This window comes from Mesocricetus auratus, unplaced genomic scaffold (genome assembly GCF_017639785.1).
Source record: "Mesocricetus auratus isolate SY011 unplaced genomic scaffold, BCM_Maur_2.0 Super-Scaffold_100010, whole genome shotgun sequence".
Taxonomy (NCBI): domain Eukaryota; kingdom Metazoa; phylum Chordata; class Mammalia; order Rodentia; family Cricetidae; genus Mesocricetus; species Mesocricetus auratus.
The window spans coordinates 69,085,879-69,146,157 of record NW_024429194.1 but is presented as its reverse complement, the minus strand read 5'-3'; the positions used below and the strand labels follow the sequence as shown (position 1 = coordinate 69,146,157).

General features: G+C 44.6%; 1 long non-coding RNA gene and 1 pseudogene across 1 annotated transcript; both read left to right on the top strand.

The window, feature by feature from the left end:
- Positions 1-10,380: 10,380 nt before the first annotated feature.
- LOC110340414 lies at positions 10,381-45,162 on the top strand. Its single transcript, XR_002382234.2, has 3 exons — positions 10,381-11,144; positions 43,054-43,164; positions 43,898-45,162. It is a non-coding gene; the product is annotated as an uncharacterized LOC110340414 (long non-coding RNA).
- Positions 33,590-34,034, top strand: LOC101831106 (annotated as a pseudogene).
- Positions 45,163-60,279: the final 15,117 nt, after the last annotated feature.

Below are 60,279 nucleotides of genomic sequence, written 5' to 3'. Positions count from 1 at the left end.
CAAAAGCCTGTAAACAGTGGCTCTTAACATCTTTTACTTTTTCACAAGAGTGGGCAGAGGCAAATATCAGGTGGGAAAAAGTATCCACAGAAACATGGACAAATTGTAATTTACCAAAGGATGGCACATACGTTACATCCATTTGCCAAATGTGATTGGGCAAAAGCCCTCAGGGATTAACTCCCAAGTGAGGCACAGGAAGAAATTCTACACAAAGAGGGCAATCCTTAACTATTTAAACAGCCTGTTCTTTGGTAATCCCAGTGTGAAAGCGTAAGGATCTTGTCCTGAGATGAAAGCACTTATGCAGGGATTGTGCTTTAGTGAGCCCTTGTAAAACCACACTGATTTGAGCATACCTGTCAGCCATTTGATTTCCTTTGCTGAGGGCCCTGCAAAATGGGTGTGGGCCCTAAGATGTCCCACAAATATAGGTTCGGTCCTTATACCTGTAATAAAATCTTTTATATCCTAGAGATGGGAGTGACATAGGCAGCAGTCTCCAAGGGTTGGATAATATGAGCAACATATTGACTATCGGTACAGAGGTTTAATGCCCCCGTGGGGAAGAGTTATATAGCCAAGGCCAGGGCTGAAAGTTTGGCCATTTGGGCAGAAGTTGCTGGATTTCTGGCTATCTTAATGATGGGATAAGATACAACTACAGCTGTACCTTTAGAGAACCATCTATGAAAACCACTCGACCCTTAGAAATAGGCTGAGAAACTACAATTTTTGGAAAAATCAAAGGATGCATTTTTTAAAAGGAACCAAATTATAGGATGGGTAATGATTATCAAATAATTCTGGGTAGCAGAGAGCAAAATGGCCCGATCACAGTTATTATTTTGTAGACACTCTATTTGTTGACAGGACAAATGTGTAACAACCTGATTTGGGACCGGCGTTGGTGGTGCATGCCTTTAGTCCAAGCGCTGGGGAGGCAGAGGCAGGCAGATCTCTGTGAGTTCAAGGCCAGCCTGGCCTACAGAACGAGTTCCAGGACAGCCTCCAAAACAATACAGAGAAACCCTGTCTCGAAAAAACAAAACAAAACAAACAAACAAACAAAAAAGCCTGATTTGGCTCCTTACCAAAGGTTTGTAAGGCAACCTTTTACACTTTAAATAGGAGTGAACTATAGCTTGGGGATAGGATACCACTGATTTAGACGGGGAGGCTCGAGAATGAACCCAAAGAATGGGACTCTCTTGCCAAAAAAACTCCTGTAGGAGCATGAGCAGAACAAAACACTAACAATTCAAAGGCTGGGCATAGTCTATATAATCCAAACGAGCCCCTTCTAAGGCCTTTTCAATCAAATGAATACACTCCTGTCCTGCTGTAGTAAGGACTCTAGGAGAGTTGGGATCCGAATCACCTTGTAAAATATCAAAAAGAGGTTTAAGTTGCCCAGTAGTATTTTTTAAGCTAGGTCTGATCCAATTGATATCTCCCAAAAGCTTTTGAAAATCATCTAATGTTTGAAGGGTGTCCAGGTGAAGACTAACTTTTTGAGGGTGCACCCTGTTATGAAGCAAGCGATATCCTAGATAATGATATGGAAACTCCTTTTGTACCTTCTTTGGTGCTATTTGTAAGCCAGCCAACCCTAAGGTGGTCTGAAGATCCCCAAAGGCAGATAGTAATAGCTTTTCTTTTGGCTCAGCCAACAGTTAATCATCCATATAATGAATTATATATAATTGAGGATATTTTTGTCTGACTGGTTCTATAGCCTGAAAAACATAAACTTGACACATGGTAGGGCTGTTAGCCATGCCTTGAGGCAAAACTACCTACTGATATCTCTTATAAGGCTCTCTTAAATTTAAAGATGGAACACTGAAAGCAAAATGCTGACAATCAGCAGGGTGTAAAGGAATATTTTAAAAAATCCTTTAAATCTATCACAAGCAAGTGCCAGTTTCTAGGAATGGCCACAGGGGTTGGCAACCCTGGCTGAGTGGCACCCATGAGCATCATGGTCTTATTAACCCATCTCAGATCTTGTAATAGCCTCCATTCACCCAATTTTTTCTTAATGACAAATATGGGAGTGTTCCATGGAGAGGTAGAGGGGACAATATGACCAGCTTTGAGTTGTTCCTGAACCAGAGCAAGAGAAGCCTCCAACTTTACTTTGGATAGGGGCCATTGTTCTACCCAGACAGGTTCGCCATTTCTCCAAGTGACAGGAATTGTAGGTATTTGAGGCTGTGGAACAATGGCCCCCATTAAAAATGTCCCAATCCTCTCTGGTCTCCAGGAGATCTCTACACCAGGGGTTTATCAGACACTGGCAGGGGTTCACCCTGTAGACTCTTTCCAATCCCTTTGCCTGGGAAATAGCCTTGCTCCCTAAGCATATGCTGTACAGGGGATGTGGTCAGCATGGTCCCTATGGTCTTTAGGAGATCTCTGTCTCAGAGATTGATTGGGATGTGAGGCAAAATAAAAGGTTGAAATATACCAGAGTGTCCCTCGTCATCTTTCCAAGTTAATAGATGGGAACTTTTACTAGGTGACTTTGCTATGCCTCTGCCCTGTAAGCTACTATCTGATTCATGTAGGGGCCAAGCCTCGTGACAAAGGTTGAGAGAAATGATGGACATGGCTGTATCCAAATCTAGGAGTCCCTGAAAGGTTCGTCCCTCAATAGTTAGGGTCATCATTGGTCTGGACTCCATAGTGGACACCCAACAAGCCATAGGTCCCATAGATCCAAACCCCTCTTCTCCTCTTATAGGCTTAAGGAAGGGGTTATTAGTTGTAAACTTAGGGGACAAGACTAATTGAGCAATTCTAGCTCCTTGGGGTATAACAGTGACTCCCTTGCCAGCTTCTACCATAATTTTGATCTCTCCTTTTGTATCTTCATCAATAACTCCCGGAATGACTCTAACTCCCTTAAGTAGAGTGCTACTCCTTCCTAAAATCAACCTGATGAGCCCAGCAGTAAAGGGCCCTTGATTCCTATGCCCAAAGCTTGGGGTCCCATCTGAGGAGTCAAAACTGCTCTGGTGGAGAAACAGAGGTCCAGTCCTGAACTACCTGGGGTACCTCTGACAAGGTCCTGGATACTAAGAGGTTCCTCTGAGGTAGGACCTCAATAGGGCGGGGAACACGTGTATCCAGGACTCCGTATTCCTGGGAGTAAGGGGCCCAGAGCAGACCCCCACTCCCGTTTCCTGAATGTGTAACCCTGTACATCAGTCTTAGATCGACAATTTCTGGCCCAATGATATCCTCTTTTACAGTGAGGAGAAAGACCTGGCTCTGGACTAGGGGGTGCAACAAAGTCTTTAGTAGGGCAATTTTTCTGAAAGTGGCCTATTTGCTTGCATCTGAAGCATATCTTAGGTCTGCCCCCCCCACTGACCTTTCTATTTCCCTGCATAGCAGAAGCGATAATGTGTCCCATAATGCAGTGTCCATCTCTACAAATGTGAATATAATCATTGAGGCTCCTGGTTTTGTAAGGCTGTAAATCCTCCTTCCATATTTATTAGCATTTTTCAAGAGCTAATTGTTTTACTATAGGCATAGCATTATTGGTATCCCCAAATATACGACCTGCAAGTTGTAGGAGTCAGTCCACAAACTCGGAATGTGGTTCAGATGGTCCTTGTAGGATCTTAGAAAGTTGGTCCCCTGAGGCCTTATTAGGCTAGGCTTTCCATGCACGGCCAGCAGCTGCTGAGATCTGCGCATAAACAGCTGGGTTGTAAAGAATTTGCTGACCTAGAGTTGCAAATGCCAGCAAGCATTTCTAAATTCCTATTAGGAAAACTGGCAGCTGCGTTGCTCTGTGCTGTCTGGTTATATAGTTCTTAGTATTCACCCCTCCAGATCAAATGATCTCCCCCTGACAGTGTAGCATGACATAATTACTACCAATCATTGGGGGTACAATTCAAGGCTGTAAAGGATTAAAAAACAGCCAGAGTGAAAGGGGCATGAGGCCCATATGCTATAACTGCCTCCTTCAACTGTTTTATATCCTTCAAGTTAAGAGGGGAATGTTCTCTCTGACTCTGGCCTTGAGGATTATCTATCTCTATGACTAAAAACATCACTCCACCCTTCTGCTCTTCAGGAAGGACTGAAGGAAGACAGAGAGAACTGGAATGTTCCAGATTACAGTCAGGGGGACACGGCTCAAGTGAGCATTTTTTAAGCTTATGCTTTAATTTGAGGATGCCTTTCTCAAATTGACATTCTTCACGTTCCTCAGTCTCATCCCCCGAAGAAGAGGGAGAGAACTCAAAAGAAGAAACATTAGAAGTTTGAATTGATCTAACAGACTCTTGGTCCTGAGCCTCCACGAAGGCATCATCAGCTTTCTCAACCTACTCTTTTTTTTTTTTTTTTTTTTTTTTGCTTTTTTCGAGACAGGGTTTCTCTGTATTGCTTTGGAGGCTGTCCTGGACCTCGATCTGTAGACCAGGCTGGCCTTGAACTCACAGAGATCCACCTGCCTCTGCCTCCCGAGTGCTGGGATTAAAGGCGTGTGCCACCACCACCCGGCTTCTCAACCTACTCTTTCACTACCATATTATCACTAAGAAGCACATCCTTAACAAGATGCCACAGAGAAAAGGTAACAATTGGTATGGCGTTTGGCCCTTATTTATGTAAAGTCCTTTGTAGGTCTACTCTCACCCGTCCCCAGTCAAGGAAATTAAGATCACCAGAGACCAAAAAAACAAGGGCTGACGTTATGTATAGTTTTTAAAAAGTCTTTTGCTGTCTTATGTCTGACACTGGTGCCCTGATTTTTTGGCAATTGGATCAAATGGTCCTCCATAAGAAGGTAAGAACTAGCAGCACCCATGTTCAATACACTTGCTCCTAACCTTAATGAGAATGCTGGCCTTCAATGAGGGCTGTCTCTCAGATAACCCCTAACTTTTCCAACCCCAGTGGATCAGGCAAGGGCTGGAGACTAACTTGGTACCCCTATCCAAATACACCCTCCTACCTAACTTGCTGGTCAGCATACGAGTGTGATCCTTCAGCATTTGCCCTTCTCTCCCGATCTCGGTGGGACCTCCATTTGTAGCACCCATAAGGGCAGAACACTTCTCAAGGATTCGGGCGAGGGCCTGAGGATTCAAATGAAGACAAAAGATAGCGGTTATTCTTGCAAGGAGAATGCATTTTATTGTAACAAGAGGGGAGCATTATATACCAGTCAGTAGGCATGGAGGAAAACTACTAAGGTCAGAAGCTCACATTTCCAGGTCCCTGTGGCAATAAGGATGGATGGATAACAGGAACTTGCATACAGGCAATAAGGATGGGCAGAAAACAGGAACTTGCATACAGGCCTAATTGGAAGGAGGGGAACAGGATATGCTTGCTCCTAGTCACAAGCTGGTCAGCAGTCCCTATGGGGGAAGGGTCCAACACATGGGGACAGGACAGAGAGATGAGAGAGACCAACACAAATGCGGCAAATTGAGTTTTGACAAAATTGAGGATTGACAAGTCAATTCAATGGAGGAAGAACAGACATTTCAAAAGGCAGTACACTAATAATTAGACATTCTAAGTCCATCAACAGAGGGATGGATGTATTAGTCAGGAGTCTCTAGAGTAGTGGTTCTCTACAGGTAGGTCATGGCCCCCCAGGGGTCACATATCAGAAATCTTGCATATCAGATATTTACATTATGTTTCATAACAGCAGCAAAATTACAGTTATGAAATAGCAATAAAATAATTTTATGGTTGGGATATATAACATATATATATATACACATGCATACATACATACATATATATGCATATATAGAGAGGGGGGATTTATTAGACTGGCTTACAGGCCGTGGTCCAGCTAATCCAACAATGGCTGTCTACCAACCAACTGAAGGTCTAAGACTCCAGTAGTTGTTCAGTCTACAAGGCTGGATGTCTCAAATGGTCTTCAGTATGTGCCAAAGTCCAGAAAAAGTAGGCTTAAAAGCAATGGAAGGCCTGGACTTGCTAGAGAGGGCAAGATCAAGCTGGCAAAGAGAGCAAGCTTCCTTCTTCCCTGTCTTTTATAAAAGGCTACCAGCAGAAGGTGTGACACAGATTAAAGATAGATCTTCCCACCTTAAAGATCCAGAATACAAGTGGAGAGGGATTGAGAAAGACATCCGGTGTCAACATTGAGTTCGAGCATACAAGCACACACACACACAATTGGGGTAAAGCTGTGTGGGTTATTTCCAGATCTGTTACAATGTTTGTATGATTTTTGTGCTGACACTATGGCTCTGCAATACAGTTTGAGAGCAGGTCTTATGATGCTTCCAACTTAACTGTTTTTGTGAAGAATTGCCTTGATTCTTGGTGATCTTTTTGTGCTTCAAAATGAATTTTTGAATTTTCTTTATCTCTGTGAAAAAAATTGTCATTGGAATTTTGATGGAGATTGTGTTGAATCTGCAGATTGCCTTCAGTTCTATAGCAACCCCTTACACACACAATATTAATTCTGCCAACCCCAGAGCATGGGAGATCATTCCATCTTCTAATGCTTTCTTCAATTTCTTTCTTTAGTGCCTTGAAGATTTCATTGTTGAGTTCTTTTACCTTCTTGGTGACAGTGAGCCCTAGGTATTTCTTTTTTTTCTTTTTTCTTTTTTTGAGTCCTAGGTATTTCAATTAATTAATTTGTTTAATGATGCTGTTATAAATATGATTTCCCACTACTGATTTCTTTTGACAAATTCATTATTGGTATACAGAAAAGCTATTACATATTTGTGAATTTTGATGTTATATCCTACTATAATGCTGAAGATGTTCATTAGGTCCAAGAGTATTCTGGCTTAGTCTTTAGTTTTTCAAGCATAGGATCATGTACTCTGTACCATTTTATTTCTTTCTGTTTTTTATTGCTCTAGCTAAGACTTTGAGCAAAATACTAAATATGAGTGGAGAGATTGGGCACACTTGCCTTGTTCTAGAGTTTGAAGACAATCCTCTCTCTCTTTTTTTTTTTTTTTTTTTTTTGGTTTTTCAAGACAGGGTTTCTCTGTATTGTTTTGGAGGCTATCGGTCCAGCCCAGCCTCGAACTCACAGAGATCCGCCTGCCTCTGCCTCCGGAGTGCTGGGATTAAAGGTGTGTGCCACCACCGCCCGGCGCAAACATAGCCTTTACTGTGATGAGGTTATGTTCTTCTCTTCCAAGTTTCCTGTTTCCTTGGGGATCTTAGCATAAAGGGATGAGAGCCCATAGCTGCACTCCTGGAGTTACAGAGTTCTTAGGTCTATCAATGAACAACACAGGCTGACTTACCCACTGGCCTTAGGCTCCATAGTAATTATCAGTTGGTCAGATATGTTCCAGCTGAAAGAGGGCCATATCTCCTTGTGTCCCTGCTGGATTGGAGTCTTCTGCAGTTCATCTCTTTGGCTTGTCAGTGTTTGACTCTCCCCAGTGCCCTCCCAACTGGCCTTCCCTCATGCTGACAGTTGGTAAGCTAAAGGAGACTCGCTGACTTGTAATTGTTACAGGATTTCAGGCCCCCAGGACAGCTACGATTGTAACAACAGATTCTCAGATTGAAGCTTGGCCCTCAGAGTCATACGCATTTATCTTCCCTGGGGACCTGTCTGAGGGAAGAATCACGTGTCACCAAAACCTGCCGTTGCCTGCCGTTGAGCCGAGGCATGTGGGCTAGTCCCAAGGGCTTACTTTTTTAAAGTAGCGGCTGTCTTTCCCTCTGCCAGCAAGTGACAAGGTTGAAGCTGTACTCTTCCTACTTCCCTGTGTCTCTGGCCTTCGCTCTACCCTTCTCAGGAGTCCTTTCATTTCCCCTGTGGGTTTCTCAACTCTTCCTCTGCTGCTTCTCTCTTTAGAGGGGAGCATTTTTTAAAAAAAACTTTCTCTGCCTCTCTCCCTCTCGCTGACTCCCATGGTGGCAGCCTCCAGTAGCCCACTTCACCTGTAAGGCCCAAGTTTAAAGTTCTTTTTTAAAAGGAGAGCATAATCTAACCATGTGATCCAGAAACTGTGCTTCCCAGTATGTGTCAACAAACTACGTTCACATAAGACCTAAAAATAGGGTAAGGGTTAGGGTGTGGAACCGTACTGATCTGTTAATGTCTTAATATATCTAAAACTGTGCTAAACGAGTGGTTTAAGTTTTTTTTTGTTTTTGTTTTTTCGAGACAGACTTTCCCTGTAGCTTTGGAGCCTGTCCTGGAACTCGCTCTGTAGGCCAAGATGGCCTCGAACTCAGAGAGATCCACCTGCCTGACTCTGCCTCCCGAGTGCTGGGATTAAAGGTGTGCGCCACCAACTCGGTTATTTCTAAAGATGAAATTTACTTGTAACCTACTTAGGCAGGCTTACGGTGATGTGAGTAAAGGGGACAGATCCTTTAGCCACCTCTGTGGACCAGGGCTCCAGTGGTTCAGGAGAGTCTTTGCGTGAGAGGAGAGCGCACAGGGCTCTAGATGTGGAGACTGAGTTGTTAGTAAGTTAGCAGACACAAACAGGAAACAGCTGTAACCATCGATGCCCGAAGGCATTTGCATGTCTTCTGGACCAGCTGGCAGCTCCGTTAGCTTCCTCTCCGGACTTAGCTAGCACCCCATGAGATGTCACATCCCAGGCTCTCCTTCTGCAGCTTTCTCTCTGTGCTGCGTTCCTTCCCCTCTTCGTGCCCCTCTCGTCCCCTTTCTTTCTTTCTCTCCTACTTCACGCTTCCTGAAGCTTTCTGCGGCTTTATCCACTCAGAGAGCTGGTGAGCACAGTGGCTCAGACTCACACGGGAGATGTAACAGACTAGAGCTGAGCAGTGGCAGTGCACGCCTGTAATCCCAGAGGCAGAGGCAGGCAGATCTCTGTGAGTTTGAGACCAGCCTGGTCTACAGAGTGAGCTCCAGGACAGGCTCCAAAGCTACAAAGAGAAACCCTGTCTCAAACAAACAAACAAAAAACCAAAACAACAACAACAAAAAAGTAAGACTCAGATGCACCAACATTGCAAAGGAACTTTGGGTGACCCAGGCAGTCGGATGTCTCTGTTTTTTTTGGGGGGGTGGGAAGAAGGAAGAAGTCCTCTGCAATACACTTTTTGCTTACTTGATTAATATTTTATCTTTCTGGTGCCTTTAATGGAGTTGAAGACTAGGTAGTTATACTTGCAGTTTTCCTTAGATACAATAGAAAGTAAGTTAGGCACAATATTTGGATTTACTAAGATAGATTATGGAGTATTTTCTTTAAATTTGTCAGACAAAAATGGATTGGAATTCAGCACATTGTGAATGTAATCTTTCCTTGATAGTTGTTCTTATTGTGTACAGTCTTACTATGTTAAAGTGAAAATTTTTCATTTTGTTTAGGAAAAAAAACGGAAAATGTTGGGGAATGTTATTTTAAGGTGTTGGAGTGCCTAGAGACCCCCTGGATCGAGGTCAGAGAGGGTAGAGTGCGATGATGTTCGCCCATCCGGCAGTCCGCTAGAAACCAGAGACAATCAGACGCAACAGAGTATCAAGTCAAGCAGAATCTCCTTTATTGTTCAGCAGTAAAACCCTCTTAAAGTAAGAAACCGCCAGGTGGGAAAAGCATCACCCAGTGATTTTAAAGGTAGTCCTATTATGTTTCTAGTGTCCTAGCCCCTCTTGGGCACAGTCTGCCAGTGTGATGACCTTATCTGATGTGAGTTTGGGCAGCCAATTGTTTTTCTTAGTGAACACTTGAAGTCTCACCTCTGAAGCTTCCTCCCAGTGCTATCATGTGATGACACGGGTCCTCAGCTTGGGCCACTCCCTCTTCTGGCGGGACATGATCTGTGCTCCTCCACAAGGTGTGTGACTTTTGCTTATGCTGTGGAACATTTAAACAAATGATGTAAAGATGTGTGACATTTGTTTATGCTACATTTGTTTAACTCTGAGAAGCTGTGATTCTTTGCCTGTCTAAAACACCTGATGGTCCTAATAAAGAGCTGAATGGCCAATAGTGAGGCAGAAGCAAGGCTAGGCGGGGCTGACAGGCAGAGAAGATAAATATGAGAAGAAATCTGGGAGAGAAGGATATGAGAATGAGAAGGGAAGAAAGGGGACTTCAGGGGCCAGCTGTCCAGCCACACAACCAGGAAAGAAAAGTATACAGGAATAACAGGTATAGAGAAAGATAAAAGCCCTGAGGCCAAAGATAGATAGGGATAGATGGGATAATTTAAGTTAAGAAAAGCTGGCAAGAAACAAGCCAAGCTAAGACCAGGCATTCATAACTGGAGAGACAGACAGATAAGTGAGGGGGCAAAAGGAGAGAGAGAGAGAGAGAGAGAGAGAGAGAGAGAGAGAGAGAGAGAGAGAGAGAGAGAGAGAGAGAAGCAGGAAAGGGAGAGAGAGGAAGAGAAGAGAGGCAGCGAAGGGAGACAGAGAGTGTGAACTTAAAAGGGGAAGCTTGCACATACATACTGAGTCCTTATGCAGCCCCATAAGTGTGACATAGCCATGATGTGGTCAAGCAACATAATGCCCTTTGAGCTGCCTAAGTATATGTCTGAACGCTGATATGTGTGTCCCACCCATTGTCAGGGGGCAGGGTCAACAACCAGAACTACTAAAACAAAACTTTGCTTTGCTGGGATACTCGATGCTGGTCAGCTGGAGCTAGAAATTAACGGTGATTAAGAAGAAACCACATCACTGAGGTGAAATCTTCTGGGAAGTGTTTCCTAAGAGTCAGCACACAGAAGCTGTGTTCCAGAGGTGGGCAAGGTTGTACCTCGTGCTGGCAGCAGGACTTGGTAATGTGTAAGAGTCATCCAGGTGGTATTGGTTTTAAAGGCATGAAGGGGTCATGGAGAGCTGCTGAGGCTTGGCACTGTGAGAGGCCAGGCCAGGCCATTGGTGAATGTGAATCCTTAGTCACAGCTTAAAACCCAGGACTGAAGTTGAGACATAACACCATGAAAAAAGCCTGAGAGGCTATTGGTGAAAGTGCAGCTCAGTTGCAGCAAGGGACCCCAGCATTTTGGAGATGCCAGTGCTCTGCAATGACCACCAAGAACAGCATTAGCAGTGGAGGGGGGCCCGCCAGAGCTGAGAAGACAAGCTGTGTGTTCTGCAGAGGGCGGAGTTGGAGAAGTGACCCAAGCGCTTTGAAGGAGCCCAGAGGATGGTGAGTGAATCCCATATAACTGGATATTGGGTTATTTATACTGTTTGAGTTTGCTTTTGCTTGGTTCAGAGTGTGACTGTGCCCTGGTTCTTCCCTCTTGAAGAAGATATTCAATATAATTTTGATATTTCTAAGGAACCCACAGATGAAAGACTTGGACTTTTAAAAGAGATTGGCTATTTTAAAGAGACTGAAAATTTAATGTGTTTGAATTTGTAAAGGCTGTGTGACTTTTAGAATGATTCATGGTGTTAATGTGAGATCTTGGGGGGTGAATAGGAAAGGAAGGGTTGTGGCTTAATAGTGATTTGTTTGTGTGTCAACTTGACACAAGCTAGAGTCATCGGAGAGGAAGGAGCCTCAACTGAGGAAATGCCTTCTTGAGATCCTACTGTAGGGCATGTCTCATTTAGTGGTGCAGTCCATGGTTGTTGGTGCCATTCCTGGACTGGTGATCCTGGGTTCTATAAGAAAGCAGGCTGAGAAAGTCATGGGAACAAGCCAGTAAGCAGCTCTCCTCCCTGGCCTCTGCACCAGCTCCTGCCTCCAGGTTCCATCCCTGCTTGAGTCCCTGTCTTAACTTCTCCAATGTTGGACTATGATCTGGAAGTGTAAATCAAATGAACCCTTTCCTCCCCAACTTGCTTTTTGGCCACAGCAATAAAAACCCTAACTAAGACATCCCTCTTCCCTCAGATTTGCCAACCAATATTCTCTACTCTCTCCCCAAAGAGCCCAAAGCCAAGTGCAATTAGGGCATGCAGTTTTATACAACTGCATGGAAGAAATGGTTTGGTAGTCGGGTGAGGGTCCCATGACCTTCTTTGCCCCCTCATTCTATGGGAAAACATCAATAGATGATCTTTTGCAAGAAGGCTCAGCTGAGGGCTGGAAAGATTGCTCAGAGATTAAGAGCACTGGTTGTTCTTCCAGAGGTCCTGAGTTCAATTCCCAGCAATCACATGGTGGCTCACAGTCATCTGTAATGAGATCTGGTGCCCTCTTCTGGCATGCAGGCATACACGCAGGTAGAACACTGTATACACAATAAATAAGTCTTAAAAGCAAAACTTCATTTTCTGGCTGCTTTTCTCCACTGTCATCCACTGGTACCAGAAACTCAAGCCCATGGACAGCTGCTTGTGAAGGAGGACCGGCGTGGATGATTCAGCGCCAGGCCAGAAGAGGGCCAGGGCTCCCCACTTTTACTTTATATTCATACACTTATGAAAACGAATTTAAAGTGTTTATGCTTTCATCCCTTCAAAGAAAATGGTGCTGTGGGCTGGAGAGTGGGTAGCGGCACTTGCCCCCATGCCTGTCCACCTGAGTCCTGTTCCTGGGATCTGCACGATAAGGAGCACTGATTCCTGCAAGCTGTCCTCTGACCCCCACAGGCATGTCACAGTCCATATCTCCCCTCAAAAAATGTTTTTAAAAAAATGACAACTCAAGAAGTCATTTGAAATTCTCTGTATCTGATGTGGTTTGGATTCTGAAAGAATGAACCTAAGCCTGGTCATTGCTCCTAGAATAACTGGATAATCTATGGGCATTGCTGACTTTTTGTGGCTAAAATATCTCAGGAAGTCTTTTTATCTTATAGACTCTTAACTGTAACAAACGTCACATAAAAACACCATAATGAGTCAGGTGCTTCTACAGTAGAAAGTTGGTGGATTAAGTAGAATAAAAAATATGAGGGTAATTAGAGAAAATTGTACATATTCAAAAAGTAGAGATTTATTCCAAAATTGGTACTATGCAGCTATCTTAGAAAAATGAGCTTTAAAAGTCTCATCTGTGCTATTACACGGAGCTATGCTGCTGTTAACCTTTTTTTAGAGAAATGTCTCCACCCTAAAAATGGAAAGATGTACACAAAAGCCAGCTACCTTTTCTTTGACATCCTGAAGTCTCAAACTCAAAATTTCATTTGGACCTTTCAGTCTCTAATTGTTTATTACATATCTTATGTGAGAAAGCATCTCAATTATATAGCCTGGTCTGCTCCGGAATTCATGAGCCTCCTTCCTCAGCCTCCCAGGTGGCCAGAGTGCAGCACCCCCATGCGGGCCGAGCATGAATTCTGAATAGCAGACTAGTACTTTATGTCAGGTTCAAGTGCTAGAGTGATGAAGAGGTTTTTCACTTTGCAATGTATTCCCTCTTTAAAACAATCGCTTCAAAGACCCCAACCCCACCCCAGGCACTAAACATATTTGCTCACAGAGCATTGTAAAACTGATACAATTGCTTCTCTTCTGATACAATTTTATCAGGATAATCGTATAGCCCTGGCTTTCTTTGGAAAACTATTGTTTTTCCCTCTACTCCGCTCAGACCAGTTAATGTCAATCCAATAGGAAATTAAGGTAAGCCTCTGGAATCATTTCTGCCTATGATTTCACGCAATGACACACATTAAAGTATGTGCCACCCAGAGACGTTCCTTTGCTGCAATCCGTATTGTGATGCTGAGCTGTAGTTCTGAAAACGTTACTGAGAATCCAAGAACATCAGGTTGCTGGCTAGGAATTCTATCAGGTGCAAAATCACCTTACTCTTGCAAGCTCTCAGGTGTCCCTTAGGCACGAACTCTTGGCATGTTTGTGCCTTCAGCCTTCATACCTCTGTCTGGTTGCTCTTTGCCATCTCTGCCATGGACCACTGTGCCCCGGGTCTGCCTCCTCCTGATGTCCTTTACTGCAAGTTCAATGACTCCAGTGGCTGCTTCTCAGCTCTGCTCTCCCTCCCTCCACGTTCTCTTCTCTTTTAGCTCTCCACTGACACTCTGTTGAGTACACTGCCTTGGTTTGGAACCAGTTTTGAAGGTTCTCCTCTGCTTGCCAGATTACGCGCAGAAGTCTCCATGTAGGACCTTCATGATATGGGGCTCCAGTGCGGTGTGATAATTGGAGGCATGGGTCTTTGAGAGGATAGGTCAACAAAGCTTTTCCTTAAAGGATCAGGTAGTAAATATTTGGGCTTGGCAGCCCCGTGGTCTCTGTACATTTGGCACTGGTAGCTATAGACGTAATAAATGAGTGAAACTGGATTCTAATCAAACCTAGAGGAGAAGCTGATTTTATGTAAGTTCCATGTTATGAAGTCTTATTCCTTTCTCTTATGTATACACTCTGTAAGCAGAGTTTTCCTGTCCTGACCACCTGCTCCCAAATAAGTGACACAGAGGCTTAATATTTATAAATGCTCAGTCGATAGCTCAGGCTTGTTACTAGCTAACTCTTACACTTAAATTGACCCACATTTCTTATCTGTGTCTCTCCACATGATTCATGGCCTTTTCTGTATTTTCTGCCCTTCCTCTTCCCAGAGTCTTCTGTGTCTGACTGTCCCACCTATACTTCCTGCCTGGCTACCAGCCTGTCAGCTTTTTATTAGCCAATGAGAGTAATGCATACTCACAGTGTACAGAAAGGTCATTCCACAGCAAAACCCCTCAAAATTGTTAAGGAATCACCCCATTTGTGGGCTATGCAAGAATTGTCGGCAAACCAGATGTGACCCATAGGTCACACAACACCATCATCTGCTGTGGGGGATTGCTGGCCATAGACTCAGTCTGGTAAGGCCAAGAAATGCCCACCCTCAAGATTTGTCCCCTCGCCACCATTATGACACCCTCTGATATCCATTGTTATTATTCATCTGTGTTTCAGATGGGGGCAGATCTACCCTGTTTGATGTAACTGAGTCTGTAATTACCTGGGCAGAAGGAAGCATCCCTAGCACTGCTGTGTGTATATGAACACAGCTAGGCTAGATCCTTGAGGGAGGGGGGGGTCCTCGATACTATCAACATAGGTTTCCTCCTCTCACCCCGCAGTCTCCGGGACTTACATAGTTGCCTCTGAACTTTTAGGTAAGGTGGCTGGTCTGTGTGTGGTTATAGGTGACCAATTGGTTTCCTGGCAATGTCTAAAAAAACTAACAAAGCCTTGAGAATATTCTCATTGTCCACTGTCAAAGGGAAGGATGCAGCAGCAGCTGCAAAACCTTGGTTTCAAGACCCATTAGACCCATTAGCTCCATCCCCTACATTCCAGAAGTGAATGCGTCTGAATCAGAAAGACTAGAGCGTCTCTGAGCAGTTAAAACTCTGTTAATTCTGGTGCTGGAGAGATGGCTCAGTAGCTAAGAACACTAGCTGTTCTCTCAGAGGTCCTGAGTTCAATTCTCAGCAACCACACAATGGCTCACAACTATCTGTAATGAGATCTGGTGTCCTCTTCTGGCCTGCAAGGACATATGAAGACAGAAGACTCTATACATAATAAGCAAATAAATCTTAAAAAATAAAGAGAAAGTGTGTGGCCTGGCACTAGTGGCGCACGCCTTTTATCCCAGCACTCGGGTGGCAGAGGCAGATGGATCTCTGTGAGTTCAAGGCCAGCCTGGTCTTCAGGAAGCATGCTTCAGATGGGGGACAATGTTGGAGGTGACAGTAGGGGAGTGTGCTCGTGTTCAGTACTGTAGGACCGTACTATAGTACTGTAGATTAGAACTATAAAGCCCCCAAAGACCTATCCATCAACAGCTTGGTCCCCAGTGTGACACTGCTGGGAAGTGGTGGAGTCTGGGGTCATTTGTGGACATTCCCCAAGGGGCTCATGGAGTCTCAATCAATCTCTGTCTCTGTCTTTTTGTTTCTTTGTCTCTATCCCTTTGTCTCTCTATCTCTATCCCTCTGTTTTTGCCTCTGTCTCTCTCTCAGCCAGTGGTTCACAACCCCTTTGGGGAGTTGAATGCCGCTCTCACAGGGGTGACCTAAGACCTTTGGAAAACACAGGTATCTTCATTATGATTCACAACAATAGCATAATTACAGTTATGAAGCAGCAATGAAAGAATTTTACAGTTGGGGGTCGCCACCACGTGAGGGACTGTATTAAAGGGTCGAGGCGCCATGCATGTTGAGAATCACTCACTGTAAGCTGTTCACTGGGCACAGGGTGTTTGTTTCTGCCAGGGTATGCTCAAAAGCAATGGGTCAGCTAAACAGGTTTGCAAGTCGATGTCTTAGGTACCTTGTCATAGTAACGGAAAGGAAACAGTGTCTCCAAGCTGTGTAAAAATATCTTCAAGAGGTGTGCTAAGGGGAGGAAGGGGAGGGGGGCAGTGGTGGTGATATCTTCCTCTGCTACCCATTCTTACCATTCAACAGTATATCAGATGAGGTGCAGACTCATCTCCTGCTGGCTATATCTGAGTCTGCAATTACCTGTGCAGAAGGAAGGACCCCAAGCAGCCCTGCTTGTGTCTCAGTGCCAGGCTAGATGGTCTAGGGACCACACTACTGGTGACATGTTGCCTCCTCTCATTCAGTCCCCAGGGAGTCCCCCGGATTTTACCTTATGTCTACATAGTTACCTCTGAGCATTGTGGTGAGCTGGCCCACCCGTGTGTGGGTAGAAGTCACCAGCGGGGTGTGTTCAGCTCTCGGTTCCCAGTTTTGCTCCTGCCGTTGATTTGTTACCAGGACAAAGCGATGCTTTTCAAGGTCAGGTTGAAGAAGTCAATGTGGACAGCGCACTCGTGGAAATGGCCACTAGAGGGTGCCAGAGCATGAGGTTGGCAAAACCCAAAATACCATCTCTGTGATTCTGAGACCAGCTTGGTCTACTTAGTGAGTTCCAGAGCAGACAGGGCTACATAGCAAGATCCTTCTATTTTTTATTTTTGTAATGAATGTTAAAATAATGATAAAAGCTATTACAAAGAAAAATAAGGTGCACAGTGTTCAAAGTGTGCCGAGAAAAAAAAGATTTTAAAAACCCACTTCAAATAATTCATCCAAGGCAAGAGGGGAAGGAAAGGAGAGAGGAGAGGGGATAAGCAGTGAGAAAATGAGAACAGAAACTAGATGGTCAGGAGCAAGTCGTTGCTGTGACAAATGAGTCCAATGTAATTTATTAAAATAGAGGTGCTTAGCAGTAGGTTAAAAAGGTCAGCTGTCTGTGAGAGACGCATCAAGAGCACGTGACATCGAGCTAGGGAGGCTAGACCAGTAAACGCTGAGGGGATGCGGCAGGGTGGCCATGCAGATGCGACGTGGTGCTGAATAGGCCTTTCCCAGTCTGACTGGGGTCTAGATGCTAAGATCAACGCAGTGTGTGCTCAAGTGCCCAATGGCTTGGCTGTGGTCTCAATGCCCCTCCCCCACCTCAGGCTGACATTGAGTTGACAATGTACAGTATTAAAAAGTAGGCCCTGAGAGCAGAGTTCCGTCAAAGAGTCTCTTCCCTCATCCTCTCGTTGCCCTTCACCGTGTGTGTGTGTGTGTGTGTGTGTGTGTGTGTGTGTGTGTGTGTGTGTGTGGTTGGAAGATCACTCCAGGAAGATTCGGCTTCATGAATCTCCCAGCCTCCAGAGTCATGAGCTGATTGGATTCCTACTCTTTTTAAGCTCTCCGTCCTGTGACATTCTGTGACAGCCGTCCAGTATGAAGTGAGGGGTCAGACCATCAGCAGGATGTTCTAATAAATGCCGAGACAATTTTCCAGTCTCTGACTTGGTGTGGGAGATTGGTGCACGTGCAAAGTCCCTGAGATGCTGTGGCCTGGTCACTGCTTACCAGGCAGAGAGAGGCTTTCTGTACAGAGTTTGATTGGCATCTCTGGAATCATGGGAGTCTATGTGCTATGTGAAGTCTTGACCAGATTAGCTTAAAGCAGCCAAGCCGAGACAGGAGCTTAGAGAACAGGCTATAGTGTGTGGTACATGGCAGAAAGGCAATGTGTATACTACTTAAGGCTTATTTATACAATTTATCTACATGGGTGTTTTGTCTGTGTGTATGCCAGCACATCAGAAGAGGGCATTGGACACCATGAGACTACAGGTGTAGACAGTTGTGAGACACCATGTAGGTGCTGGGAATTGAACTCAGGACCTCTGGAAGAGCAGCCAGTGCTCTTAACCCCTGAGCCATCTCCCCAGCCCCGCTGTGTATGCTTCTTATGAACCCAACATGAATTATCTTATGTGGGGATGGGGCAAGGGAACTGGCCTGAGATCTAAAAAGCAAGTCTGTTCTCCAAGAGTGTCCAGCAGAGATGAGGGCTCCTGTTCATGTACTCCACTAGAACACAGGGCTGAGGGCAGAGGAAAGGACCAATGGAGTGGTCGGTGTCTGCTGGGGCTGTCTCTGTAGACATCTGCTCCTCAGGAGAAAGAGCCAATGAGGAGTATCAGATCCAGGAATCCATGGCCTTCGGTAATGGAGAGCCCTTCCGTAGCCCTGTTCCTGGAGACTGTAGGTGAGTGGAGAGGTCAGAAGGGAGGAAAGGAGAAACTAAGTAAATGAGAGTTTAGGATCTTAATTGTCACACGGGATTGAGTCTCTCAACACCAGGACAAAACCAAGAGACTGTGTAGCTATCATGTGCCTTGCCTGGTGGCGGTGACAGTGAAGACAGAACAGCAACAGCAGCAGAAGTCTTATGACATGAGGGTGCCATTGTTACAACGGAGGTCAGAAGACAGGAGGGTATCCATGGTTACAACAGTGAGGTCAGGTGACAGGAGGATATCCATGGTTCCAACAGTGAGGTCAGGAGACAGAAGGGTATCCATGGTTACAACAGTGAGGTCAGGTGACAGGAGGGTGCCAAGGTGACAACAGTGAGGTCAGGTGACAGGAGGGTATCCATGGTTCCAACAGTGAGGTCAGGTAACAGGAGGGTATCCATGGTTCCAACAGTGAGGTCAGGTGACAGGAGGGTATCCATGGTTACAACAGTGAGGTCAGGAGACAGGAGGGTGCCATGGTGACAACAGTGAGGTCAGGAGACAGGAGGGTGCCATGGTGACAACAGTGAGGTCAGGAGACAGGAGGATATCCATGGTTACAACAGTGAGGTCAGGAGACAGGAGGGTATCTATAGTTACCACAGTGAGGTCAGGTGACAGGAGGGTATCCATGGTTACCACAGTGAGGTCAAGTGTCCCAGGAACCACAGCAATGTGAACTACAAAGCCTGGTGAGTTATTGCTGAGCTTCTACAAGTGGAGACAAGGCTCAAACCTGGCATCAATTCCATGCAGTTTCCAGAGAAAACCATCCAAATGCCAGTGGCTGTTGACATATTTAGCTAACACCCTCTGAATGTAACATTCAGGTGGACACTGAAGGTACCTTTAGTCTTTTAGCTGTTCTCACACATGGAGCAGGGCGCCATCGCACAAAGAAGTGATTGCCAGCCACAACTCATTCATTTAACCTCAGTGCCACCACAGTGTCAGAAACATGAAGACAGAATGAATGCAAATATCAAAAGGCTAAGGGAGGACTGGAGAGAAGGCTCAGAGCTTAAGAGCACTGGCTGCTCTTCCAGAGGTCCTCCAACCACATGGTGACTCACAGCCATCTATTATGAGATCTGGTGCCCTCTTCTGGCATGCAGGCAGAACACTGTATACATAATAAATAATTCTTTAACAACAAAAAGGCTAAGGGAATTGTAATCTGAAATAAGCAATGTGTCTATAAACAAATCACTTCTGACAAAACCAATTGCATTTTTGATAGAATTATGAAATAACTCCCTTGTGGGGTGGGAGTTAGATATGAACATGATCAAATCATTTGCAGATTTCCCATGCAATTTTAAATAATTCAGATTGGACTTAAACACCAGCAACCACAGAAGAACTCAGTGGAAACTGGCTGAGGGCCCGGGGAGGACCTGCTGATCACACGCAGAGCTCCAAATGGAGCTAGATAAGTTGCTTTCTGCTTTCCACGTTCAGAAACCCCATTAATATAACACAGTGTGTGATGGAGTGGGCTGTAAAAGTACAAAGTGACATAGCCTGTAATGTGGGGGCCTATGGTACCCTCTGATCAACAACTCAAAAATAGCTATCCCTTACCTGACCTTGGGGTTTTCACTTGATAGTCTATCATATCCAGGAGAGGCTTGTCCCCTCATTATAGGGAGATTTCATTTAAACCGTGTGTGTGTGTGTGTGTGTGTGTGTGTGTGTAGCTCTTATATAGAGGGTTTCTATTCAGTTCATTTTCTCTCTCCTTCCTTCCTTCCTTCCTTCCTTCCTTCTTTCCTTCCTCCTCCTTCTTTTGAGACATATCTCACTGTGTGCCCCTGGCTGTCCTGGAACTCACTCTGTAGACCAGGCTGGCCTCAAACTCACAGAGATCCGCCTGCCTCTGCCTTCTGACTACTGGTATTAAAGGCGTGCACCACTATTCTTGGCTCCATGCAGTTGTTCAAATGAATGAAATGCTAGTTGTATCTCTCCATACTCACTCCTCTACCCTGCCTTCCCACCCACACCCCATTTAACCCTTCCTGTACCCTTGTGTTTTCTCCTCTCTCCCCTTGTGTTCTTCGCCCCTTCCCTCAAACCTTCCCCTATGGAGTCTTATTAGTTTTCTTTAGTATCTTAGTCAGTGTTACTATTGCTGCAATGAAACACCATGATCAAAGAAACTTGGGGAAGAAAGGGTTTATTCTGTTTATACTTCCATATCATAGAACAGCATCAAAGGAAGTCAGAACAGGAACTCAAACAGGGCAGGAACCTGGAGGCAGGAGCTGATGCAGAGGTCACGGAGGAATGTTGCTTACTGGCTTGCTCCACATAGCTTGCTCAATCTACTTTCTAATAGAACCCACGACTACCAGCCCAGGGAGGCTGGTCCCTCCCCCATAAATCACTAATTAAGAAAATGCTCTATAGGCTTGCCTACAGCCCAGTCTTATTGAGGCTTTTTCTCAATTAGAGCTCCCTCCTCTCTGATGACTCTAGCTTGTGTGAAGTTGACATAAAACCAGGCAGTATGTAATGAGCATTCTTCTCACCAGCCTGGTCCCAGAGCTGCATCAACCCCAAATAACACAGAGACTCTATTAGTTACAATGCTGTCAGCCAATGTCCAGGGCTTCTTCTATAAGGTCTTATCTTACTAAGAAAGCCAACCTCATGCATCCTCTCTTCCTGGGGTCACATGGCAAGTCTCTATTCTTGACTACATTTCCCAGAATCCTCCTAGTCCCACCTATCTTACTTCCCTATTGGCCAATAGTGCTTTATTAATCAACCAATCAGACAAACATATACACAGAAGGACTTCCCCCATCACCAGTACACTGTGGAAACTCCAGTTTAAACATACACACCTGATAATTCAAAGCTGATGCCCACACAAGAAACAGACTACATCACATTTGTCTTCCTGGGTCTGGGTTACCTCTCTCAGAATGATTATATTCAGCTCTGTACATTTACCTGTGACTTTCACAATTTTGATTTTTCAAAGCAGAATAATATTCCTTTGCACAAAATAAACCACATTTTCACCATTATTCATCAGTCGATGGGCATCCAAACTCTTCTATTTCTTGGCTATTGTGAATAGAGCAGTAATAAACATGCACAGGCACATGTCTCTCCGTAGTTAAAGACAGTCTATTGCAAATATGCACAGGGGTGGTATAGCTGGGCCAGGTGGTACATCTTTTTCTTGATTATCCTCCAGAAATCAATGGATGGTGTGACCTTATTGCTGAAGACAGTATACACCTGAGTCATCAGACTTAGAGAATCAAGCTGATATGGACCCAGATGTTTCATCTCTGCTGGCTAGCTTTCTTAGTGCTGGAAGTTTCAACGCTACCAGGGGCTAAAAATAATCAACAGCTTTATCCAATTATGAACCTTGAGAACTACAGAATAACTATCCTGGAAAGATATTCCATGGGTGCAGTAATGGCAGAAATGATACAGGACTAACCAACCAACCATTTTCTGATAGAATTTACAAGATGGAAATCATGCCTGGTTAAGTGGGCCAAAAATCCATGGCTGGCTATGTCATATGCCCTAGGTGAGAATCTACTATCCCTACTCAGCTAGATGTACATAACATTAAACCAACTCCTATTGGCTTCTCAGTCTACACACAAGTTGGTGCATGCCTCAACCCTCACTGGAGAAGCTTCTTTTTGCCATACATGGGTGGGACTTGACCTGACTACAAGTTTCAAGGAATGAAGAAAAAACAGGTGGGCAATGATAGAGACACACCAACTATGAAATTACCCAAAGCCTTGGTGAGTTTATTATGGGCAGCATAGCGGGGAGAAGTTAGCTAGTCTTGGGAGGCAGTGTCTGTAGGGGAGCAGTCTCAGGCTGTAAACACCCTGGAGGAGGAAACCGTGGATGTTTGTTTACACACACTACCAGCATCACACTTGAACCAGAGGAAGGCTTTGCCTTTCCAAGCCTGATCCATATAGGAAAGGCTTTGTGAGGTCCCATGCATGGGTCTGAGGCAATAGGTGTTTGACATGGTCATGCTCATGTCAACACTACCCTCCCTCCAGAGACTCAGGGATTGTCCAGGGCCTCTTCTTGGGCAGAAAGATTGTAAGAGCCAGAGGAGGTAGTAGATTGCAACAAAATAGTGTTTTCTGGACATGGCAGGGATGATGAGGGAAATCCTGTGGATATGTCAATAAAGCACTGTTGGCCAATAGGGAAGCAAGATAGGTGGGACTAGGAGTCGAGGAGGACTCTGGGTAGGAGAAACACAGAGTCAAGATGTAACGCCATGGGGTAGGAAGTCCAGAAACTTCTCCAGTAAGAGAAATACTTAGATTGGCAATTATGGGATAAATACTTAAGTCAGAACTAGCCAGTAAGAAACAAGCAAGGCCAACAGCTTCATAATTAATACAGCATCTTGTGTGTTATTTGGGGACTACAACAACTGGTGGGGGGGGCCAAAATGGCAGACAAGAAAAAGGCTTCCCTCTACACAGGGCCATTAAACACATGAACACACAGCAGCATGCACGAAGCCTGCACAATATCAAACCAGATAAAATCCCAGCTTAGATAGGGGAAGGCTTTATGAAGTTCCAACCCAACTGGTTGCTACTGGAGGAGGGAGAATCCGTTTTCTTTAGTCATGTGGCCCCTGAGAGTGTACCCATGCTCCGGTAGATGGTCCTGCTCTGTCACTCTCATCTTGGCCTCTTAAGACAGAGTCACAGCGCCTGGAGCTGCCAGCCCTAACAATGCTCCTCTCTCTGCCCCTTAGTGCCGGGGTCACAAGCATGCAGGAGGCCACACCCCATTTTTACATAGGTGCTGGGGATTTCAACTCAGGTCCCAGTGCTTGTGCAGGCAGAAAGTGATTTTCCCTATGGAACCATCGCCTGCCCCAAAATATTTATTGTGATTGAAATCTGAAAATAAATATGAAAGATTGAGGAAGAATATTTTAGGGATAAACAGCAAGGAAGAAAAGTGTAAGGAATGCAGGGTTCAGGCCCCTGATTCTGAGGCATCTGGTCCTGTAAATATTAGACAAAGTTGACAAATCTGTAGGTAACCTGGAAACAATAAAGCTGTGAAGTAGATCATCATCCCTCATCAAAGTCACTATCAGTTAAAAGTTTCAATGGAAAAACTTTTTTTTTTTTTGGTTTTCTGAGGCAGGGTTTTTCTCTGTATTGTTTTGGAGACTGTCCTGGAACTCGCTCTGTAGACCAGGCTGGCCTTGAACTCATAGAGATCCGCCTGCCTCTGCCTCCCGAGAGCTGGGATTAAAGGCGTGCGCCACCAACACCCAGCAAAAAATGGAAAAACTTAAGAGACCTACATTTTATTGACAGCAACCTGAGACTGCAGATTGGGTGACTAGCCCAGAGTGGCACAGGGGTTTGGAAGGAGGACCACCTTCCCCTTCAGGGATCACTCACTCCAGTCCGTCACAGTGGCCATGGTGCTAACCTCTGTCCTTGTTGAAAAGTCTGCAGTCGAGTGCTAGGGTTCAGTTCCTGCCTGTGCTGTTTCTGATGGGGCAGTCTTAACCCGAGCTGTTCGCTCATCCTGTTTCCTAACCTGTAAAATGGGGGTGGTAACAGATCTGTTCCCCAGTGTTACTGCAAAGACTGTCAGATAATGCCTGCAAAATGCCTAATACAGGGGATGGCGGCAGTCAAAATAGTCAATAAATGTTCCCATTAAAGGTTTGAGTAGATGTCTGAGGACAACTTGCAGGATTCCATTCTCTCCTTCCACCACGATGGGCCTGGGGGTTGAACTCAGGTCATCAGGCTTGGTGGCAAGCACCTTTTCTTGTTGAGCCATCTTGCTGACCCTCAACGGCTATTTAATATAAAACATCATAGAGTCTTTGGGTTTTGTCTTTCTTTTGTTTTCAGAGGCCTCCCTGGAATAGGATTAAGGAAATCTGGGTGGCCTTTTTAGGAGACAGAGTTAAGAACATTTGGTTTAAGCTGTTTTGTGTGGTGTGTGTGTGTGTGTGTGTGTGTGTGTGTGTGTGTGTGTGTGTTTAAGAAGATACAGTCAGCTTGGCATAGTACTGCACACAAATAACACAAAGAATTCCAGCACTTGGAAGGCAGAGGCAGGAGGATCAGAAGTGCAGGCCGTGCTTGGCTACGTAGCAAGTTTGAGGCCAGCCTGGGCTACATTAGACTGTGTTCCAAAAGCAAACTGTAAAAAAAATAAAATAAAATAAAATAAATGATGGATCATCCTAATATTTCAAATGCAAGATTGCAGTAGTTGTACATAAACTTTTTTCTCTCCCGTCTTTTCCCCATGCCAAGAGTCTCTCGTTTGCCAACAATATCAGAAATGATGGAATGAAAATTAACATTATCTAGTAGTCACTCACTTGCTTGATCTCAAATGATTCTCTCAGAATCACAGACACACTACTGCCAACAACAGGATCGTTGAAAGAGCTTGGGGGTGATTCGATTTGATTCCTCGGACTCATTTTTGTGTGAGCTCTTCCCCCGCGGGGATCCCGCAGTCAAATGTGCTTGAAGACCACCAGGAGCACCGTTGCTCTACGTAGCTCTGCCCTTTTAGCTTATTTGCTTCGCGCCATTTGGGGGGGTTTATTTTCCTTTATAGTTTGTGCCACTCCAAGTTAAGATCTATAAAATAGGGTGCAAGCTGGGTGTGCACCTGCAATCCCAGCAGTCAGGAGACTGAGGCTGGCGGGAGGCAGTGAGATCCGTCACCACCTGTGCTAACAAGATTCCAGGTCACGGACGGAATGAATGTTTGCAACTCACTGGCTGTGGCTTATTCCACACTTCACAGACGAGCACCCGGCGGGGTTCATTCTTTCTCTACCTCAAACAGCTACGTAATGAATCCTTGAATATTTCTGTTTTTCCAGTGTTTCCTTAAGGGTTTATCTCTGGTAGTAGTGGCACAGAGTGTAAAACAATTCATCTGTAATTTTACTAAAACCTGCCGTTTCTTCCTCATTCCTTTGTGTCCCTTTGCCAGATGTTTGCACAGCTGTCTTTTTAAGGGTGAGATGTGGCATATGGGTGATGTTTTATTCTCATTCTTTTGTGGATTCAAACCTTTTTTCCCCTCTAGATAACTAACGAAACATTTATTTCCTGTTAGAAGCTCTTTATGTATAAACTTTTTCATGTGATAAATGCTGCAAATATTTTTCCCCCAACTTATTTTATTTCCAGTGTCTCTTCCCAGGCAAAATATTTTATTACATTTATCCATCGACTGAGGATGGGTTGGACACGTGTGTGCCACAGTATGAATGTGGGGGTCAGAAGACAACTTCTGAGAGCTGGTGCTCTCCTTCCATTATGTAGGTCTTGGGTATTGAACTCAGATCCTCGGGCTTGGCATCAAGCATGTTTACCTGCTAAGCCATCTTGCCAGCCCACAAAATATTACTTTTATTCCTACATAACCAGTTTTTTTTCTTAATACATCCCCTGACTTATTGAACCTAGTTCCTTTCAAATTCTGGTCCACCCTGAAGGTCTTTAGCAGTCCTGTTGGGAAGGTCTGCTTTTCCTAGGCTAACTTGCTGTGAATGTGTAGCCACAGGGAGCTGAGCATAAAGTCAATCATGCAGCTGGGCATGCCATACAGCGCAATGGACTCCAGAGGCTCTAACTTCCTTCTGATTGCTAACAGGTGTTCAGTGGCATTGTCGAGAAAAAGTTCAAGCTGGGCTCATTACACCCTCTCTAGGCTGAGTCGTCCTCTTCTAAATAAATGGATGCATCAATGCAGTCTTACTAAGCACTAAGGCTTCATACTGTGGCCACCGGTAAAGTAATTCATGGAATAAGGATACGTAGACTTCTGACACCTTGGGAGGCCCTGCAGTGAGTTAATCAAGAGAATTCAATGAGGATTCTGTTACCATTCAGCTCTTCTGCCATTTCCTTACAGGTGGATAGCAGCCGTGTGGTGCATACACTGATTTTTGTTTTTTTGTTTTTAAATGACAATCCCCAGCTCATCCTCAGTGAAGAAGTTTATGACCTAGCTGCGGCAATCTCCTTCTCCGGAGATTGTGTGCATGACTTTGTCTTGGACCCCTCCATCTGATTTCCTATCATTATGGCAGTTTCAGAACCATGAGCCCTTGGCTGAAATGTTAACGATAGTGTCAAATTGTGGGGAGAACTGCTTGAGCCCAATAAATACTTTGAGATCAGCTTGGGCAACGTAGCGAGGCCTCATCTCAGAAACAAAGTGATTTTATCCCGCATTTATGGTGGCCTTACTGTATGTTTTGGAGTCAGTCTTCCTGTGGTCTACAGGAAGGGAACAAGCCAGAGCACGGAGACTGGGGTCTGAGCAAATGCCAGGCACTAGGCCAAAGGTCATGGTAATAAATTGACACAAGTAGGAGCATCATGGTTTATGTGCAACACAGCCCTGGTCCTGTGAATCTGGGCTCTCGGATCAGGAAAGACTAACTTGGGTCATCTTGGAAACTCAGTGGTTACCACAGGGACCTTGAATTCTGGGTGGCATTAGGCAGCAAGGGAGAATCGGGGAATAGGGAATGTAGACATGGCACAAACTCCAGCTGCCCTTTGCTGTTTCATCCCTGTCCTGGCACCTCTGTCTATGCCGCGACATCAGTGCTCTCCCAGGCACAGAGCTAGGGGACTTTAGGCTTTGACACCCTCTCCCTCTCTTTGGTCATTCTTTCAAAGATGCTTAACTTTGGAATCTCCATCTCTTTGGAGAGAAAACTACAATCATATCCAGAAAATATTTGAAACTTTAAGTTTGGGCTAATGTAGTGGGGATTTGGAAAGTGATTTTCAAATTTATCGTTGCTAAAAAAAAATCACTACTACACTGATGATTTTAAAACAATGTAAACTAGGGGCTGGGGTGATGGCTCAGTGGTTAAGAGCACTGGCTGTTCTAGCAGAGGACAGAAATTCCATTCCCAGTGCCCACATAGATCACAACGTGTGTGTGTGTGTGTGTGTGTGTGTGTGTGTGTGTGTGTGTCCAGTTCCAGTGGATCCAGCGCCCTCTACTGACCTTCCCAGGCACTGCACACATGTGGGGCACTCACATACACGTAGGCAAAACACCTATATACACTAAATAAAAATAAACAAATCTTTTTAAAATGCAAACCAACGAAGACACAGATGCAGATCAAAACTCAGAACCTACACTTGACTCTGAAAGCACGAGCTCGTCATAATCTAACTCAAGGCTGAATATCAGTTTGGGAAATGGTGTCATTTTTATCTCTCCATTAAAGGGAATTTATCTAAATTCAAAATCCATGGCTCGATAAGCAGCCTGTTTAAACAATGTCTAAATTACCCAGGGTGTGCAGTGCATGTTTCATCAACAAGGACGCATGTTCTTTTTTGTCTTTGAAATACGGTGCAGTTTAAATTCTATTCTGTAATTTTCTGAAAGGCATCAAATACCAATAGCCTCTGGCTGCTCATAAAATATTTATTTAAAAAATATTACATAAAATATCCAACAGCAGCTGAGCTCATAAATAATTGAGCAACTGGGAAGCTGACTTTTCCTCTTGTGAGCAGGGTGATGACAGGGATGGCACTCTTCTGAGCCCGGAAGGCAAACAGCAGGGGTGAGCTGGTGAGGTACCAGGAGCCCTGTAAAGCAAATGGCCCCACTTTGCTCTACATGAAATTTGCATTTGGGGCCAGCATGGTTGTCCTAGCTTGTGTTTCTACAAAGTGTCAGCTCCCTCGGTCTCCCCACTTTCTCAAGTTAGCAAGCAGTAGCTTGAGTCTTTGAGGAAGGGTGTGGATTTCCTTGGCATTGGCTAACGAGCAATTATCTTCCGGTAGAATTATTTGTAGGGTTTTTTAAAATAGAGTATTTGGATTTGAAGTTTTCTAAATAACTGGTGCTGAGCTTGAAACTCGATTTCAAATTTCTGCTGTGAAAGGCAGAATTCCTTCATGGGCAAAGTGGCTCAGTGGGTAAAGTCACTTGTTACCAAGCCAGACAGGCTTGCTCCTGCAAGCCTTCCCCTGATTTCCTGATGAGCACCACAGCATGCCCTCCACACACAGGTAAGCAACTAAATCAACAGTAAAAAGTGAAGAAACAGGAAAGGAAGGAAGGAAGGAAGGAAGGAAGGAAGGAAGGAAGGAAGGAAAGCACAATTTTGTACATCTGTAATTCGGTACGTCTAAGTTCTATCCCCTCTTCTGTATCAAAGGATGTCTGTCTGATGTTCTTGTCTGGCACACGGGCTGGAAGCAAGCTCTTGAGCCCTGCAAGGTCCTTCTGCCATTCTCCTTTTCTCATCTGCCACAGGCAATGAGGGGAATTTGTTACCTGCATATAGGTGCAAGCGGCTAGGGAAGCCCTGCCAGTTACCAAGAGCAAGGTTACAAGCACACGTTCATTCTTGTTCCGTTGCTCAACAAGACTTTTCTTTTTAGGTTTTATTTATTGTTGTTAAGGTCTCACAGAGTGGCTCACCCTGGACTTGAACTTGAAGTACTCATGCTTTCAACATTTCCCTGACCTTTGATTCTCTTCCCCAAAGTAAAGATCTTGTGAAGTTACTGGCATTGTGATTGCTGCCAACTTCTCCAAGCCATAGATGACACAGGTTAGAGTTTCATAGGTTTTAAATCCATGTATATGACAATTTGCAGCTCACACTGAACAAACATACTTAACCATATCTGCACATATGGCTATGGTTCTTTCATTTTGATGATTGGGTAGCAGTAGTCTTTACAAGTAGACCCTTTTTTATGTATTCCTTTTAACGAGAGTCCCCCCCCCCTTCTCTGAGACAGGGTTTCTCTGTAGCTTTGGAGCCTATCTTGGAACTCACTCTGTAGACCAGGTTGGTCTTGAACTTATAAAGATCTGCCTATCTCTGCCTCCAGAGTGCTGGGATTAAAGGCTGGACCAGACACTTTCTTTTTTATTAGAAAAATGTTTCAGCAAATCCCTTGTACATGTCTCTCCTGTGATACAGGTGTCAGAATTTCTCCAGGACCCTTCTTCATGATCTGGAGGTATCAGTTACATATGACTATTGAGCCCCTGATATATGGGCTCCAAATATACGATACACATAAAACTTTGAAAACCTGGTACCAAAATATATAAAACACCTCATTACTTTTCAATACTGGCTAATGTCATTTAATTCCATGTGAAACAGTGTGGAGGCATGTGCACATGAGTGCAGTTGCCTGTGGAGGCTAGAGGTATCGGCTTCCCTGGAGCTGGAGTTATGGGTGGTTGTGAACTGCCATGTGGGTCACTGAGACCTGAACTCAGGACCTCCATAAGAGCAGTATGTGCTCTTAACTGGGAATAATATAAACCCAGAGACAGATATTGGGGTTCAAGCTGAAGATCAGAGAAACAAAACAGCCAGTCACTAGCTCTTACCTCTACCTCAGATGAAAGGGTGATCTGGCCTCATGAATCCACAGAGGCAAATACTTTCCTTGTAACTGGAAACTGAATCTCGCATGAGACCCTTTACTTCTTCCTTATATGCCTCCCTAGTGCTGGGATTAAAGGTGTGAGCTCTGTTTCTCTTTTAGACTGATTCGCCCTTGTGTAGTCCTGGGTGGCCTTGAACTCACAGAGATCTATCTGTCTCTGTCTCCTTAGTCTAAGGATTAAAGACGTGTGCCACCACTGCCTGGCTCTATGGCTGTGGCTAGCTTTGCATTTTGATCCCCAGTGGCTTTAGTAGATCATAAACAATATATCACCCACACTTAACCACTGAGGCATCTCTCTGGCCCCCCAAAACAAGTCCAAATAAATGAAAGAAGAGGGAAAAGGATGAGGTCAGAGGACAACTTGCAGGAGTTGGTTCCCTCCTACTAATATTTGATCCCAGGGATTGAACTCGGGTGGCCGGGTCCTCAGACTTGCCAGCAAGCCCCTTCACCTGCTGAGCAATCTTACAGGCCCAGTATTCTAGATATGAGCCCCTGTCTGAACTACAGAAGGCAAAGGTTCTCTCTCCCTCTGTAGGTTGCCTGCCCACTCTGCTTATTCTCTTTCTGCTTATCTTTTTAGCATCATGCAACCTCATTGTTAATCTGTGGGCATTTCCCAGCTTATAAGAGTCCTATTGAGAACTTGGTGACTGTGTCTGTACTTTGAGATCCTCAGTAGTTTCAGCACTTCAGATTTTAAAGTCTATAATCCACTTAATTGGGTTTTGTATTATTCTCTCTTTTTCATATGCATGTGTATGTACATGTGTGTGTGTGTGTGTGTGTGTGTGTGCGCGCACGCGCGTGCGTGTGCGTGTGTGTAGGCCCAAGGTTGGCTATCTTTCTCGACTTCTCTCTTCCTGATATACTGAGGCAGAATTTCTCTCTAAACCCAGAGCTCCCTCTTTCAGCTCATCTGGCTGGTCAGCCTGTTGTGGCACTCCTTGTCTGTCTCCCACGTGACTGCCATGCCCGACCACACTTGCATGGGTGCTGGAGACCTGAACTCCGGTCGTCACACTCGCAAGGCAAGCACTGTACCTGCTGAGCCATTGCCTTGGCTCTGCCATTCATTCTCACTCTTCTCTTTAACACTATAAGCAGCTTCTAGTCTACACTCTTACCCCCAAATAGTTATGTATCTTTATATAACCCATTTAATACCTGTTCTCTATTTGTGTTTATTTTGACTATGGAAAATACAGATTTATTTCCTCTTCCTTAATTTCACCTCCTATGTGTGGCTTTTTTTTTCTTTGCTTTTCTCTTGGCATGAGTGTGGGTATTTGCCCTGTCTCCACCCCAACACCCCACATTGATGAGGAAGTTTTACGTTTTGTGTCTAGTGTTTTGCTTATCACTTCTAAAATTTTAGCCTTCTGTCTTAGTGTCTGCTATAATTGCATGTTTATTCAGCTCCTGGGGAGAGAAAAAGATTCTCATTCCTCCACTCCAGTTTGTACTTATTTTCACCATGCTTGTATCTCTTGGGTTACTATTGTTCAGTCAGTGGCTGTATTGTTTAGCTATATGCTTAACAATTTGTTTATAATTGTGCCTTTCTTTCCACCCCATCCTTTTGGGTTCAACTCCCTGCTTTCTGGAGTACATCATTTACTAGCTCTTTAGTAAAGTCTATGAACAGAGGACTCCTTGACTTCCCAGTGAAGAATGGATTGCCTATCCCATCCTTTTCCGCTGGTTCTTCTATGTCACTTTCCCTGTCTTCTGGCTTTGGGTCAGGGTAACCAACCCGTCCTGGCTTATAAAGGGGGTTGCTTGCTGGTCAGGGTCCCTGGAAGCTCCTTAGTCCCAGCATATGGGAATAACTTTTTGGCTCACCATGAATGTTTCTGTAGATCAATCAAACATGTGCTCATTCTTTTTTCCTTGTAAGTATAGAAATAAAGAAGGAAACATTGACAGAGTGTTTCAAAATGGGGCCACAAAGGGGGCAGAGCTTAAGGCAACTCCAGCTGCTGCCTGGGAATGTGGAGTCTGGCCACCTCTGCTCTGAAGACAGGTAGCTGGAACTGCTCAAGCAACAGGACAATTACTTCATGTCCAGAGGCTCAGGATGCTAATCAAGAGGTCACAGGACTCTTATTTCAAGGGTGGCTTTTAAGTGTGTATACATTCTTGATTTGTGTGGTCCCTACTGCTGCTGCTTAGCATGCAGTGGCCCAGCTTTTCTGATTTCCCTTGAACACTGATTCTGGGCTATCTGAACCTAGCTTTCCTTCCACAATTCCAAAGACTTCTCTTGACTTCTGTAGTTTCTGAGTTCGGACAGATTGCATAAATAGTCTGCATTTTTACTGCTGAGAGTTTCTATTTGAACTGGAGGGGATGATATGGGGGTTATATGCATGCTGGAAATCCCAGGACTTGGGAAATGGAGACCAGATGATTAAGAGTTCAAGGTTATTCTCAGCTTAAACAGTGTATTCAAAAAACCAGCCTGTGCTCCAGGAGACTGCCTCAAATGCTTCCCCTGACAGTGAAAACTGTTTTTCTCTTTCTTTTTCACACATATGGCATTGATTTCCAGCCTACTAGGAAGTAAGCTGAGGGAAGGGGAACTAAAAGGAAGAGATGTTTAGTGTGCAATATGTAAAATTTCCTTGGATTCTCTTGGTTTTGGTCCCATCTGGGTTTACTTACTACTCTCTCTCTGGAGGAATAGAGGCTACCGTGTGTTAGAAACATGTTTCTGGGACTTACTTTCCTCCCAGCTAATTTCCCTTTTTGATTCTCGACTGCTGCCCTTTGTCTTCTGAAACCTGGTGCTTTTCCGTCTTAGAACTCCTGTTGTTGAGGGACCTGAATTACCGGTGGTCACTTTCTACCACTGCAACAGCATACCTGAGCAAATCAACTTAAAGACGAAACGCCATTTTGGTTCTTGGTTTTGGAGTTTTCCGATCATGGTTATCGGGCTTTGTGGCTTTTAAGTCTGTGGCAAGGCAGAAACAGCACGGTGGAGGAAAAGTATCTCATTCTGAGCAGCTGTGGGGGAAGCCTGAGCACAGGGAAAAATACTACCCAAAGGCCGGCTTCCAGCCAGGCCCCGCCTCCAACCAGACCCCGCCTCCAACCAGACCCCGCCCCTCAACCCGGCCGAGTCTCCACCACTCCCAATTGCTCTAGTAGCCAGAGGCCACTGGGTTTCTTATTCAAACCACAGCAAATACCTAGTTCTTTTTGGCTTCTCTTATTCGACGTTCACTGTCAATCAAAAGCTTGGAGTTTTCACTTTCTATAATTCACTATATCAAGTGTGTGAGCCAAGTTCCAACTTAAAGAAACTTGTTGACATTTATTGACTTCTTTCCTTTTGTCTCGGCCTTATATACTTAATTTGCTAATTCTTTGCTTTCACTTTGGTGGAGTTTCAGAAGTCAATATTAATACAATTGGTTAATTGTTCATGTTTCCCCACAACCTCAGATTTATATATACTTTTTCCCCTTTCTAGAGCTTCTATTTAGATTTTGTAAAGCCTAGAATTTTTTCATCCTGCCGTATATTTATAGTATTTGAGTAAATTATGGTATTCTAAAACATTTTAAGTGTTTTCCTCTAAAGATAGGGTTTTACGCCCTTTTCCCTGGCTGGCAGTGCGGAGGCCGCACGATGCCTGGAGTTACTGTAAAAGTCGGTAACCAGCAGGAGTTCGTCAGAGCTCTGGCAGGTTTCCTCAAAAAGTGCGGGAAGCTGAAAGTCCCTGAATGGGTGGCCACAGTCAAGCTGGCCAAACAAACATAGCGAACTTGCCCCCTGTGATGAGAACTGGTTCTACACTCAAGCTGCTTCTACAGCACGGGACATGCACCTCCGTGGTGGTGCCGGGCTTGGCTCCATGACCAAGATCTACGGAGGATGCCAGAGAAATGGTGCCAGGCCCAACCACTTCAGCAGAGGCTCCAAGAGTGTGGCCCTCCGCATCCTCCAAGCCCCGGAGGGGCTGAAAATGGTGGGGAAGGACCAAAATGGGAGCTATGGCAAGCTAACATCTCAGGGACAGAGGGATCTGGACACGATTGCCGGACAGGTGGCAGCTGCCAACAAGACACATTAGAATAAAGGATGCTGGGTTAATAAATTGTCTCATTCATAAAAAAAGATAGGATTTTACTGTGTAGCCCAGGCTACCCTTGAACGCACGACACACTGTGTATTTCTGTGCCTCACGTCCTGAGTGCTGAGGTTACAGTTATATACCACCATGTCCAGTTAGTTTAAAGGGTTTTTGTTTCTTGATTTGTTGATTTTTAGGTTTATTTTCAGTATAAGAATTGGACAATACTTGGTTCCATAAAATGGGGTAAATGTTCTGAGAAGCCAGGCCATGTGGGTTGGCTTTACAGACAGAAAAGGTAATGAGAAAGCAGAGACAAGAAACAGAAAGTGGGCGGGACCAGTGATGGTGCACACCTTTAATCCCAGCACTCCGGAGGCAGAGGCAGGTCGATCTCTATGAGTTCAAGGCCAGCCTGGTCTACAGAGTGAGTTCCAAGACAGCCAGGGACACACAAACAAACCCTGTCTTGTAAAAACAAAAAGAAAGAAACAGAAAGTAGACTGGGCTTTCTAATTCATTTTCCTTGCAGGGACAGAGAACGGCATGAAAACACGGGACTGGCATCAAGCTGCTACTTCTTTGGGATGGGGATTAAAGCAGAGACAAAACTCAGTATAGCGGGAGTGAACCTGGCCTGTTGGGGAGTTTAGTTTTGCTATTTTAATCTGATCCCCCAGGTGTGACACACATCTCGGTTTGTTCAGGCAAATGTAGGAGCTGAGTCCAAATACAACAGCTTCCATGTCTTCAGCAGAACCAAATCCATCATTTTCGCTTTAGTCTTTCATCTCAAATCAATAGAGATCTGGTCTTCTGGCGCCTACACCACAAGCAAGTCTAATGTATCAGGTGAAAACCTGGAGATTTAAATGACAGACAAGACATCCAGCCGTTTGTGCTAAGAGAATGCATGCATACACGTGTGTGTGTGTGTGTGTGTGTGTGTGTGTGTGTGTGTGTGTGTGTGTGTGTGTGTGTGCGCTTATTGCAAGGAGGGAGCAGCCTTACATACAGACTTACAGCGCAGTGGAAAAACCCCAGGTGTAAGAGTTCGTGTTTTCATAATTAGAGGTTGATGCCAGTGTAAGCCAGGACTAGAAAACAGGATGCACCTGTGGTTATTGACTGACAAGCAACTCACAGAGACCCTGTGGGGGCTGGGGCCCAACATGGCCTATTTTCTTTGTCTTTAGTACCTACCAAAATTGGTTCATTTTCTTAGGTGTTTTATTGTTATTACTTGTTATTATCATTGTGTGTGATGTATGTGTGTGCATGATGTGTGTGGTCCAAAGCACATGTGGAGGTCAGAAGGTAATTTTGTTCTCTCCCACATCAGAGAAACAAACTCAGGCACCAGGCTTGTACTACAGCACCTTTACCTGTTGAGCTCTTTGGTGGGAGCCCGTGTGTGTGGTGTGTGTGTGTGTGTGTGTGTGTGTGTGTGTTTAGTGCTGCCTGGATTTACATGCTCTTAGGGCATCATTGTGACGAAACGTGTGCTGTGAGAGAGTCTGTCTAGAGTGGTCGTCTTGTGGGTCAAGTAAACAGGAAAGCACTTGCCATGGTCCAGCTTTTAAACATGGGAGTTCTTAGACTGTAAGTGTTGTGGTGAGTCCAAGCAGGCATAGAATCAGGGGTTTGAACTCAGTGGCATGTCTTCACCACCCGGTGAAAGGCTTCCTGTCTTTCTAAAGGGCATTTCCACTTAGAGATGACTCTGAGATTTGTACTTTTCCTCCTTAGGTAGTTAAGCCCCAGGTAGCTGTGGAGACTGATAACTGTTCCTCGGAAAAACTTCAGGAATTGTAGCGAGCTGGTTCTGTTACAGGGCTACAACACTTCTCAAAGATCTAGGTTAAGGGCTAAGGATGTAAATGAAGACAAAGACAGCAGTTCATTTTTGCAAGGAGAATGGCGTTTATTTTAACGAAGCAGAGCATTATATACCAATAGCAGGCATGGTGGAAAACTACCAAAGTCAACCAAGGTCAGGAGCTTACGTTCCCAGGGCCCTCCAGCAAAGGATGGGCTGATAATAGGAATTAGAATTTAGACAATAAGGATGGACAGAAAACAGGAACTTGCATTTAGGTTTAACTGGAAGGAGGGGACAAGAGGTATTTTGCTAGAAGCTCCGAGTCACAAGCTGGTCAGCAGACCCCATGGGGGAAGGTGCCACAAGGAATCATTGACGTACTGCTCAGTTCCTGATTCATTTCTGCACCTGGCGTTTGCACCCTGACCCTTTTCTCTTGTCCTCAGGTGTTTCCTTGTTTTTGTTTCTTAAATTCTAGAGAAGGCACTATCCTTGTTTCTTGGCCTGCTATCTTTATTTGCCTCCAACAAACTGGTAAATAAAAGTTAAACATGCAAAGATGGATGAAGAAAATGGACAGTTACGATATAACAAAGAAGTTGTTCTTTATGCAATGAGACACAAACTACCTAAGGAAGAGGGTTAACAAGAAGAGTGTGCTTAAAGATTGTAACTGAGCTGGTGAGATGGCTCAGTAATAAGGGTACTTGCCACCAAGCCTCATGGCCCCAGTTTGGTCCCTAGAACCCACATGGAGGAGAGAGACAACTGAATCCTGCAGGTTGTTCTATGACCTTCACACATGTACCATGGTGTTCACACACACACACACACACACACACACACACACACAGACACACACAGAGGCACACACACACAGAGGCACACACACAGACGCTCATACACACACACACAACATGTAATAACAAGGAGTCAGAAGTGAGGTGTTTCAGACAAACATTAACTTAGACAGCATCTTACTAAATATTTCAATTTCATGTAATAAGCTTCAAAACACTGAGAAAAACAAAATGTTCTAAATCTATCAGCAAAGGCTGCTGTTGTAGTTACTGTTTTTAGCTAAGTAAAAACAAAGAGACACTCATAGGTCATGGTGGCAAACCCCTGTAATTTTGGGGGGGGGTTAAAAACAGGGTTTCTGTGTATTGGAGGCTGTCCTGGAACTCGCTCTTTAGACGGGGCTGGCCTTGAACTCACAGAGATCCACCTGCCTTTGCTTCCTGAGGCATGCACCACCAACCCCTGGCTCCCTGTTATTTATGTATTTATTTATTTATTAAGTATTCAGTGTTCTGCCTGCATGTGTCCCTCCAGGCCAGAAGAGGGCACCAGATCTCATTGCACCATGTGACTGCTAGGAATTGCAGTGAGGTCCTCTGGAAGAACAGGCAGTGCTCTTAACCGCTGAGCCATCTCTCCACATTTTTTTTCTTTCTTTCTTTTTTTTTTTTTTTTGGTTTTATGAGACAGGGTTTCTCTGTATTGTTTTGATCTTTTTTTCTTTAAAACACATCATTTCATACTGGCCTTGACCTTATGACTTGCCCGGCCTACTTAAGTGCTGGGATCACAGGCAAGTGACACCTGCCTGGCTTTCTCTCCTTGAATTTACAGGTGACATTTTTCAGTGTTACCTTTTGGCATTTGATAATATAAAAATATCCTGCTTGCACATTTGTGAATACATGGGCATGCTAAAAACCCCTGAGAAGATTAAATTAACACAGAAAATCAACAACAAAAAAAGTGTAGCAATTTGGGGAGAAAGAGGTCATATAGATTCTCTAATGTTACTACAGAAACCTCATGGCTTCGGTCAGCTCAGTATTGTGGTTTGAAAGAGAACATCTCTATAGGCTCAGATTTTTGACTTCGTGGTCCCCAGTTAGTGGCACTATTTGGGTAGGTTTAGGAAGAGGGGCTTGCTAGAGGAGATGGGTCGCTGTTTTCAAAGCCCCACACTCCATTCCCACTTCACTCTTCCTGCTTCCTGCTGTGGTAACAGATGTGAGCTCTGGGCTGCCACATCTGCCACCTGCTGCCATGATTCCCTGGCTTGTCCCTGGTGGACTCCTCTCTCTGGCATGGTATGTCCAAATAAACCTTTTCTTCTACAAGTTGCCTTGCTCATGGTGTGTTACCAAATCTACAGCAAAGTACCTACAAGATACTTTTATGTAAGACCTTACAGCTCTATATCTACACAGGACATGCTTGGTTAGAATCAAGGTCCCTGCAGGGCCGTGCTCGTTTTTTGGAAGCTACAGGGGAGATCTGTTTCTTGCCTTTTCTGCCTTTGTAGAAAAATTGTCTTCTGTCTTCAAAGCCAGTGGCATTGTGTTTCCATTACCAAGCCGAATCTGTTTTTAATTCTCTTCTACCCCCTTTCCACTAGCAAGGACACATAAGGTAACTTAACTTCCCTGGGAGGGGTGTGATGCAATATGAAATGTATTTTGGTTTTTGTCTCTTAAAGCCTTTGGAATGACCCAAATGATGAGCATGAGTAAGATGAAGGGAATGTTTTCTGCTATTCACAAAAAAAAAACAAAAAACAAACAAACAAACAAAAAAACAAAACAAACAAAAAAAACAAGTAAATGGCCGTGGAGTTATGTGAGCAATTTTACCAAGTTATCAGATCTAAGGAGGGCATCATGGGAACTGGTTTTGTGGCCAACTGGTGAGTAGCATGGGTGGTGGAGCTTGTATTTGCCTTCTGAAGTAGAGAGAATTGTGGCCTTCCATTTGTGGGCTCTGATGCTAATTCCAGGTAAACCATGTTCAAATTTAATTTAGGCTTCTATGAATTGGGGTATTTCTTGTTGTGGAGAAGATCCACACATTTGGTGGCATAAATATGAATATAGAGTAAAATTCCTTTTGAAGGTATACATACACCTGTTGCTCCCCCTAAACGAAAGGGGAGCATCTGAGGCTGCTAACAGAGATATCCTTGCTTTGCTGTAACCTGACAACCTGATGTTTTCATTAATACATTTGAAAGCAAAAGCTTTGATTTCAAATTTTTGTTTCATTTTTTATTTCATGAAACATAGTTAAATTGGTACTGTGTAGGAATGTGGTATTTGGAGCAACTGGAATCTGTTCTGGGCCTTGGTCACTCATACCTGGCTCCAGAATAAACTATCTCTGAACGTTCCTCTATAGATTGCTGGCTTGTGCCCAAGACTCATATGGATTGATTCTAACATTCTTCAAAGGTTGGCACAAACCAAAGTTCTCCAACACAGAAAGATGTGCTTCTACTAGGTAATTATACAATCATAGATACGCATACAGTCATCTCACGAAGAGAAGAATACACATTCTACACATGAAGACCATACAGTAATTGGATCATAATTTGTAGACTTGTTTCATATAATAAAAATTATTCCAGGGGCTGGTGAGATGGCTCAGCAGTTAAGAGCACTGGCTACTCTTCCAGAAGACGTGGGTTCAATTCCCAGCAGCCACATGGCAGCTCACAACTGTCTGTTACTCCAGCTCCAGAGGACCTGACACCCTTATACAAACATACATGCAGGTGAAACACCAATGCACATAAAATAAAAATGCATTATTTTTAAAAAAGATTTGAAGGAAAACTGCTCTGAAATTTTTGTGTATTTGAGTGGTGCTAGGCATCAAACCCAGGACTTTGCACATGATAGGCAGTGCTCTATCCCTGTTAACACTGAGCCACATTTCCGTCTCAAGCGGTCTGCACTGTGAATAACAGTAAGAAACAGACTTTGGCACATAACCCGTTGACGGCTGCCCGTACTTTTAATATGCTTTATTACCCGTCACCACTTATCCAGCCTCAATTATAACTCTCCACTGGTTTCCTGCTTCTAAGAAGCTGATTTCTTCATCCCCGCCTTTCTTCCATTCACTTCCATTCTTCTGCCCCCCGAGACTGTGCTCTGCCTCCTCCAGAGTCTCCCTAGAAGCACACCCTTGGAAATGTGATTATGCATTCCGTCTCCCCGACTGGCTGTGAGGAAGCACCTTGCTATGCAGCCTTCACAGTCGTGGTGCTTGAGCATCGGGGCTCTGGGATTACACCCCATGTGTACACCCATGTGACGGTTTGAATGAGAAATGTCCCCCATAGTCTTGGGCACCTGATCATTTGTTCACCAGCTGAGGAGGTTTAGGTAGAGCGGCCTTGCTGGAAGGACATATGCCACTGGGGGTGACTTTGAGAGTAAAAGGCTTCACCTACTTCCAGGCTTGCTCTCTGTTTCCTGCTTGAGGTTGAAGAGCTCTCCTGCTGTGGCCACCACGCCTGCCACTGACTGCCTTGCTTCCCCAACACGATGGACTCTCATCCCTCTTGAACCATAAGCTCAAAAAGCTCATCTGTAAGTTGCCTTGGTCATGGTGTATTATCACAGCACTAGAACAGTATTTAATACAACCCACCAGCTCAGCCACAGTAACCTCGGCCTGTGTTGCTCTCGTTTTCTTAGGTGAATTAGAAGCTATGGCAGCCTTTGGAATCTGACCAAGGCTCGGAAGGTCTGACAGAGGCAAGTTCAGATGGTTAGCATTGAGAAGTAGAGAGAGATATGGCCGTGAGAATGCAGGAACAAGACCAGAGCCTCCTGGGGTTGCACCCCCGTCTAAGGGTGCCCTTAACTATCAATCAGATTGAGTCACTCCGTGCAGCCTCTCCTGTGTTTGATTTCTCAGAGCTCGGTTTGCTTAGTCCATAGTCTCTATTGATTTTTGTGTTTTCCTATGTGCCGGATGGTAGACCTAGGTGCTGCATATAGCCATGTTCAAAACAGATGGACCCTAGGTGTAACGGAGCACACATGTAATCTCAGCACACTGGAGGGCCAGGGGGATCTCTGAGTTTGAGGCCTGCCTAGGCTGTATAGTGACTTTAGAGGGGCCTGAGCTGCAGAATTGTCGGGGCCCATAAAGATGGCTCTGCTTCATATTGACTCAAGGTCAGAGAGTTCAAAACTGTCCTTAGTCTTCCAAGGTTAAAGTCATAAGACCGAAAGGTCTAAGGCGTGGCTACTGTAGGATGTTTGATCTTGGCAGTGGATAGCTTGTCTAAATAACATCAGACTTGGTCTGAGGTGTGGCTACTCTAGACCCTCAAGGCCTGATAATGGGAAACTGAGTCTAAGGTGTGGCTACCAAATGTTTGGAGAATTAAGGAAGAAAGTTTGTTTGTTCCTTATACATGATAAAGAAGTCTTTTGCCATGTTCCCCTTTTGGTTGGGGTATTTAAGAATAAACTTGGATCGTTCAGTGTTCACTGGATTGCCCTCCCTACTCTATTCTGTGTCTCTGTTTTTTTTGTTTTTTTTTTTTTTTAGCATCTTCTCCTGTCCTTTCTCAATCCACACTCCCCCTCTCAGGTACAAACAGAGCAAGTCAGCTGGATCCCACTGAAGCCCAGAAGAGATGGGATGCAACACAGAGTGAAACTTTGTCTCAAAACAACAACAGTCTTTTATTTCTTTCTGAGTCTCTCACACAAGAGTCTATATCATGGGGTACATCCTGGATACCCAGTGATAGCTCTATCAAGCACTGTATGGTGCAGGGTATGCGCCAAGGCTACCGTCAGGGCCGCTGTGGAAGTCTGCAGTGAGAACCTGAGCTCCATTGCACTGGATGTACTCTAGTGCTCTTTTTCTAGAGGAATCCATTAGGAGGACCCAGAGGTTTCCAGAGGACAAGGAGATGCTCAGTGGAAACTGATGGTAGGCCTGGAATGTAAACACTTCAGGTGGTAACAAGCGTTTGTCAGGCTAATGAATGGGCAGGAAAACCAAAGTGCAGGCTTCAAAAGGCCCTCAAATGATAGGTCTCTGCTAGGGGAGTACAGAAGGAGCACTCTGGCTTTCTTGGAAACCGACAGTCGCCTGAGTGTAGAGCAGCTCACAGGAAGCCTGGAGACACCTATCGAGCTGTCTTGAAGTAGTAATCGTGTGATTTACGGGGGTTGTGGGGTCAGTCATGTGAAATTAAACAGATTGAAACCCCCTTTGCTGAGAGTATGTTATAGAGTAGCCCAACAGCCCACCTGACTCTACAGTTGCTAGAGTCTTCCTCCAGCTTTTCTTCTACATAGGCAAAGTGTGTGTGTGTGTGTGTGTGTGTGTGTGTGTTGGGGTATAAAGAATGCTAACTGTGTTTAGGGTGTGGTTTAACTGACAGCCATATGTAGCTGGGACTAGCACATTGAGATTAGATGTCTCTTAAGGATAATAATTTTTATGAAAGACAAACTGCAAAATGAGAGAATTCATGAGGGTGTTGAAAGAATAATGTTTAGCTGGTCATGGTGGCACACACCTGTAAACCCCAATTTGGGAGAAGGAAGGAGGATCTCAAGTTGGGCTAGAAAGGGCTAGCCCAAGGTGGGGCTAGCAAGGGCTATGCAGAATCTCTGCATGTGCAAAATAACCCCTGATTCTCATTCTCTGGTACATGTTTTATGATGGCCAAGTTAAGTGTGTCCTGTCCAAACAGTCGGTATCTTCCAATCTGCCACCCCTGGTTATGGCTTGAGTAGGAGATGACCCTGCTCCAGATCCCGTGTTGAAACTTGAGCAGGTAACCACAGATGCTGAGTTCATGCCTGCAAAGGCCATGCCATGTCCAGAAGACAGCATGCCACAGCTCTCCCACCCCACGCCCTGCCGCCATCATCACAGCGCTCCTTCCTGCCATTGTCTCTTACCGTCTTCCCACCCCATCTCCGGATGTTTCCTGAGCCTCAGAATGGGGCTGCCTTAGATGCTCTGTTTACATAACAGTAACTTATTCTCAGCAGTTGACCAGCTATGGGTCTTTACATTAATTGCCACTGTAGCAAGAACCTTCTCCGACCAAGACTGCAAGCAAAGCTGATCTATGTATAAAAATGTAAACATAAATGGGGCATTGGTGGCGCACGCCTTTAATCCTAGCACTGGGGAGGCAGAGGCAGGCGGATCTCTGTGAGTTTGAGGCCAGCCTGGTGTACAGAGTGAGTTCCAGGACAGCCTCCAAAGCAACAGAGAACCCTGTCTCAAAAAGCAAACAAACAAACAAACAAGAAACCGATAAGCATTTAGAAGTCTTATTTGATAGTAGACTCCATCATATAGCCTATGACCTCCCCAGCCACAAACTTTTGATGAGCTTTCCAACACCAGGTATGAATTCCTTCCCGTGGAAGAGGCTTCATTCCCAAACACAACGTGGTTGGATATCCAGTGGGTGTGTCTTCTCTGGCAGATCGTTATTGTAATGCATGAGCTCCACTGGTAAGTAAAACCAATGATGATTTTTTCCTCCAGTGGCCTGTGTAGCACTGTCCAGCATTATAAACGTAGCCAGCAGGGAGAAGCTTACGTCTCAGTTCAGGGTCTCTATGCCCTGTGACCAAAGTGTGTGGTGTAGTCTTACCATCTATTTATAGTGAGGAAAGTAGAGCAATGGCAGAAAAGCTCATATTGTTTGGGGGGACCCTGAGACCATTCTTGACTAACAGTTCATAGAGGAGATGTTCCATGCCTGGCACTGAGATTTCCATTTAATAACCTATGGCTTCTGGGATCATGCAGGGCACATCTGTTCAAACTTTTAAAAAATGATTTCATTATTCACTTATGCACATGCATGTGCACATGTGTGCTGGTACCAGTGGAGGCCAAAGGCATCGGATCCTCTGGAGGTGGTGGGGGTGGTTGTGAACCAACCTGTGTGGTTGCTAGGAACATTGGTCCTCTATAAGAGCAGCCATCTCTCCAGCTCCTCAAACTCTTTTTTTAAATTGTATGTTAATTGCTTTACAAAGCAGGGAGTTTCTATAAGGCTTTTTCATATGTCCTTAGTTTTGGTTAACTCTCTGACCCCTCGTCCCCACTCCTACTGCCCCTGCTCAGACTTTTCCTCTCCTAGTATAAGACTATTTATCTCTGCTAGACCTATTCAAATTCCCTTACTCAAATAAACTTGGTCATTAAACCTCCAACCCGACGATCATTTTACTCTTAGGGACCTTGGGGTCCAGAGAACTGGCCAGGACACCAGCACATGCTGCTTGCTTTCCGAGGCAGGAGCACATGCACACTGTGAAGTGCATTCATTGATGGCTGGATACAAAGTCACCAGAGAAACCACTGTGGCTGCAGCTACCAGTCTCCACCGCTGAAGACCCAGAGTGGAGCGCGCACACACAGACCATCCACGCTGTAATTTCTTTGGATCTCTAACAATGTAAATGGGGGATTAATGGGAATGGGTATCATGTAAACTCCTACTTCTTGGCTATGTAAAAACCATTTTTATGGATGAAAAATGGGGAAAGTGCCTTTCAAAACTAAATAACTTTTTAAAAAAGAAATCTAAGCCAATTGCTTTCAAAGCCCTTCTTAATCTAACTAGGTGTAGGCTTTTCTACAACTTTCCCCTGGATGTTTGCTCTTGAAAAGCTAACCTTCAACACTGAGCCAAGTCTACCCTCCAACTTATAGTAGAACCTTAACTGATAACTAACATCGACGGAGCTGGGACACCAGAGGCTAGCCTACTGATTCAGCCCTTCATTCCAATAGTCCAAACAAATCAACAGAACAGGAAACACAGAGTCATACACAATCTCGAGATGCTCGAGTCCTGTGTACCCCTTGGAGTTCAAGCTGAGAAAACTGAAAAGACATAGCGGCACTGCTATGTCTTTGGTCAGTTAATGTTGGGGACAGTGCATGGTCAGGTAATGTTGGGGTCGGTGCGTAGGAGAGAGATGCTGAAGAATACTAAGTGTCAAGACCCTGCTCTCCCTCCTCGGCTGCTGGCATCCCGAGTGGTGGTGGTGGGGCTCTGCTCCCCCAGGACTGCCTCGGGGCTCTCAACAAAGGCCCTTCCCTTCACTAGACCACAGGCAGACAGAGCTAGAAAACAGGTCCCTATTCCTGGGAGGAGGACCATGCAAGCCATATCCCTCATCCACAGGCAGTAGTGCTCACTGCGTCTCTAGCTTCCTCCGCGTGGGGATGCCCCTGCCCTCTTGTCACTGGTTCTTTTTGGTGGATTGACCAGAAGTTCCGTCAGTCCTCAGCTGAAGCCTGCAGTTAAATCCCTGTGCCTCAGGCTCTCTAGTGCTGAGATCACAAGTGTGGGTCATTATGTCCAGCAGGATCTTTTTCAACTACATGTATGATGATGCTTCTGAGGAAGAATTGTTCAGGTGCCAAATGTCTACATTTCAAATAAAATCATCTAAGTGCCTATTCTGTCGGCTCTTAGGTTTTCTCAAGAAATGCAGTGTCTCTCAATTGTCAGTAGGTGGCAGCATGTTACTCCCGGCTCACTGGGGACACGGTTGTCTTCAATCATTCTGTTTTGGCATGACAACTTTAATTAAGCAAGGGCACAACCTTTCCATGCGAATCCGAATTGTCTCACAGGAACATTCTTCTAATTCTAGGCATTATTTTATATTTGTGATGCCCTTGTTTTACATTCAACTCACAATATCACTGTGCCATTATGGGTTTGTTTTTTGTTTGTTTTTGAGCTACAGTTTAAGAGCTGGAACCCCATGGAGTGTGGGCTTATTTTGGAAAGCTGTCTCTGAGCCATAGTGATCATCTGGGGTTGGAAAACTAAGGAGAACCTCTTTCCTGTGTTAACTTTCAAGACAGGATCAATACCTCAGCAAGGAATAGAATGGGAAACCACTTAGCCAGTTAGACCTTATGTCTGTGCCTTTGTCTTTAGAGAGAGGGAGAATATTTATCCTTCAAGGAAACTCATTTGTCTTTTAAAACTAAAAATGTACAGGCTTCCAAAAGTGTGTGTGTGTGTGTGTGTGTGTGTGTGTGTGGTGTGTGGTGTGTGTGGTGTGTGTGGTGTGTGTGGTGTGTGTGTATATATATATATATGTATATATGTGTGTGTGTGATATGTGTGTGGGTGTGGTGTGTGTACGTGTATCTGTGTGGTGTGTGAGTATGTATTTGTGTGTTTGTGTGTGGGGTGTGTGTATGTGTGTGGGGTGTGTGTATGTGTGTGTGTGATGTGTGTACATGTGTGGTGTGTGTCTGTGTGTATGTGGTATGTGTATATGTGTGTGGTGTGTATCTCTGTGTATGCATGTGTGTGTATGTGTGTGTGTGAGTGTGGTGTGTGTATGTGTATCTGTGTGGTGTGTGAGTATGTATGTGTGTATTTGTGTGTGGTGTGTGTATGTGTGTGGGGTGTGTGTATATGTGTGTGTGATGTGTATATGTGTGTGGTGTGTGTCTGTATGTGGTATGTGTATATGTGTGTGGTATGTGCGTGTGTGTGTGTGTGTATGTGTGTGTGTGTGATGTGTCTGTCTGTATGTGGTATGTGTATATGTGTGTGTATCTCTGTGTATGTGTATGTATGTGTGTGGTATGTGTCTCTGTGTATGTGTTTCTGTGTGTGGTATGTGTGTGTGTGTGTATTGTATTTGGAGATTAGAGGACAGCTTCCCAGAGTCAGATCCCTCCTCCCACCACACGGGTTCCAGGAATTGAACTCAGGTTACTAACCAGCAGGTGCCTTTTCAGATCCCTCTAACTCAGGTTACTAACCAGCAGGTGCCTTTTCTCACTGTTCCATCTCTCTGGCCCTTGTTTATTGAGACACAGCTTTCTCAGAACCTGGGACTTACTGATCAGGCTGAACCTGTTTCTGGTAAGCACTGTGATTATAGCGACTTTTTCCATGAATGTTGGAATTCATGTTTTTTAGTCATTGGGTTATTTCCCCAGCCCCAAGCTTCCAAAAATAAAGTCAATCAGTTCAGTTCACCAGATGTCCACTAGCATTCAGTTATTCAGTCACCCAGTGAGCCTCTTTTGGAGTCCTTTTCTTTGAATGGCACTCTGCGAGATACTGTAGACCTTCCAAATGAGTGCAGCATACTTCCTGTCCCTGGAAGGATAAGGAATGCATACAGACATTTGTACCATAATGTATATAGTTTATGGTTAGTGACTGTGTCTCATGAGTGAATGGCCGCAAGATGGTTATAAGCGGTGCTATGGGGATTCATAGGAGGAAATCAGCTAGCCACCTTGAAAAAAAAAGATACAGGAAAGGCATAGTATCTTAGAGGAAACACACTGTCTAGGGCTCAGAGAGGAGAAAGGCATTCTGGGTGACTGGAGTAGCAAGGACCAAAACTTGGGAAATGACAGGTAGCCAGTTTGACTAGAGGGTAGCTGAGACCTGCCTCTCACTTAAAACACCAGCAAGGTACACACCATGGGACACAGCACCTCTCACCAGCATATTTCTCAAGGCAGGAGCTGGGCACAGGCTCCCACGGCAAAGCTTTAGCTGGACCACCGTGGCTTCTGCATTCAGTCGCCAGGCTTTGGGAAGGGCAGGCGAGCCCATTTGCTTCCTAGTCAGCCAGTAAGTTATAAAATGTGTTTAGTACAGCGGCTTTAAAATGCATGTTTATTTTAAAGAGATTGAAGTATTTAAAGTACTTTTAAAGTGTATTGCTGTGATAAAATACCCCCAACAAAGCCAATTTAAGGGAGAAAGTGTTTTTATTTCAGCTCACAGTTTCAGGTTACTGTCCTTTTTAGTAAGGCAGTCACAGCTCAGGCCTGAGAGCTGGTTACATCATGCTTGCAATCAGGAAAAGAGAGAGTGAATGACCTATATAGTAGTGGTCAGTAAGTTCCCTCTTCTTCATTCACTCCAGGGCCCTGCCTATGGAATGGTGCTGCGGGATGGGTCTTCCCATTTAATTTACTAGGTTAGGAAAATTCCTCATAAGCATACCTGAAGGCCAGCCCAATCTAGATGATTCTGAGTTCAGATTCCCTGCCCAGGTAATTTGAGATTGGGCCAAATTGGTAATTAGCTATCAAATCAAGCAGTGGTGGCACGTGCCTTTAATCCCAGTACTCAGGAGACAGAGGCAGGTGGATCTCTGTGAGTTCGAGGCCAGCCTGGTCTACAAAGCAAGTTCCAGGACAGCCAGAACTGTTACACAGAGAAATCCTGTCTTGAAAAACAAACAAAACAAAAACACTAATCTTCATAAGAAACAATAGAGAAAAATATTAATTTAAACATGTCCCAAATTTCACCTAGAAACAATCATATTTAACATCACTTTTCACTTCAGATTTCTGGCTGACAGGGATAATTTTGCCAAAATCGAGCCTCATTCTGTACTAATTTTCAACTAAAACATAGAATTTTATTATCGTTGAATTTTCAAATTCTAACATAGTGGTAGTGGTAGTGGTGTGTGTGTGTCTGTGAGTTGCGTGTGTGTGTGGGGGGGGGATTAAACCCAAGACCAGGGCGTGTCCTCTACCACTCAACTGTAACAAAACTGATGAAGACGGAGAGACGGTGGGAAGTCAGTTAACTATCTGTTGACGTCAGCTAATCATCTAAAGGGAAACGAGGTGCAAAAGTGCATTTGTGTGGTACAAGTTGCAAAAGCTGCGCCCTGGAGAAAATCTCTCTCTTACTGGCTGCTTTCCTGTGGGCATCAGTGACACCGCTACGACAAGAAGATCCACCTGGACAGAAAGCCCTTTAATTTTTTTTAATCATTAATCATTAGGTTTCAAAGATCAAGAGAAAATTTCATAAAATTCTTAAAATTCAGAATTGTGGCGCCAGCACCACAAACTAGGTCCGAGGTATCAGGAAAAGAGAGACCAGACGTCCATTTGTTTGTACTAAGAGAATGCATGTGCTGCCTTTATTGCCAGGAGAGTGTGTCTGTGTGTGTCTTCATTGCAAGTGCTAAGGTGCTCCCTTGTAGGAGGGAGGAGCTTTTTATACAGGTTTACAGCACAGTGGAAAAAACCTCAGGTAGAAGAGATCATTGTTTTCCTCCTGTTGAATGTTGATGTCAGAGGGTCAAGGCCAGGGCAGTAAAACAGAACTAGAAAACAGAAAGCACTTGGACTGGAAAACAAGTTGCACTTGTAGGCTGACCAGCAACTCACAGAGACCCCATGGGGCTGGGGCCCAGCATCTCCCCGCTTCTTTATATATAAATTAGCACCTATCTCAGGTGACTAGGATGTTAATGTTCATCTTAGTATATAAAAACAAATATTTATAAACAATATTTGGGAATGTGGGCGTCGTTCTTTCCAAACTACTTCCTGCTGTTAAGGGGCGCTGAAATACAGAATGATTCTTTAAAAGTCATTACGAGTGGAGTTATCTTGTGGAAGCAAAGGAATCATGGATTGACCCCAGAGTGCCACAAATAAAATGAAAAAATAAAAGCACTCAGCCAGTCCCGCTGTTTGAGGATAAAGGCCATGAGTACATTCGTAAATATGAACAGCCTTAGCAAGTGTGGGCCTTCTGGGGTAGCCCACTAGAGATACAGTTGAGCTGAACAAGAAATGAGACATGCCAAGATAAAACAGCTTAGACATGTTAAGGCATTGCATCCGATGCCAACACAACAGTGCGTGTGTCGTGAGCAGCTGAGGAATTAGACCCAGTGAATTGAATTTTGGTTCTGCCCATCCTCCTTTTCACCTGCCTTGTTCTCTTACTGATAACACCAAGATGGATCATTTGTATGGAATCCAATGGATGATCCATGTAAAGTTCTCGGTACCATTCTGGTCATTCACAATGATGCTGAGTGTTGTAGAGAAGGCTCGATCACTTCAGCATGGCTGCCCCGTGCAGGTGACTTACCCTCCCATGCTGACCTTTCTAACTCCTCCTTTTGAACCCCCAAATCACCCATCTCACCAGATCACACGTCTGTTTTGTTGTTGTTGTTTGGTTTTTTGTTTGTTTCTTTGTTTTGTTTTTCAAAGCAGGGTTTCTCTGTGGCTTTGGAGCCTGTAGCCTATACTGGAACTAGCTCTTGTAGACCAGGCTGGTCTCGAACTCACAGAGATCCGCCTGCCTCTGCCCTTCCCCCCCCCCAGTGCTGGGATTAAAGGCATGTGCCACCAGCCACCACTGCTTGATTTGTGGTCTTAACTCATCTATTTCCCATGTTACCTCTTTTTTTATTTCTTTGTCCTTGAGATCTTGGAAAATTTTCTATATTTTGTAAGCATTGGCACTGAAGTTTTCTTAACCTGAATTACAGTTCCTTACATACTGGGTTCTTCACTTTGCCTTGTTTGTTTTTTTGTTTTGTTTTGTTTTGTTTTTTTTTGTTTTGTTTTGTTTTTTTCAAGGCAGGGTTTCTCTGTATTGTTTTGGAGGCTGTCCTGGAACTCGGTCTGGGATTAAAGGCGTGCGCCATCAACACCTGGCTTTGCCTTGTGTTTTAAATGCTTGTTCTTTTTTTTTTTTTCGAGACAGGGTTTCTCTGTGGCTTTGGAGGCTGTCCTGGAACTAGCTCTTGTAGACCAGGTTGGCCTCGAACTCACAGAGATCTGCCTGCCTCTGCCTCCCAAGTGCTGGGATTAAAGGCGTGCGCCACCAACGCCTGGCTAAATGCTTGTTCTTATCTGCTCATATATATACATATATATGTGCACTGTGCACCTGTGTGTGTGTGTGTGTGTGTGTGTGTTTGTGTGTGTGCATGTGTGTCTGGTCATTTGCATAACCATTGCATTATTTATTTTCTTTTTCTTCTGCTTAAATAGGGGAAGTGTTTGCCTTAGTGTGTTGTATTTGGGTAATTTCTCCTTGTTTCTTTATGTATATTATTTATGCTATGCCATCCTACCCAAGTGATAGATTAGTCCTGCACTGAAATGCATCAGTTGGAGCTATTCATAACTTTGGAGGGACGATCATTGCATACCTGTTGGATCTCTTTTCTCTGTCTCTCTCTCTCTTTCTCTCTCAATCTCTTTTTCTCTTTTACACCACAAATGCACATACACACATTGCAAACACTATATCAAATATTGATATTTAGAAAGCGGGTGCTCACGCTATAACATAACCTGAATAGCACAGAAGGGTTTCGTTCATTCGTTTGTTTGTTCATTATTAGACAGGAGACAGAATAGTCAGGTAGCTGGGGTCACAAATTCTCTAGACTGAAGTCCCAGCTCCATCACTTACTAGTTGTCATGATGAACAAAATACTGTTCTTTTTAAAGCCTGGGTCATCTGACCTGCACTGTTGAAGGTGGTAACAGGGCCAACCTTTAGGGCTGTTATAGATAATACAATAAATACGAACATAGTGCCTTGCAAACAGAAAGCATATAGTTAATGTTCACTGTTATCCCAAACAGTAACTGTTTCCTTTTGTTCAATCCTCTATTCTTAGTCTTAGAACAGGAGTCCTTATGAATGACAACATTGAGGGCTACACACCTCACAATATGTACTGACTGGGAAGAAGTAAAAGGAGATTGAAAACTACATGTGTAGGCTGTTAATACGAGGCTGGTGGGAGTGTCAATGGGTTTGGTCTGGGAAACAGATTGGCACTTTTTTTAAAGCCCAAACATGTAGCTACCATTTGATCTAGCAATTGTACCCTTGTATATTTACCCTAGAAAACTGAAAAGAAAAAAATTCTGTACTCAAATGTCTGTAATACCTTTATTTGTTGCAATAGAGAGGAAGGAATCAACTTGTTACCATGGAAAATGCAAATAAACCCTCTAACTTCACCCACTAGGCCACAAGGCTGGGCAGTCATTATGTTTCCTTTTGGCTTTCTGCAGAGTTAAGTGACATTATGGGTTACAATTGCAGTTGCCTAGGTGACTTTTCAGGTCCCCGAAGGCTGCTTTTGTTGCACTTGTAGCTTAGTTCTTGCAGCAGAGTCTAGTCCTTCAGATGAGATGAGCTCCTGCTAACCCACTCCAGCAAACCAATAAGGGCCAGGCTCTCCTGTCAAGGACAACCCTAGCCTGTGGGTATTAGCTGAAGTCCTGTTCAAGCTGACCTTATGTCCCACACTTGGCCCTTTTATATTTCTATTGTTTTCCTGTTCAATGACTCCAGGATCTGCCAGCATGCCCAGACGTCCTTAAGCGAATGATAGACCGAGCACGATTTAAAATATCTGTTCATGTATTCAACAACTTGAGTGAATCTCTAGGGAATCCAACACAGGAAACTGAGAGTTGGGAAGCCTATCCAAAAGATCATGTGCCTATGACCCATTTATATAAAATTATGAAAAGGTAAAATTTTACAAATGAAGAGGTCAAATTAGTGATCACTGGGTCTTGGGGGTGTGGAATGGGTAAGGAGGTGAATATAGTTATAACAAGATACAAACACTTCTTTTTCTTGATTGTGGTGGTGGATACATTGTCAGGTCCAAAAGAAAGTCGAGGCAAATGGCTAACAGTGTTAGCATACCAAAGCACTCGGGCTCACTCAGTACCTACGGCTCCCCTCAGCTCATGTCGCCCCGCCCTCCACCCCAAACTACTCCAGCCCATGCGCTTCCCTTCCCCCAGCTTCTCATTTCTGTATAACCCTGCCATTTCAACCATGCTCTCTCGGCCCCCTCTCTCTTGGCCCCCTCTCTCTGTCTCCTTTGCCCCCACTCTCTTCTCTCCCTCTGTTGGCCCCCTGCCCGCATATGGCTCATTTTGTTAAGTCTACTGGTCATGTTTAACATGTTTGTTAAGTCTACTGGTCCTCTCCATTGCAACAAATAAAGGTATTACAGACATTTGAGTACAGAATTTTTTTCTTTTCAGTTTTCTAGGGTAAATATACAAGGGTACAATTGCTAGATCAAATGGTAGCTACATGTTTGGGCTTTAAAAAAAGTGCCAATCTGTTTCCCAGACCAAACCCAGCAGGACATCTGAAGAGTCCTGCTCTGGACTCTTCAGATGTCTCTGGCTGTACTGTCCCTTGTGTCTACAATAAAAACCTTTCCTTCAGCCATACCTTGGAGCGGTTATGTCCTCACTTTATGTGTACACAAACCTACACAAGTGAAAAAGTTGTAAATAATATAACACATGAGTGCATGCGGGCACAAAAGTCTTGATAAGGAGGGTAAGTTATGTATCAGCATCAATATATATTATCTGTAGTTTTTTTAAAAATGCCACTATTGGGCTGGAGAGATGGCTCAGCAGTTAAGAGCACTGGCTGCTCTTCCAGAGGACCCGGGTTCAAATCCCAGCACCCACATGGCGGCTCACAACCGTCTATAGTGATATCTGTTGCCCTTGTCTGGCCTGCAGGTATGCATGCAGACAGAACACTGTATACATAATAAATAAATAAATAAATCTTTTAAAAAAGTATCACCATTGCTGGGACCTTGGCAGAATGTTCAGGGGATATCTCATTATTTCTCACAAATTCATGATAATCTACAATAGTCTTAGAAATTTTCGATTAAAATGTAAAGAGGAACCCAGGTACAAGGCACATGTCTACGACCCCAGCTTCTAGGAAGGCAGAGGCAGGAGGATCACCAGACATCGGAGTGAGCTGAAAGCCAGCCCAGGAAACAGTGCAAATCTCAAAAAAGAAAAATATAAAATAGCATTAAAATAGGAAAGTTTGTATCAACTCTCATTGTGACCACTTAGCTTCCAAATAAACCCTTCTCTGATCTTGAGGTCTTCATGTTTTTGGACGGAATATTATCCTCTGGTCTCAGAGGAAGGAGGAGGAAGTGTGAGGAAACAGGGATCAGCCCAAGGACCACTCACGGATGTCAAAAATCCCAGGCTAATCAAGTCACTGCTACAAAATAGCACACACTTGATATGCAACCCATGCAATCTCTCTATTATATTTTAAATCACTTATAGGTTATTTATCATAGCTAACACAACGCAACTCAATTATTGAGGGATGACTACATAATATCTCCAAATAATTCCTCCCCCTACTTTGGCTGGGGCCATTGGCACCTGAAGGAGGATAAGATGGGGAGCAGAAAAAGCCTCTAAAATGCTTGAGACAAGGTGATGTGACGTGTTTGCCACTGTGTCACAGAAAGAGTGGTGAACGGTGGCTAAACCAAGCATATGAGGGGACTGAGTCAGGACATTGGAGGCGGGTTCAACTGCATGGGATTATAAGAGTAATGAATCATCCCCTCTGCTTCCTTGGGTTCGAAATGCCTACTTAGTCAACTCTTACGCTAAGTGTGAAATACCCCAATAGCCAAACACTTGTATTATCCAGTGTTCTGACATGACTTGAGTTTGGGGTTTTCATTTGTTTGTTTGAGACAGGGTCTCACCATGTGGCCCTTGGTGGCCTCAAGCTCAAGATGATCCTCCTGCCTCTGCCTCCTGAGCACTAGAAACACAGGCTGGCACCATTACTTCTGGCTATGCCTCATTTTTGACATTAGTTTATCTAGCTCCAGTTCACCAGTTAGATTAAGATTGGAAGGTGAAGGGGAGAGCAAGAGGGGGGGCCAGAGGCTCTAGAAACGACAAAGATACCCTCCCTGCAAAAGAGGGTGGGTTCTAGGCTACCTGGGAAGCCACATGAGGGCACTAGAGGACCAGGGAAGAACTGAGAACACAATTCTTCCCCTATGTGATTCATCAAGTCTGTGATGCTAGCAAACGGGTTAGCATCTTTAGGAGGTGAGAAGCTGAGGCTCTGATAACATGCCCAAGGGCATAGGAGGTGGCAGGGCTGGAAGAGATTGGAGAGCTTCCAGATACCCACCCAGACCGTTCCCACAGCACTCTCCTCCTGAGGGGACTGACTGGCTCTCCACAGTCTTACAGTTAGGGAAAATAAGGTCAGTGAGAAGATGGGTGCAAATCCTACTCCATGTATTAGTAGCTGAAACCCAAATCCATCTCTCTGCTACTGACAGCTAGGTTTTGAGATCAATTATCTTCCTATGGGTCACCATTTCCTCACTTCTCCTTCAAACTCTTCAACCTGCTCCCATCCTCCTTCACAAAGGCAAAGCAAGACCTTTTAACATTCAGTTGGCAATACTGACCTACCTGGCGTGGTGGCACACACCTTTAATCCCAGCACTTGGGAGGCAAAATAGGCAGATCTCTGTGTGTTCAAGCCTGATCTACAGAGTGAGTTCCAGGACAGCCAGGGATACATAGTGAGACCCTGTTTCAAACACACACACCACCACCAACAACAATAACAAAAGCAGCAGCAAAGTGGCAATGAAACTGAATTTTGGTGAAGTCCTATGGAACATGGTTGCATTGGTCTGGAAAGGAACTTCCCAACAAGCACAACAGCCAGGACCCCTTGCTTTTATAGGGTGGTAACATAATTTGGTAAGTGACTAACTTAAACTAGGATGGGTGCTGGAGAGATGGTGTAGTGGTTAAGAGTGAACACCTCTCTTGCAGAGGACACAGGTTCAGTTCCTAGCACCTATGTCAGGAGACTCATGACAGCCTGTAGCTCCAGCTCCAGGGAATCCAATACCATGTTCTGGCCTCTGAGAGTGCCTGTGTTCATGGGTACATACATATGCAGAGGCACACACAAACACACTGATTTTTTTAAAGTCTTAAACTAGGATGGTAGCATTAGACATAGAGACTGAAAGGTATTTGTGAAAGTGGAGTAGAGTTCAGAGACAGGGGCACGATACTTTCACAGGTCTCTGGCATGGGAAACAGGTAATGGGTGACTACTTCTTGAGACACAGGAGCCATGCGAGAGCAAATTGGAGAAAGAGACATGTGGAGACAGAGAGCCCCACCTGTCATGTTGGTGCCTGTACCCAAGTAGAAGCTGACACTCTGGGCAGATGTCTCACTCTGTAGCTTGTATGGCAGTCATAGTGCCCAGCATGTGGATGGGCTGTGAAGCCATGGGTGTAAGAAGTTGTCAACAGAAAGAGCAAAAAGGAGGCAAATGCAAACAGCACTCAAAAAAGAATGGCGGGGAAGAGACGCGGAGAAGAGGCACGGTGAAGACACAGCACAGGGAGGAGAAAGAGGCAATCAGTACAGGTCACTGCCTCCCCTCCGTGGTGATACATTGTTTATGATCTAATAAAGCTTGCCTGGAGATCAGAATGCAAAGCTAGCCACAGTCACAGAGGCCAGGCAGTGGTGGTGCACACCTTTAATCCCAGCCCTAGAGAGGAACATAGGCCAGAAGCAGCACCTCGTGCGGTATTTAGCTTTCAGTCATGCTGATGATTCGTGGGGCCAGGATCACCCTTTCGGTCTGAGGCAGAGGTAGTGGTTTGGCTGCTTTGTTTTTCTGATCTTCAGCTTGAACCCCAATATCTGTCTCTGGGTTTTTATCATTTGTGCCACACCCCCACCTCTGCCCTGTGTCAAAATTAACCAGGAGCCTTAAAAAAAAAAAACCACTAATGCTATCCCTTCTCTCAATCTCTTCCCCTCCTCACCCACTCCCCACCACCTATCCCGGCATCGCAGAGCCAAGACTGCTCTCTCAGCTTCCGACAGGAAGATGCTCTGTCTACTTTCCCATACTCTAGTTTCTCACTCAGCACCACACAGGCTTCATCGCAGCATGTTTGTTTGTATGATACTTGTCTAAAGACTGTTTCTTCACTAAGCTCCACGTGGAAAGGCAGAAGGCATGCTATTTGGTTCACATCTGTACTCTCATGGCCTGGCACGTGGCACTCAATAAATGCCTGCTAAACAAATGCTTAGAAAAAAAAGTTTGGGACAGTAGAGATGGCTCAGTGGTTAAGAACACTGGCTGGGCAGGGCGTTGCTGGCGTATGCCTTTAATCCCAGCACTTGGGAGGCAGAGGCAGGCAGATCGCTGTGAGTTTGAGGCTAGCCTGGTCTACAGAGCGAGTTCCAGGACAGCCTCCAAAACTATACAGAGAAACCCTGTCTTGAAAAAACAAAACCAAAACAAAAACAAAAAACAAAAAACATAAAAACTGGCTGGTCTTCTAGAGGTCCTGAGTTCAATTCCCAGCAACCACATGATGGCTCAAAACCACCTGTAATGAGATCTGGTGCTCTCTTTTGGCCCTTCAGGGATACATGCAGACAGAACACTGTACATATAATAAGCAAATGAATCTTTAAAGAAAAAAAATCCCTTCTTGAGGTAGGGTCTCTCTTGCAGCCTTCCTGATCTTTCTGTCATAGCCTCCTAAGTGTTGGGATTCTGGGTTCTGGCCGCATCTGGTGAGAACAAGTTTCATTTAACTTTGAACTGCATACACAGAAAATGTAGTTATTTTAAAAGGAATTTTAAATGAGGTATGTTTTAAGATTCCTTGAGAGAAGGAAAAATGTCTATCTGGCACTCTGCCAAGTGCATTATAACTTTGGGGGATAGGGTGTGTGCAAGATAGTTGACATAAAACACTTATACCAAGTGTGGTGGTATACACCTCTGATCCCAGTATTCCAGAGGTAGAGACAGACAAACTGTGAGTTCAAGGCCAGTGGGGGCTACATTGGGAGAATCTGTTTCAAAACAAACAAAAAAGAAAACCCAAACAACACCCACTTGTATAGCTGATCTCTCTGGAGGTATTTTAACGAATGAAGTCAGTGAGTTGGAGGCTTTGCATGTCACAAGGTCACACATCACACCAGTGAAGTCAAACATAGAAGCTGCGTTTAGCATCTGCTATCTACAGCTACCACATGTTAGGAGATTCTCCCACCTCCTCTGCTTTGTTCTTCGGGTTGTGAAAGGTAGATATGATTATTATTCCCATTTTAAAGATAAGGGAAACTTCTATGATGAAGCATTAACCTTCTGAGGGTATGAGATAACACAAGGGATCAGGCTACCAAGTAAGACTCACTTGTTCCCAGTGGCCTCAAATGGTAGCAAGTTCTACTGATGGTTTCAAGACTAAACATCAGGCTGTTCCGCTTGGCAGTCCATGACTACAGTCTCAGCACTCAGAAGGCCAAGGCTGTGGGACTTCATAGCAAGATCCTGTCTAGAAGAGGAGGAGGAGGAAGAGGAAGAGGGGGGAGGTGGGGAGGGAGAGAAGGAGGAGGTCATTGTCATCACCTGAACCTGACTGGCTATATAGGAACCAGTATGGATCCCCAGCTGGTTTTTTTCCCCCAGGGTTCTGATTAGTTCTGGCCCAAAGAAGTCGTCTCTCTTAATGATATGTACTGTCTCAACCCTTACACAGGAGAGAGCTGTTTCTTCCAAGGCACATTCTAAGTATGCTTTCATGGTCGCATGGACTATATGACATTGTTTAAGGAGACAATCCCAGCACAGCCTGGTTTTCAATGGCCCAGTTGATCAAGTTTCCCCTGCTGGCAGCCTCCCTTACTTAGATAAGGACTGCTTTCTGAGCCTCTGCTAGTGTGCTTGCCTGGAGGGCTGCCAGTCCCTGCCTTCAAGGCGTGGTTTGAGCGGGTTACTTTCCCTTCTTCCCCACCAGGATTTCCTCAGTAAGAGGCAGAGGGTGAGTGGCAGCTGCCTCGGCTGCAGGCTAGCACAGCTGGCACACATCAGGGCTAGGACTGAAGAGCAGCTCTGCCTCCCCTCTTCCAGAGACACCACGATCTCTCTCTCCAAGCTGGAGAGTTGAGCAGAGGCTCCTTCTCCAGGTTCTGCATCTCTGGCTTTATCAGATATTGTTAGCGATATCTCTCCAGATGCTAGGAACAGTCCTTGTGGAGGTCTTGATGCTGTATCAGCTGCAAGGTCTGAGTTTCATAAGAAAGTGAGTCAGCAGGGAGGATGTTTGTAGGGAAGGAAGACAAAAAGCATCCAATTAGTAATGTGGTTTGGACTGGATGCTGACATGGATGGGTCTTCTGCAGTTTCAACATGACAGCTTCAATAGATAATAATATGGTAGCTTGTTTACAAATGTGACATAACCAGAATGTAGTCACCAAAATTCATGTGTTCAAACATTCCCCAGTGTAGCAGAGGTGAGAAATGGGCCAAACAGAAGGTATTTTATTTGGGGGCTGTTCCCCTAATTAATAGTGAAAAGGCTTTTTTGTTATTTATGGCATTTGGGATCAAACCCTGGGCCTTGGGCTTGGTAGGAAATGCTCTATCACTGAACTATGACCCAGACCCTTGTGCTCCAAGAAAGGGCAATTGGTGCTATAAAGGACTAGAAGAATGTGGCCTTTCTTGTTTGTGGTCCTGTCTCACTCCTTCTGCCTTCCACCACTGGGGGTGGGGCGACAAGAAGGCCCTTACCTGATACTGCTGGCTCCATTTTGGTCTCCCCATCTTCAGAATAGTGTGGAAATAAATTCATAGTTTGTATGAATCCCCAGCTCTGTTATTCTTTACAGAAGAATGAAATGGGCAAAGGCACACGGAGATCTTTGGAATTAAATTAATGTTTGTGAACCTGCATACATTCAGTATTCTCTGAAGACAGATGCAAGCTACAGCTCTGGAGGAACAGTGTGTGCCTCTTGCTCGTCCCAGGTTGGGGTCTTCACAATGGCAGTCTGCAACCAGATATGGTAGAGACATTCACGGGGCAGAAGTAAGCAAACACTACAGGTGAGGGCCTTTGCTTCTCAGAAAGCTGGGTGTTGGGTGTTCCCCAATTCATCCAAGGGAAATACACGACACTTTCCTATTCCTGTGCTCCTTAATCACACGCCACAATGAAAGAATCCGACGGAGAATCACCATATCAACTAGCACAGACCGTTTAAATTTTAAATGGACTGGATTCCTGCAAAGAACCATAAACAACACTTCTTTCCTCCCTTCCTGAACTGGAAACAAAGTGGGAGATAGAAAATCAATATCTCAACTCAATTATCAATAAACCCAATTAGAAGTTGCAACATGGAACCAGACTAAATGGACATCCTCACTCCTTGCTGCTAAGCAGAATAAGCCCATGTGATCATTTCTGCATGTTGGAGTACATAATGTGTTTGTCCTGCAGTTAAACTATTCTGAGTGACAGGGGAACCAAAACAAACTGAGATGCAGAGGTTGTTCCTTGCATGTTTCCTTCCTACTTTGGGGTCCAAACTGAGCAGTCTCTGGGCAGGGAAGATAAGGATGAGGAAGAATGGCAATTTTCATCTAAAAGGTGGTAGCACACCTTTAATTCAGCACTTGACAGGCAGAGGCAGGCAGATCTCTGAGTTCAAGCCAGCCTGGTACAGAGTAGGTTTCAGGACACCTAGGGTGACACAGAGAGACCCTGTCTCAAAAAGACAGAGAGATGGAAGGGAGGGAAGGGGAGAACTTTTCGTGGCATCTGCAATAAGCAAAAGCTGCTATTTTATGGGGCTAGGAGGGAGTTTGAATTGACTGCACAGTGAGTTACCCATAATGCTCTAATCTCTTTCTAGTGGGTGATCTTTGATCAGACCAGTTGTTTAGTTCCATTGTATTGCTGGGGGCAATGGTAAAAAAAAAATCTTCCTTCATTTCTCTGTGTAAGGAAGCAGCCAAGGCCATGAGGTGCATTTTCTCTAAACTGCCACCTATAAATTACACTAGAAAGTTTGGGCTTCTTTTTCTATTTAAAAGAAAAAAATCAGTGAGAATCTGATTTGTATCTA